Below are 72,089 nucleotides of genomic sequence, written 5' to 3'. Positions count from 1 at the left end.
TCGCACTTAATTGATCATAACTTGAGATACAAAGGTTCAAATGATGCGGTTCCAGTTGCGTTGGAAAGCTAACATCCAGGGCTTCAAAATAATATAATATTTGTCATAGTTGCTACACGTATAGGAATGCGTACGTGCACTGTACGTGTACTCGCCGATGGTTGCACATGATTCCCTTAATGCAACTCATGGCCAGCGATTTTAGAAGCCTTGTGGGCCCAATCCAACTCATTTATGATGCTATTTAAGCCAAGAATTGAAGGGGAATCAACATACTTTTTATCATTAGTCATAGTTTAGTTTTAGAAGTGGATATAGTTAGTTTTCTAGAGAGAGAGGCTCTCTCTTCTCTCTAGAATTAGGATTAGGTTTAGATCTAGATCTATTTCTTCTTCTCTCTTAATTTTCCTTTCTCATCCTTAATTGTTCTCTTGTAGTTGTAGAATTTTTCTTCTTCTCTTGTAATTCCTTTGTATTGTTAGTTGTAGTTTATGAACCTTCTTTTGTAGATCTACATTTCTTCATCAATGCAATTGGTAAGTTCTTTGTTGTTTCATAATTGTTTTGCTTTTCTATTGTTGATCTCTTGCCATTGTAGTTAGATCTCTCTTTAATTCTCGCATTTCATGTTGTTTACTTTTGTTGCCTTCCAAGTGTTTGATGAAATGCTTGATAGGATTTTAGAGTAGAATTTTATGCTCTTGGCTATGGAATGGTAACTTAGGAATTCTTAAGTTACTAATGTCCAAGTAATTGATGATTGGGAGCCATTGACTCTAGTTCTCACTAATTGAATTAGTGGAGGATTAGGACCTATGGACTTGGATTAATATAGCGCATTTGACTTTCCCTTACTAGTTACTAGTTAGAGGATGACTTAATGGGATTGATCCTTGCCAATTCTCATATTGTGGTTAGTGATTAGGATAGAGACCCTTGACCACCAAACCTTGCCAAGACCTTTTTGTTATTTGATTTTCTTTGCACTTTACTTTTCATGTTTCTCATTCAAAACCCCAAAACATACCTCTAACCAATAACAAGAACACTTTATTGCAATTCCTAGGGAGAACGACCCGAGGTTTGAATATTTCGGTTTATAGATTTTAGGGGTTTGTACTTGTGACAAACAAATTTTTGTATGAAAGGATTATTGATTGGTTTAGAAACTATACTTCGACGAGATTTCATTTGAGAATTTCTATACCATCAATATTCCGATCATCACTCATTCGCCAGGGCAGTAGAAGGCAAGGCCTCTGAAGAATAAAAAAATTCAGCCGTATAAAGAAATAATTTTAAATATCTATACCCATGAATTCTTACACTTCTTTTTAGTTTTGTAATTAAATCAATTTAATATGATATATAAAATATTAAAGTTAAATAAATATTTCTTTTTAACTTACATCTATTTCTACTTAAGACCATATTTCTATGATTCTAACTTACACATATTTCTAAATTACATATTACATACTAAACAAAACCTAACTAGAACGTTATAAATAGTAGCAATCTAGCACAAGTAAAACACAGTGCTAAACTAATAATTATATCGTAACAACCTTCTACAAGCAAATAGAGTTCTAAATTTCTACTAGAGACCTACTGCTAAAGCTACAAACTATATTCTACTCCTTCGCGACTGCTCTAACCATGGCCACACACAAAAAAAAAATTCATATGGGATTGCACATAATTAAACAGAACAAAACTAACCTCAAAGTCAGTTGCCCCGGCATAATGCGACGTCTCGTTCAACTTATTGATGTCTCCATCGTTCCTCGCCTGGCGCGCCATCGCAGTAACAGTAAAAAATAGGGTCAGAAAGGGATAATAGAGAGGAGAAAGTGGTTGACTAGGTCAAACTGGGGCCAAGAATAACGTTGTGAACGACATATATTTATAGGCGTCGACAGGCCTTGTAAATGAGATAAGCAGCATGTACCTTGTTTACACTGTAAACGAGATATACATGTGTCAGCCTAACGTGTCTTATCTCGTTTACACTGTAAACGAGATACATGCAAAATTATCTCGTTTACACTGTTGTCTCTAACGTTTGAATCGTCCTATTTAAGTCCCTAACGTTTTAAAATTGACTCAATGTTGTCCTGCCGTTAGGAATCTGTTAACGAAATTGATGGCAGGACGAAATTGAGACAATTTTGAAACGTTAAGGACTTAAATTGGACAAACACGTTAGGGACAAAAACGATACATAAAAATAAATTTTAATTTTATCCTTCACTAATATCAATCTTTTACGGTACATAATTATTCAATTATTTTTTAATCAAATTTAAGTAAATTACACTTAATCAGATTATTTTGATTCTAAATAAATTAATTTTTTAATAATTTTACTCTTAAAGATTTTTTCTCATCATAAAATATTTGTAAAATAACTAAAATCACATTACTTTATTGTATATGTATCATTTTTCCCCACAAGTTTATGTACCATTCATTTTACAAATATTTTATGATGAGTAAAAATTTTTAAAAGTAAAATTATAAAAAATAATTTTATTTAGAATAAAATTAATGTGATTAAGTGTACTTTATTTAGATGTGATTAAAAAATAATTGAATAATTATGTACCGTAAAAAAATGATATTATTAAAGGATAAAATTAAAATTTATTTTTATGTATCGTTTTTGTCCCCAACGTGTTCGTCCTATTTAAATCGCTAACATTTTAAAATAGTCTCAATTTTGTTTCGCCGTCAATTCCGTTAACAAATTTCTAATGGCAGGACAACATTAAATCAATTTTGAAACGTTATGGACTTAAATAGGATAATTCAAACGTTAGAAACAACTTTAAGACTTACCCCAAACGTTAGGGGGACAAAAACAATACTTTACACTTTCTCAAATTATCTTAATTATCTCTACCTCCATTACCATTACCTTCGTACCCGCCTCTCTTACCATCAAACCATTCTTATCATCATCGTTATTATCTTCATTACCAAGTACTTCTCTCTATTTAATTTTTGCAAACTTCAAAACCAAAGTCCCAAACTTAAAAGAAAATTAAAAAAAAAAGACAAAAAGGGAATAAAGGCTATTTTTCCCTATTCTGTGCTGTTATTGGTTTCTTCGAGTGTTCGGGCTAAGCGACGCTTAAGAAAATCCACTTTAGGTGTTCCTCTAATCTCGTACGTAGCTTATGGTTGCTAGCCATGGTTGTTTTTGATGTGAAGTTGCAAATTTGGCAACTTGGTTTTGGTAATCCTATCGTAGAACAAGAGCAAAAGGAGGAATTAGAATGATTGTCAAAGAAAGTGAGGTTTAGAAATTTTAGGTGTGTGATTAAAATTAGAGTTGTTGTGGTGTGGATGAGAAGTGGAATTGGGTTTGGCTTTATGATACGAATGTGAAGGGAAACTAGGGAGTTGGTGTCTTTGGACCTACTAGAGATGTTGCAACTTCAGGAGGCTTCTTACAGAAATTAGATTTTAGGCATGGTTCTGAAAACCGAATCGAATCGGTTAGTCGGACCGGTTCAATCGGAAATTGACGATGCAAACGGTCCGATTCTCTTCTTATAACCGCTCGAGAGAAAATCGTTGTAAAACCGACAAATCGGCCAAAAATCGGTCGGTTGAGTTGGACTAGTAACTGGCCGGTTCAGATAAAACGACGGCATTTTTAAATTTGCTAAAAGAAAAAAAAAAGAAAGCCCGATCCAGTAACGTGACCAACCCCCCTCTTCCCCCAATCATTCATTCATTTCACCCCTGGTTGCCGAACCCTAGCCCTCTGAAGCAAATTAAAGGAACCCCGAACCCTAGCTCTTCATCGTCGCCGCCGTTCTCAGGGTCTCAGCACCGCCGCCGTCCCCAGGTCCTTAGCACTGCCGCTTCTTCCTCTTCCCCGTGTCAGGAACCCAGTAACTCGGCAGGTCCTCTTCGTCTTCGCTGGCTCCTCGAACCCAAGTTAGTGGCTCCTCGTCTTCATCTTCTCCAAACTTCTTCTTCAATTTTTTGTTCTATTTTTCTTCAATTCTTCGTGGGTCTTGGCTTGAAGTTTGGTTCTGAAGTTTGGTTCTTCATTTCTTCTTCTTCGGTCTTCGGTCTTCTTTGTATGTATAGTTCTGAACTTCTGATTGCTGTGAAAATTTGTATGTATGGATTGGTTGCTAATGCTAAAAACTTACTCTGTTGTGTCATTTTTACCAACTAGAGTCCAGAACATCTAATACAGTAACTATTACTATGTTTTAGTGTTTTGCTGTTTTCTAATTACTTTGATGGCTCTGTGTACTGTTATTTTGTTTTAGTATTTTGCTGTTCTCTAATTGTTCTGATGGCTCTTGCTGCTGCTAAAAATGAAAATCAAATCATTATTGAAATTTTTGTTTAGGGATTAAGGATTACTTGTTGTGATTTTGTAATATTTGTTGAAATTTCAGGTTTAGTGTGATTAGGGATTACTTGCTGCTGATGAAATTTCAAGTTTAGTGTGATTAGAGATTACTTGTTGCTGTTTTGTAATGTTTGTTGTTGAATGCTAAAAATGAAAATCAAATCAAATGCTGTTTTATATTTTCAAATGGTTGTCGTTAACTTTTGTGCAGAAAGATGTTGGTCATTCCAAGGTTTCAAAGTCCCTTTCTGTACTTGGGAGAAATTTTGTTATTGTAAGATTCATCTCCTTTTCTACCCATAGTGAACAGGATCAGCAAGATGCAAATGATGATATGTTCCCTCTAAGGTCTCACTAAAGTCATATATATTTTATGTACTTCCAGTTTCGTAGTCCTACTTTCTATTTTTAAATTCACAATGAAGAAATCTAATCCATTTTCCAAGCTTTATATTTCAAGCAAAAAATGGGTTGTGTTTATTATTCCACCTAGTGTTGTGGTTCCTGTCATCATTCTTTTAAGGGTTAGAAATTATGAATTATCTCAATTAGTTGCTAGTGTTTGAAAATATTGTATGTTGATAATAGACAAAATGACAGTCATTTTTATGAGTACGAGTATATTACACTGCTGGAATATTTTACTTAGTTCCTGAGTGGTTGTCTTGTTAGTAACCTTTTAGTTAGAGTGCCATTTTATTAGCTTATTGTCACTTTAAATCTTCTACAAAATAGTTTAACACGCTAAAACAAGTTTTTCATGTTAGCATTTAATATTTAAATTTTTTTTTACTATTTAACTTTTGAATTTATAGTTTGATAAGATCATATGAATTTGGTTAATAATATTTCATGTAGTATTTTAAATTTGAAAAATATTTTAAGTTTTATATTAGACTATAATTATATTTTAGGATATTTATTTATAATTTATTTATTATTTTATTCTAAAACGATTTTTTCGGTTGAATCACCGGTTGAACCGATTAGATCAATAAACCAATGACCAAAACAGTTTGATGACCGATCCGATTCTCAAAACTTTAATTTTAGGATGTGTGCGGTTCAAATATTACTTTGTTATTTAGATTCTATTTTTATCAAAATCAAATATATCTAGAATAAAGATAAGAATTGAAATGATGGTATTTTATTTTCTAGAATCAAACTTACTTAAAAATAATTTTTAAAATTTTAAACTAAATATAAAAATATAATATTTTCATCTTATAATTCCTTCAACCACACATATCTTTAGCTTAGTGTTGGTGAGGAGCTATTATTATTTCATACTTTGACAACAAAAATTAAAGCGTGAAGGTGTTTGAGTTTAATGTGTCCTGAGATGTTTTGTTTTGAAAGGGGAAGAAACATACAAGTGGGAAGAAAGGAATTAAAGCGTGAAGGGAGCAGTCGCGGAGTAGGAGATGATGCCGGTAATTTTGGAAAATTGGATAATTTTTTTAATGGAATCAACCAAAATTTAATGTTTGGTTATTTTTATTAAATGAAATTCATTTTTAATAAATATAAAATTATTTTTTGTGTGAATAATTTTGTCAGTGTTTACAATTTTTATGAGTATAAATAAATTTTTTTATTGAATAATATATATATATATATAATATTTTTATACTAATGGTATATAAAATTTAAACTTATATATTATATATTTATTTGTTTGTTTTTGCAAAATTGCCCCTTCTATTGTGATAAAAATAATAATAAAAAAAAAAACACTAACATATAGTTACAACTTGAAATAGGTCAAGTTGATACTTGTAGGGCATATATGGGATTTGTACCAAAAGGAATTAAATGTTATGTAGTATATAAGGAATTTAATTTTGGCATTCAGATTATGGAATGAAAGCACAATGGGGCCAAAAACATAATGGTCCCAACGTTTCTTGCCATCTTTGGCATCTTCACTAGTACTCAGTTTGGTGGTACAATGATATGTTTGAATTCCACATTGATATTGCAGAGTTGCCGTTCTTTTCATTTGTGGATAATGATGTTATTGGTAGTTAAAGTTTTGCAATTCACAGTCTGATGAGATTTAACATATGAACGAATCATATGTTACAGGTATGTAATGTATGATATGATTTAATTTGGTGCGGTTTTCCTTTCCTTTTAAGATTTTAATTTTGACTCGTCATTTAACTCTTAATTTTTATAGTGTAAAACTTACTACCATCAACGATTTACATTTATAAATTATAACGATCACTAAAGTTGTCGAATTCCAAAGGAAAATGTCCGAATAAGACAAATTAAAGCTATAGATTAGAATTAGCGAAGACTACTTATCTCTATAAATATTTAAAATGAGTAATTTTATGATATAATATCAAAATTTTATATTTAAAAAATTTAGAATTCAATCCTTAGTAATCCTTAGTAAACTTTATATCGAGTTAAGTATTGATTAATAATCTTATGATGACAAACATAATTAATAATTTTCTATTATACTTATCTCTTTTATGAATTTTGCAATCAAAGATTATAATCAAACAATCTATGATTCAAGCAAATTAGCACCTAATGAATTTCCTCTTCAACGCTAAACGACTACAATATTAAAAATGTTTCGGCTAGCTTCATCAAAATAAAAATTATTCCAACATTAAAAAAGAGATATTAGCTCTATATACGAAAAATTCATGAAAAGAAGAAGGCAACCATTCGAGTAAAATCTGATCATATACACACAACATTTGTTTTCTTATTATTTGAGTTTGTTCATATTTTTTTTATCTAATAAATCCTAGCTTATTTTAAAAGATACAAAAAATGAAAAAAGTAGTACACACAAAAGTCATTTAATTTTTTATTGGAAAGTTTGATTTGGAAAATGTGTTGAGTTTAGAGTATGTTTGGTTCCCTTAACTAAGTTGGATTAGCGCCTAATAAGTGAGTTAATAAGTTTCGGAAAGCTTAGTTTACAAGAGTGTGAATTTTTTGGAATTAGTGATTGTAATAATTTTTGTTGATTACAGTGAAAATTATACCATTATTGTGGTGAAAATCAGACGTAGATCACATTGTATTTCGTGACCGAATCAAAATATATTGTGATGTTATTCTTCTTCATTCTTAAATTTTGTAACTTTCATTTTCGTTCTGTTATGCTACTGCAAAATAAAGATAAAAACAAAAATAATATCTTGATTTTAGTGTACTATATAATTTATTTTATTAAGTGTTAAAAGTAGTTTCTTAATTTAACTCCTTTCTCAACTCACTTGAAAACCTTCACTCTAAAAATAAAAAATAGCATAAAACAAATAAAAAAAATTATGCAAAAATCAAATAAATCTAAAAAGATGATGCTCTTGCTTGGGGCAAATAGAGGCGGATTTTTGCCTTATTCTATAACACCCTAATATTCAAATCCTTATACTCGAGTCATAAGTCAATGATATTACGGTGGTACGACTCTCAGGTGGAATTTTAATATATAAATATAGGTAATTTCGAAAGGAGTATTAATCGAGAAGCCTGAAAAGAGTAGAAATAAAATCGCGAAGACGTATCACTCATGTTTCAACAACAAAAGATAAACCGTGAAGCCGAAAGCGATATATGGATAAGGCATAGAGGAGATTACATGATAGATAACAGATAGATATATATAACATAAGTAAATAGCCACTAGTTGCGACCCGCAAAGTTTAGGCCGGCTAGGGTACAGTATGAAAGTAGTTGACAACAGTATATCTTAATCTCTCCCGAAGGAAACATGAGAGCCTCTATAGGCAAATCCAAAAGAGTTCAATACATAATATAAACTTTTCAAAACAAAGGTGGAGAGATTCTAAGCAAAACACAAAGTAGAGAAAATAACGATCTTCGCCGTCTCTCGGACAACCCATAACTCACTTCTGAGCACCTGGACCTGTATCTGAAAAACAAGAGATATATACGGAATGAGAACCCCGGGCCCATGGGTTCCCAGTACAGTAAAAGTGCCAAATAAATACAATGTACTGCAATAAAAACTCACTAAGCATCCTAAACTTCTTCACCAATTATCCATCCTAGGTTTTCGCTAATCGATGAATAGACAACTGTCACAAAGGAGTGCTAAATCTAATTCATGTTTCACATGTTTCCCAACTCGCTGACTCTTCCATGAATCAGACTCAGAATCATAAGAAAACCATCACCAGTTGTTCTACCTCAACAATTCTATATCAATACATCATACCTTTACCTGGAGCTAGTGAAACCACATCACTGCATCTACCCAGGGAGTTCAAATTATCTCATTCAATAATCATCATCATCATGCAATCGCATCATCAATTCATCTCATCAAGAACAGCCATCAACACCCACCAACACCAACATGAGGAGCCTCTCAGTTGTACAAACACAAGCAATACAGGCAAGTAATACACAAATAAGGTACAAGTAGAACAAATAGCACATAATCAGGTAACATAGAATATGTGATGTAGAAATCCAAAACAAATTGGCAAACCCAAACAATTCAAACATATGCAAATGATGAATGTCTGCCCTATGGCTGATGATATCATATGTCAGTTACATAGCTAACCCGACATGTCCTGGTAGCTAACCATTGGACAGAAACACCCCTTACGGAGCAAGTAGGTTTGAGCTACAACCCCCTTGCTACTGCCCGCTCAACCCAGAGCCAGTGGAATAACCACTACTGCAGCTACTACCCAGGCAGGTGTTTAAAAGCTCAACCTGGAGCAAGTGGATTCACCACTACTGCCGCTACTACCCAAGCGTCACAATCTCTGATCTGGAGCAAGTGGGACGAACCACAACCCTTGCTACTGCCCAGGATCTCAAAACATACATTCGTTTAGTTTAAAAGCAATCATCATTGTTATCAAATCTCAAACATTAACCTGGAGCAAGCGGGATGAACCACCACCCTTACTACTACCCAGGTATCATAAATACACATTTATTCAAAAATCTATAATTAAACTCATTTATCATAAACATCCTTTCCCGTCTCATATCCAGAGCAAGTGGACAACGCCACTGCCTACTACCCGGGGTCACACATCACATTTCAACATTTTCCATTATTATCCATTTAACACATTCATTCATTAATCATATATGCATTTATACTCAGCCATAATCAGTAATGGCTTTGCTGTTACCCGGCAATAACTCAGCCATCCGCCTCATGGTTCAATCAAGAACCAGCCATTTATCAATAAATATGCCCTTCGGCTCATGGCATACACGGTACTTCCACCGTCATCCTCCATATCTCATATAATCATCGTTGATCATCATTGATCATAACTTTTTCCCTTGCTTCACTCGTAATTACCACATCCCCTAGCTCCTTTCTCATTACTAGGCATATCATCATTATTTAATACATAAGGGGTGAGATCGGAGGCTTAGAAGTATGAGATTTGGCTTTTAAAACTCAAAAATCAACTTTGACATGAAAACAGGGCCATGCGTACGCGTACTCCACGCGCACGCATGGATGGCCACAAAGCTCATCGACGCGTATGCGTCCTTCATGCGGACGCGTGGATTGAAAAATATTCAAACGACGCGTACGCGTCAGCCACGCATACGCGTGGGTGCACTTGCTCCCCAAACACCAAACTGGCACAACTCTGGCACAACTCTCAGGAAAATGGCTGGGCATTTGGTGCAGCGCATCGACGCGCCCGCGCACACCACGCGCACGCATGGATGGTGCTTTCCTGAAGAACGACGCGTACGCGCCAAGTGCGCCTACGCGTGGATGGTCATTCTGCTAAAAATTTTCTAGCTTAAAAGCTGCAGAATTCACAGATTCAACCCCCAATCTTCCGATGGACATAACTTTCTCATTTTAAATTGTTTTTTGCCCGTTCTTCGAATGGCATGGACATCCCGAATCCAATTTCACTTCTAAACAAGTTTGGTACAAAACAGAAATCCACAGTCCAAGTTATGTCCTGTCAAAGTATGCCCAAAAACAATATTTTCACACAAAACCACAAAATGCCATTTTCAAAACAAGTCATTTTCAACTCTTTTCAAAATCAACCAAAACATGCCAATTTCAACCCTTTTTGAAATAAATCAAAATATACCAAAATTAACGTCAAGCCTCCTCAACTCATACATTAACACCTTACCACAATTCACAAAATCGCCATATAACCATTTTTACCCATTTCAAACAAATTGCTAAATTACAACCACATTAACATGTCATACATCCTTCCTCATCCCAATTTCCAACAATATTATTTCCAATCAACCATCATTATACATAATCAATATCATACTCACTATCACGTGGATTCACCCACAAATCAACTTTAATCATTCTTCAAGCATATATCGCAACATACATATCTCTCATGCATCATCATACCATCAAGGCATCAATAATCATAATCACATATATGACCACATATATATCTTAACCAAAACCAAACATACTCATCTACATAATTTCACCCAAAATTACCAAATTCCACACTTCAACTCCCCAAACTTTATTATTCAATAACCAACCCAATCATTCATATATTCATTATCTGAAATTCATCCAATCACTTGTGTCATCATACAATGCACACGTCAACTTACATTCCTTACCTCTTTCTGGCCTCCGGCCCAAAATTCATGGCCTCCGCCCCAATTTCGCAATTTAAATGCATAAACCACAAATCAATACTCATTACCCAATACATCAAATTTTCAATACACCAAGCATACAAGGCCCCACAATTCTCAACCTAATCATTAATTCACATTACATACCAACTATGCATATTAGTACCAACCATTTACACAATCCAAACTTAATCCTAGTGGGATCTAGCCTTGGAATTCTCATCACACCACACGGTACTTAGATGAAACTTAAACTGTACCTCTTGTAGCCAAATCAATTGAGCCTCTTCTTTGGAAGTCTCCACCAACCTTAGCCCCAAGCCTCACCAAAGCTCCTCAAGCAACACCAATCTCCCAATTGTGCACCAAAATTATCAAATACACTAACATAACCAATATCACATACATACATCAACCTATGGCTCATAAAAATGACAAATCATAAGGGTTTGAGAACTTCTTACCTCAGCCCATATGAAGTAGGGAACCCGCTTAGAATCCATGTTGGAGTATCCCTAAATACCCAAAATCACAAGATTTCAACACTAACTACCCAAAAACGTAAAACAGTGGGAAATTTCAAAAAATAGGCAGAAGTGAATGGAATACTCCCCATAAAACTTAGATAGAATTGTAGAGGATGAGAAGAGCGACGCGTGGCCGTAAACGGCTCATCAATCGAAGCTCCGTAGCTCAAGTTATGGTGGTTTGAAGATCAAAGAGAGTTAGGTTTTCTCTCTTCTCTTCTCTCTTCTCAATTTCAGCGCCCCAACCCTTCCTTTTAGGGTAAAATGAGCTGAAATGCTCATAACTAATATTTATATATGTTGGGTCTTGGGCCCACTTAGGCCCGGTTCACTTATTTTTGTCCGTTTGCCCAATTTTGGGCAAAAACCCTTTAAGATTAGTGCTCTAAATCGCACTTTAAATATTTCTACCCTCCCTAATTATGATTTCTCATTTCTTAATCTTATATACTCATAATAAATTTTCTCAGCTGCAGTACCAAACACATCTCAGCCGGTACTGCCGGTCAAAATTCCACTGCGCGCTTTTACGCAGAAAATTATGTTTTTTGACTCAGAAAAATTCACTGAATCCAAATATCATATTTAAATTATCAAATTCCAATTGCCAAATCTTCCAACCATATTCGCTCCTATTTAACTTATTACTTAATTAATTTCAGTTAGACCGGGTATTATATTCTATCCCCCTAACAGAAATTTTCGCCCTCGAAAATTCCATCCATCACTGCGAGTACGCAAGCGTAGTCTGCCTTTATATCCAACGCATAACAGTTTCAAGGTCCTTTTACTCTGCGCGCTTCCGTTGCCGCGCTCTGATTTCTCTATCTCCAAGGGTCTCGGTCATTCGTTCAACGCCGACCAATAGCCTCGTTCCTTACTTTTATCGTCTCATCAACTCACACCCTATTAAATCTCAAATAATGTCATCAATAATATTGCCATCATCGTTAATCATAGCCATCATCCCACATCACTATAATCTATCAAAGCTTTCTTCGTTTTTAGAATTCAAATGAGTTTGGACTAACAAGCTAACAAAATCTTAAGAATCCAGCTTCTTTTAATAATCTATAAAAGCATTTGAAACACATCTCTTTTGTTAAAGTTATTCAAATCAAAGGTCCTTCTCAAAACTATAACCAAAACTCTTTCAAATTCTTGAAAAAAAAAATTTCAACAGCACCTCCCCAAAATTGGAGTTTACCACCCGTCACGGGTTCCTTCAAACCAATCTCAGTACCGCATTAACATTTCAATTTAATGGTTTTCACATTCGTCTTTCAAAACCAATCATTATAAATCTCAAACTAAATCCAAGGTCACTATGACCAAACATCATAGTACTCATCTCTCAAACACGACAACTTGCACTCTCTCATCATCTAAATCCGATTACGCATCAATGATAATTTTTTCATCCGTTTCAGAACCATCAAGGCTCACAGCCGCAATTAATTCCAATTATCTAGAATCATTATCTACATAAGCTCACTAAACTTTTAAGTACTCAAAGCATAAAGCATTTCTAATCATACCCCACTTTTCCTTATTATTACCATACAATGCTAACGCTTTAGCAAGCTTCCACTATGCCACTTTGATTTCTCGTCAAGTATTAGTTCCATCACTTATTTCCTCAAGTACTAAACCACAACTTAACTTGACCTACAATTCAAATCAACGTTTCCAAATTCATCATTTAGGACCATCCCTTATCTATTTAAATCAAAGAAACTAAAAGTCACGGGTTCAATTCGTTTCACCAAAAATTCAGAAATAAACCAACTACATAACAAACACAACACATCATTCTCAACAGAAAATTATTTACATCACAGGTATTTATCCATTTGTATTAAGGCAAATCCTTACTCGGACTATCCGGTTTGCTTCTCAGTCTAATATTAAGCTCGACATTCCCAGTTTTACTGTACAGGCGGTATTATAAAATCACGCACTATCCTTTAAGCCTGATTATTGCAATTACCTCAATCTTACTGTCGCAATCGGCCCGCATCCTGACTCTCTCCTTGTTGGCAATTTCTTGATACATGCCCTGGTAACCCGCACTTGTAACATACACCTAACCCCAATCGGCACGGCCTATTTGGGTGATGACTTCCACATCTCTGACAGCTCGAAATATCAGAAGCAGCCGCTGCCCGTTTTCCCTTACCATTCCTTTGGGACTCCTCACTCGTCGCAAAGTTATTCCGTCCTTGGGAAAAGTGTTGTACGTATCCTCTCTCCTTAAACTCTTGACCCCTTGGTGCGAATCCTTGGTTGTGCTCTCTATGACTTCCTTTCTCTGCAACCCTCCTTTTCACACACTCTTCAGCAATTCTGCTCTTATTCACCAACTCTGAAAAAGTTCGGATCTCCATTGGTCCCACTGAACTTAAGATGTCGCTCCGGAGTCCTCCTTCATACTTAATGCATTTCCATTCCTCGAAGTCTCCCGGAACTTCCTGACACACGCGAGAAAACCTGAATAGCTCCTCAAATGTGTTTGTATACTCAGATACGGACATAGCACCTTGCTTCAGCTGCAGTAACTCCAATTCCTTGGCTGTCCTGGCAGAATTTGGAAAGTACTTCCTATAGAATTCTACCTGGAAGGCATCCCAAGTGATAGGATCATTCCTCTATTGCAGGAGACGTCGAGCCCCTTGCCACCAATGCGATGCTTCCCCCATGAGCAGATAGGTAGCAAATTCAACACGCTGCTCTTCAGGCACCAACTACGCTTGCAGTGCTCGCTCCATGGCCTGAAACCAAGTATCAGCTTTAGTCGGATTGGTGGTTCCCTTGAACTTAGGTGGATTAACCTTTAAGAAAGTTGCCAACGTCATCAGGCCCTGAGCTTCCCTTCCGCCATTGCTATTATTGTATATCTATAGCCCAAGAGCCTCCGCAGTGGCCTGCATAGCAGCAGCCATATTTTCCAACGCCGCTATAAGGTTTACCGGATTATTCGGGTTGATTTCTAATTCCTGCGTATTAGTACGATCTCTCTCATGTCCCCGACTAGGTCCACGAGGCGCCATCTGGTTCCTATACACACCAAACAATCGATATCAAGTTGATCAGTTTCAATATCGGAAGTATAGTGCTTCAAAGTACCAAAGGTACACTCATAGACTTCATGCTAGATGTATTGGTTAGATACCCTAACTAGCACAGGCACAGACTCAGAGTATGCATTGAAACATAAGCAGTTCCATCCCTCAGGGTCACGAGGACGAACTGCTCTGATACCATAATGTAACACCCTAATATTTAAATCCTTATGCTCGAGTCAAAAGTCAATGATATTATGGTAATACGACTCTCAGGTAGATTTTTAATATATAAATATAGGTAATTTTGAAAGAGTATTAATCGAGAAGCCTGAAAAGAGTAGAAATAAAATCGCGAAGACGTATCACTCACGTTTCGACAACAAAAGATAAACCGTGAAGCCGAAAGCGATATATGGACAAGGCATAGAGGAGATTACAAGATAGATAACAGATATATATATATATATATATATATATATATATATATATATATATATATATATATATATATATATAAGTAAGTAAATAGCCACTAGTTGCGACCCGCGAAGTTTAGGCCGGCTAGGGTACAGTATGAAAGTAGTTGACAACAGTATATCCTAATCTCTCCCGAAGGAAACATGAAAGCCTCTATAGGCAAATCCAAAAGAGTTCAATACATAACATAAACTTTTCAAAACAAAGGTGGAGAGATTCTAAGCAAAACACAAAGTAGAGAAAATAACGATCTTCGCCGTCTCTCAGACGACCCACAACTCACTTCTGAACACCTGGACCTGTATCTGAAAAACAAGAGATATATACGGAATGAGAACCTCGGGCCCATGGGTTCCCAGTACGGTAAAAGTGCCAAATAAATATAATGCACTGCACTAAAAACTCACTAAGCATCCTAAACTTCTTCACCAATTATCCATCCTAGGTTTTCGCTAATCCATGAATAGACAACTGTCATAAAGGAGTGCTAAATCTAACTCATGTTTCACATGTTTCCCAACTCGCTGACTCTTCCATGAATCAGACTCAGAATCATAAGAAAACCATCACCAGTTGTTCTACCTCAACAATTCTATATCAATACATCATACCTTCACCTGGAGCTAGTGAAACCACATCACTGCATCTACCCAGGGAGTTCAAATTATCTCATTCAATAATCATCATCATCATGCAATCGCATCATCAATTCATCTCATCAAGAACAGCCATCAACACCCACCGACACCAGCATGAGGAGCCTCTCAGTTGTACAAACACAAGCAATACAGGAAAGTAATACACAAATAAGGTACAAGTAGAACAAGTAGCACATAATCAGGTAACATAGCATATGTGATGTAGAAATCCAAAACAAATTGGCAAACCCAAACAATTCAAACATATGCAAATGATGAATGTCTGCCCTATGGCTGATGATATCATCTGTCGGTTATATAGCCAACCCGACATGTCCTGGTAGCTAACCATTGGACAGAAACACCCCTTGCGGAGCAAGTAGGTTTGAGCTACAACCCCCTTGTTACTGCCCGCTCAACCCAGAGCCAGTGGAATAACCGCTACTGCAGCTACTACCCAGGCGGGTGTTTAAAAGCTCAACTTGGAGCGACTGGATTCACCACTACTGCCGCTACTACCCAGGCGTCACAATCTCTGACTTGGAGCAAGTGGGACGAACCACAACCCTTGCTACTGCCCAGGATCTCAAAACATACATTCGTTTAGTTTAAAAGCAATCATCATTGTTATCAAATCTCAAAAATTAACCTGGAGCAAGCGGGATGAACCACCACCCTTACTACTACCCAGGTATCACAAATACACATTTATTCAAAACTTTATAATTAAACTCATTTATCATAAACATCCTATCCCGTCTCATACCTGGAGCAAGTGGACAACGCCACTGTCTACTATCCACTTTGGCTTTTAAAACTCAAAAATCAACTTTGGCATGAAAACAGGGCCATGCGTACGCGTACTCCACGGGCACGCGTGGATGGCCACAAAGCTCATCGACGCGTATGCGTCATTCACGCGTATGCGTCATTCACGCGGACGCGTGGATTGAAAAATAGCCAAACGACGCGTACGTGTCAGCCACACGTACGCGTGGGTGCACTTGCGCCCCAGGCACAAAACTGGCACAACTCTGGCATAACTCTCAGGAAAATGGCTGGGCATTTGATGTAGCGCATCGACGCGCCAGCGCACACTACGCGCACGCGTGGATGGTGCCTTCCTGAAGAATGACGCGTACGTGCCAAGTGCGCCTACGCGTGGAGGGTCATTCTGCTAAAAAATTTTTAAGTTAAAAGCTGCAGAATTCACAGATTCAACCCCCAATCTTTCGACGGACATAACTTTCTCTTTTTAAATCATTTTTCGCCCGTTCTTCGAATGGCATGGACATCCCGAATCCAATTTCACTTCTAAATAAGTTTGGTACAAAACAGAAATCCACAGTCCAAGTTATGTCCCATCAAAGTATGCCCAAAAATAATGTTTTCACACAAAACCACAAAGTGTCATTTTCAAAACAAGCCATTTTCAACTCTTTTCAAAATCAACCAAAACATGCCAATTTCAACCCTTTTTGAAATAAATCAAAATATACCAAAATCAACATCAAGCCTCCTCAACTCATACATTAACACCTTACCACAATTCACAAAACCGCCATATAACCATTTTTACCCATTTCAAACAAATGGCTAAATTACAACCACATTAACATGTCATACATCCTTCCTCATCCCAATTTCCAACAATACTATTTCCAATCAACCATCATTATAAATAATCAATATCATACTCACTATCACGTGGTTTCACCCACAAATCAACCTTAATCATTCCTCAAGCATATATCGCAACATACATACCTCTCATGCATCATCATACCATCAAGGCATCAATAATCATAATCACATATATGACCATATAATATATCTCACCCAAAACCAAACATACCTCGTCTACATAATTTCACCCAAAATTACCAAATTCCACACTTCAACTCCCCAAACCTTATTATTCAATAACCAACCCAATCATTCATATATTCATTATTTGAAATTCATCCAATCACTTGTGTCATCATACGATGCACACGTCAACTTACATTCCTTACCTCTTTCCGGCCTCCGGCCCAAAATTCACAACCTCCGGCCCAATTTCGCAATTTAAATGCATAAACCACAAATCAATACTCATTACCCAATACATCAAATTTTCAATACACCAAGCATACAAGGCCACACAATTCTCAACACAATCATTAATTCACATTACATACCAATTATGCATATTAGCACCAACCATTTACACAATCCAAACTTAATCTTAGGGGCATCTAGCCTAGGAATTCTCATCATACCACACGGTACTTAAATGAAACTTAAACCGTACCTCTTGTAGCCAAATCAATTGAGCCTCTTCTTTGGAAGTCTCCACCAACCTTTGCCCCAAGCCTCACCAAAGCTCCTCAAGCAACACCAATCTCCCAATTGTGCACCAAAATCATCAAATACACTAACATAACCAATATCACATACATACATCAACCTAGGACTCATAAAAATGACAAATCACAAGGATTTGAGCACTTCTTACCTCAGCCCCTATGAAGTAGGGATAGAACCCGCTTAGAATCCATGTTGGAGTATCCTAAACACCTAAAATCACAAGATTTTAACACTAACTACCCAAAAATATGTAACAGTGGAGAATTTTGAAAAATGGGCCCACAAAACTTAGATAAGAATTGTAGAGGATGAGAAGAGCAACGCGTGGCTGCATACGGCTCGTCAATCGAAGCTCCGTAGCTCAAGTTATGGTGGTTTGAAGATCAAAGAGAGTTAGGTTTTCTCTCTTCTCTTCTCTCTTCTCAATTTCAGTGCCCCAACCCTTCTTTTTAGGGTAAAATGAGCAGAAATGCTCATAACTAATGTTTATATATGTTGGGTCTTGGGCCCACTTAGGCCCGGTTCACTTATTTTTGTCCGTTTGCCCAATTTTGGGCCAAAACCCTTTAAGATTAGCGCTCTAAATCGCACTTTAAATATTTCTACCCTCCCTAATTATGATTCCTCATTTCTTAATCTTATATACTCATAATCAATTTTCTCAGCTGCAGTACCAAACAGATCTCAGCCGGTACCTCCGGTCAAAATTTCACTGCGCGCTTTTACGCAGAAAACTATGTTTTCCGACTCGGAAAAATTCACTGAATCCAAATATCATATTTAAATTATCAAATTTCAATTGCCAAATCTTCCAACCATATTCACTCATATTTAACTTATTATTTAATTAATTTCGATTAGACCGGGTATTACATATTCAACCCCGCTCGCCCTACAATAACCCGCATAGAATTCGCTACGCTTCAACCACGGGTAATAAAAAATTGAACCCTAACTCGCCCACACAGGTGTCCGCCCCTATAATTATTAAAATTCAATAAATAAAATTAAATATTAAAATTTATATAATTATCATCACATACATAACATAAATTAAAATAAAAATTTAAAAATAATATAATATTATTAATTAATTTACTAATTATCTGACACACATATATATGTCGGGACAAGTAATTATCCACCCTAAGTGATTAGAGACGGGATAGGTATCATAGATTTAGGTAGTGTTGTCATTTCAAATGTTGCTTTCTCTTATTAGTTTAAAATTAGAGAATAAGACAAATAAAAAAAAAAGAATGCTATGAAAATGTTAAGCAAATTCAAAAAAATTTCTTACTTGAAAGATAGTATTAGAGATATAATCATTTATATTATATTCTCTTAAGAGCTTAAATTTTTATAATGAATGGTTTCATAACAATACTACTTATTAATTTAGATTAGGATATTTAAGTGAAAAAAGATTTTTTATCAAAAATAAAATATTTCTATTAAATTTTAAATACATTTGAATACATTTAAAAAATATTAAAAAAATAAATTATTTGTTTTCTTCTAAAAACCAACAATATTTTACTTTTTAAAAAATTGAAGTATAAGACATTTTTAATATTTAAAAATTTTATTCAAATATAAAATATTTTTTGTCTATTAAAAAAAGATAATTTTACAAAAAATAAAAAATAAATTTTTTTAAAAAAGCTAATTCAAACTAATCTTAGCTTAGTTATAGAAAAAATTAATTATTAAATAAATTATTTATATAAAATATATATTAAAATATAAAATACACGTTAAAAATAAATTAAATCATATAAATATTTAAATACAAATATATTATAGTTAATTTAATAATTAATTTTTTATATGTACGCAACATTTTGTACATCTATATACATCTTCAATTTTTAGACCTACATAAATAGCCACTCAACTCTGCAGAGATGTTAGCCTCACCCTCGCACGAAAAATCTGATGAATATCACTTAGTTTTATTCTACGATCTCACATATAGAATGAAGAAAAAAATTATTCATTTCATCATTTGTGATTCACTTACTTTATCACAATCTAGATTGATATATATAATACACACATTTGCAAAAGATAGATAAAAAAGTAGCCTTAATCAATTAATAATTATTGATCATTCATGACTAGCTAGCTAGCCTTAAATGAGAGAAATAAATAATGAAAATGACATGCACTGTTTATATTTCCTTTTCAAAATGACACGCACTTATTCGTATAGCCTCGTTTATATATAAGGTAGCGTTTAGTGGAGACAGAGAAATAGAAAGACTGAGACTGAAAGACAGAGATTAAGAGACTGAAATTAAAATAAATTTCAGTATTTTATTTAGTATAAAGTGAGAGACAAAAATTAAAATAAAAATGAAATTCTAATTTAATTTGTACAAAGAGTAAAATTAGAATTAATTAATTGAAATAAAGGTATTTTAGGTATAAAATATTATTAAAGTTTCAGTCTCCATCTCTAAAAATTTTAGTTTCCTATGTCCTTACTTTTTGGAAGTACTAAAATACTGAAATTTTAGAGACAAAAATAAAAGTTTTAGTACCAGTAATTTCTAGATTAACAAACATAATATTGAGTCTCAGTTTCTCAGTCTTTGTCTCAGTATCTCAAAACAAATGCTACCTAAATATTGTGTTTGTTTGGCTGCTTTGGATGTCATGTAGCTAATTTGGAATAGTAGTTATGTATTATCAGATATTCAAAACTTGACCATTTTGGTCCCCTTTAATTTTTTGACGATGTTAACTTTGATGGTCCTTGCCTGTTTTTTGTATCTGTTTTAATTAATTTGTTTTGTTTCTTTTTAAAGTGTTTTTTTTTTTTTGCTTTTTTTTTCGTATCTATTATATGTTATCAAAACGAAGATTTGATACCTAAGATTATTAGTTTATTATTATTATCATGTATATTACACGTTAGAGGTTCATCTTAGTTAGATATATAACTCATTTTATATTATCCAACAATATATGTTTTTGGAATAAATAATTTTATGATGACATAGTGATATTATAACTTTTATAATTAAAAATTAAAAATTTAATCCTTATTGCTTCCAAAAATTTTCAGCGTGATAGAAAAAATAAATTTCTAAAATAATTCGTGATAAACTTATTATAGGTATCAATTGTCAAATAGTTGAAATAATAGGATTTAGATCATTATCGATAACGAGAATGTCATCCATATAAACAAAGATGTATTATGAAATTTAGAACCAATCTCATGGTAACTCTAAAAAGTACCGTGGGTTTGAGGGGATAAAGAAACTAAGCAGCTTTTTTATCACACAAGAAATTGACCCTGTTCACCAACTACCAAATTCTGTTTTCTATTGGCAATTCGGTTTACAGTTTTGGTACGTAACCAACAAAAATTTTACCAATTTTTGCCAATTTTTATATAATTATATTTAAAAGAAATATTTTTATAGATGTATCTAATAAAAGTATTTTTTTATAAATATATCTAATAAAAATATATTTATAGATATATCTCTTTATACATGTATCTTCTTAAAATAATTAATTATTGTTGACAATAAATTGACAGATAATATATTGATACCCAATACTTTTTCTTCGATTTATCGATTAATTAGGTATCAGTAGCTTTAACAAACTATGCAAGTCTTCAATGTACATTAAACAAAATAATACAATATTATATGACTAATAAATATTATTATTTTAAATTAATATTTAGTTAATAATAATTTACGCTTATATTTATAAAAATTAATACAAAAAAAATTATATAATAATTTATATTTATATTTTTTAAAATTTTTATATATGAATTAATATAATTTGAATTTATATTTTTTAAAATTTGTATACATACATTAATAAAATATATTTATTAAAAATAATTTAATATTTATACTAGTTAAATAATAAACAAAATTATTAAAGCTTATTGTCTCCAAGAATTTTTCCAATAAGCATGTGAATCAAAATTATATGAATATTCGTCACAAGCCAGTGATATATGTATTATTCAGAATCAATTCAATACACTCAATATTCTTGTTTCACAATTCTCTCTTTTTTCTCTTGGTTCAGATCCTTTTCTTATGTTGCTTCATCAGTTCAAGTCTCAATCCAATTATATTAGTAATCTTTAGGGGAAAAAAGTTAATTATGAGTACTTTGGAAAAGATATTTTCTACTTTTTTTTTTATGAACATCATCATATACTTTAAAAAAGGATACACGACGCTTCAATTTAACTTTCTGTAACAACATTTATTAGAATACAGTATCATAAATCATTTGAGATAGGCAATGTTTTTCTTTATACTTTTCTTCTCTAGTGTTCGCCAAAACTGATAGACCCTGCAGTATGTAGTTTATGAGCAGGCATAGCAGCTCTATTTTTTGACTAGCCACAGACTTGTTTTTCCACTTTGAATCTAACCAATGATCAACTAAGTCATTCCAAACATCAACTTTCATTGTTTTAGGTCCATGACCCTTAATATCAGCAATACTAGTTGAGTTTGCCTCCTTAAAAGCTCTTTCCCTTACTCTTTTTAAAATATCAGGATAGCGGTCAAGTATTGTCCTATTCCAAACAGTTCTTGCCATAGCTTTATCATAATTTGAAGCAAATTCATGTTTTTCCTAAATTTAAGTGATCAAAAGACTTAGTAACTACTCAATCCAATTATCTATTAAAATTGCATTGAGGCAACATCATAATCACTTACCAGGAAACCTTTAAATAACTCGTCCTTCATGTTTGGACAATAATCCTGTCATTTTGGCGCTGGAGAAGGCATACTGCTTAGCAAATCTTTCGTAATGTCACGAGTTACCATATGATCTGTAAATCTCTTCCTACATTAAAAAATACACGATTATAAAAAATAATTTAACACACAAAAACATAGATCATCAAAACAACAATAAATTCTAGGCTTAGCTATACTACTCACAACTTTAAAATAATTCATGCAAATAACATCGATCATAAGAATGTAAAGCTCCCAAGAGTGCATCAACTAAATTAATAAAAAAACCCATCAATTAAATGAAGAACAAATTAGAAAAAAAACAAGTAATAATCAGAACAAATATTTAGTTTACTCAAGAGGCATGTATTTACTGCTGGTCACATACCATTTTCATGGAGCTGCTGTTATCCATATTTATGTTTGCTGTTTTGACAAATTTCAGATGAAAGGAATACAAAAAATATGCACATATTTATATTTATTTTTCTTAATTGAGCAGAAGTGATAATACTGGATCAGAGGATATAAAAGAAAAGAGATGTTTTATTTCTTTAAAACTATTTACTAATAGATTTTTTCATAGTGATCTAAAAAGGCCATATGTTTTGGACTTTAGTGAAATGGATTCCCTGCGTCGTGAACTTAAGTTTAGATTAATATCAATGTTTTACAAAAAAGAATATCCACATATTTATATTTATTTTTTATTTATTTCATAAAAATAAATATAATAATAATTAATAAATAATATAATATAAATGAGATATATATAAGACTCTAACAGCAAACACACCTTTGTGATAATTTGTGATTGCATGAAAAAAACTAGGTACAAATTAGGTCAATTTAATAAATCTAGTAATAAACTAGTAAATTAAAGATCATGCACCTAGTGATACTCTTCTTTTTCATTTTAAGTAGAAAGTATGCTGATATAGGAAGGTCAGCATAATAGTATAACTACTTATGGTTTATCGCCTTTCTCTATAGCTATTATCAGCTTTTCGTTATTCCTAGTTTCAGTATGCACACTTGATTATCCAACATTAGGTAGCTCATTATCTTCTGCATCTAAAGCAGATGCGTCAGACGAATTTACACCTACAATGAATAAGAGAATTTTCAATTAGATGTGTAGTTATTTGTGAATATGTAAACATTTATCTGAAGTAAATCATACCATCTAATTGAGGTGATGATTGTGATAAAACTTGTGGGGATTGGTTTGATGCTGATCCCACATTCAAATGTGTAAGATGAGGTTTATCATTATTATCGTTCTGTTGACCTAAACAAAAAAAAGCCAAAAAAATAGATAAAATAAAACCACTTCCTCGCCGAGGATTAATTAAATCACAATAAAAACATACAACTCGAACGTATAGTACAACTACATACCTAACATATGTATCGGTGGTTGAGAAGAATCAATGTCAACAATTTGCTCACCTAAACTCAATAAAATAAGCATATATCATATTTCCTAAATCAAGAGTTGTTAATGGTAAAATAAATTAAACGGCGAATGTATACCTGACCTACGTGAGGAAAGCTGAGATTGATCAAGACGAGTGTTTCGTACTATTCGTCCACCTCAACCTTTTGGTGCCATGATTATCTGTCAAATAAGAAATAAATTAAAAAGAAAGTGTTATTAAAATATTTAAAATACAAGCAGTTAAAATATTTAGAAGCGATAGTTACCAATAAAAAAGAATAATAAAACATTATTCAACAGTTTAGATCACAAAAGTTGAATTACCATATTCCAGTAAAATTAATTTAAAAGATATTCCATACCACATAATGAAAAGATTGCACCGAAGAAAAGATTTACCGTAAATAACTAATCTATAATGATATTTCCACAAACTAGAAGAAGAAATAGTCATCAAATTTTGTCTATTAACATGATATAGCACTGCGAGCCCCTGGTTCAAGGAGCAAAAAAATAAATAAAACACTCAATATGAATGTAGGAAGAGTAGTGGGTTTTCATGTGGTGCATCCATCTATCGTAGATTAACAAGGTACATTTGATTATTAGAACCTAAAAAATGTCTATGCAATAGTGTATAATATAATTATTAATAATTGGCATAATTAAAATTTGAATATGCAGGAAACTTAATTGATATGTGAAGTATTAAAATATAAAGAATTAATGTTATTCTTTTTTGTCTGTCCCAAACTGTGTTAAGGCTTTCTCTTATCCAAATATCATAGTGTTATTAGAGAGTTCATTATTCTATTTTAAAATATGAATTCAGGCATCATCAAACATAATAGATGGCAAGCTCGGATTGGAAGAGTTGGAGGCAACAAAAATCTCTATCTTAGCGCTTTTAGTAAGTGAATCTAAGCATCTAGCTATTCTATTCCACTTCTATTTTCATTTCTCAATGGTAATTCACTAGCATATGCCAACCAAATTTTTTAATTATGGACAAAGAAACCTCGAAGTAACTAGACCAAGAAAAAGAACCATGCATGATTACTAATTTTGGGTCCCTCACTTTTAATTGCGTTGAATTAAAACACCTCCTAAAATATCATAGATACACGTATATATAGAATTAATGAAAGTAATAATTGATGGATACACTAAAATTGGATGAACTTATAATAAACTGTGTAAAAAAAATTATTACCAAAAATAACAGCGCAAAAATAAAATAATATCTCTATTTATTTTATTTAATCAAGAGTATTTAATTATGGAATATAACTGTACCTTTAAAGGATTTGAGAAAAAATGATTTGAGTTTGGAAAGAGGTGATTTTAAAGGTTTAAAAATATTTTTCAATCTCAAGATGCAGGGCTTCCATGAACAATAAAATTCACAGCAGCATCATAATCTAATTCAATGAAGATGCCATAATCCAATAAAACTTTGAATGCAAGTAGTATCATTTTTCATATTTAATTAATGATAAGAACAAGCATGAGAAGAGATTAAGATAACTTGCAACTAGATGGAAAGGAGCAGTGGACCTGCTACAGCGACGTCGTGGATCAGACCTCTTTCAGCGGTGTTATGGGCTGGACCTCCTTCAACGGACCTCCTTCCTTAAACAAACGGTACCAACAGTCCTTCCTTTTCCACTACCAGAAATTCTTGTTTTACTTATTCTACGATGGCTAAATGACAGAAAAAGAGATAGCGGGGATAGGGGATAGTGGAATTTTTAATTTTTGATTTCAAGTATTACAAACTGCAAACTAAAAGTGCACGCGGTTGTTGTTTTTGTTGTAAAATAAATAAAAAAATAAATAAGAAAGAAGTAACAAACATAAAGTAAAGAAATATAATTAGATAATAATATTAACCGCAATTACTATCTCAATATAAAATATGATACTTATATATTTATATATATGTATGAGCGTATAAAAGAAAGAAAGAGAGGAAGAGTTTTGTATATAGAGAATATAGAAAAAGAGAATTCTTATTGATCGTAGTGTGTAATCAACAGAGGCTTCACTTCCTATTTATACATGAATAGGATCCACATTTTCAACCTTCATTAAATGGAGGCTCTCTTGGTAATATGAGCATTCTACCATGGAAATATTGAGCCATCCACGTTATTAATGGTCATCCACATTATTCATACTTATCACAACACTCCCCCTTGGATGACCATTTAGGATTATTGCCTCGTTAAAACCTTACTAAAGAAAACCCAATGGGAAAAAATTTAGTGAAGGAAAAAGAGTACAATAACCTTTGTGATGGGGACTGCCTCATTAAAAACCTTGTCGAGAAAAACCCAATGGGAAAAAACCTGATCAAGGAAAAAAGAGTACAGTCTCCCCCTCTTGCCGACATCATTTAATGTCTCGAAATCGGCGCATCCCAATCTCATGTACAAATCTTTCAAAGGAGGATTTTGGGAGTGACTTTGTGAACAAATCTGCCAGATTATCATTTGAGCGGATCTGTTACACATCAATTGTCCCTTGATTTTGAAGATCATGAGTGAAGAAGAATTTGGGAAAAATATGTTTTGTTCTATCACCTTTGATATATCCGCCTTTAAGTTGAGCAATACATGATGTATTATCTTCAAACAAGATAGTTGGAGCCATCTTATGATCAGTCAATCCACATGATAATAGAATATATTGAATCAGACTCCTCAGCCAAAAACACTCACGACTAGCTTCATGAATTGCTAGTATTTCAGCATGATTAGAGGAGGTTGCTACTATCGTCTGTTTTGTGGACCTCCATGATATAGCTGTACCACCATATGTAAACAGGTATCCTGTTTGAGATCTCCCTTTATGTGGATCAGACAAGTATCCGGCATCTGCATAGCCAACTAGTTGTGACTTGGATCCATAGGGATAAAACAACCCCATATCAACCGTTCCATGAAGATATCAAAAGATCTGTTTGATTCCACTCCAATGTCTTCTTGTTGGAGAGGAACTATATCTTGCTAGTAAATTCACCACGAATGATATGTCAGCTCGCGTATTATTGGCAAGATACATTAGCGCTCCAATGGCACTAAGATATGGTACTTCAGGACCAAGGATATTTTCATTCTCTTCTTTAGGACGGAATTGATCCTTTTCCATATCCAAAGATCTTACGATCATTGGGGTACTCAAAGGATGTGACTTATCCATATAAAATCTTTTCAAGATCTTCTCTGTGTATGTCACTTGATGAATAAAGATCCCATTTTTTGTATGCTCGATCTGCAGACCGAGACAAAATTTAGTCCTTCCAAGATCTTTCATCTCAAACTCTTCTTTCAGAGTTTTTATAATTGTTAGAATCTCTTCAGGAGTCCCAATGATATTTAAATCATCAGCATACACAGCAATTATAATGAATCCAGATGCGGTTTTCTTTATGAAAACACATGGACATATATCATCATTCTTGAATCCGTTTTTGGCCAGATACTCAGTAAGACGATTATACCACATTCGTCGAGATTGCTTTAGACCATATAAAGATCTTTGCAATTTAACTGAGTATAACCCTTGTGAATATTCACTGGATGGTTTAGATATCTTTAGTCCTTCAGGGACTTTCATATAGATATCCTAATCTAATGAGCTGTACAAATAGGCTGTTACCACATCCATTAAATGCATATGCAATTTATGATATGCAGATAAACTGACCAAATAACGCAATGTTATCACATCCACTACAGGGGAATACGTTTCTTCATAATCTATACCGAGCATTTGTGAAAAACCTTGTTCCACAAGTCGGGATTTGTAGCGCACAACTTCATTTTTCTCATTTCGTTTTCTCACAAATACCCATCTGTATCCAATAGAATTTACATCTTCTGGTGTACGGACTACAGGTCCGAAGACTTCACGTTTTGCAAGTGAGTCTAATTCAGCCTTCATGGCTTCTTCCCATTTTGGCCAATCATTCATTTCTCGACATTCTTCGACTGATCTTGGCTCAAGATCCTTACTTTCATGCATGATATTCAATGCCACATTATATGCAAATATTTTATTGACAATTGTCTTATTTCGGTCCTATTTCTTTCCTGTAAAGACATAATTTATCGAGATGTTGTCATTTTCACAATTTTCAGGTACCTGAACGTCTTCTGGCGTTAAAATTATATCAAAATTTTGGACAAATGCATGTGTCTCTATTATGTCTCTTTCAACAGGAATAGTATTTACCTCTTTTCTCTTTCGAGGATTTTATCTTTGGAACCGACAGGCCTGACACGCTTCTGGCGTGTATTTGCTTCAGTGGCTATTTGTCCTACTGGACATCAATTCGAATTGGGGCATTTTCTGCCCTGCCACGCTTCTAGCGTGAATTTGTTTCAGTGGCTACTTGTCCTACTGGGACATCAATTCGAATTGGGGCATTTTCCGCTGGTATATAAGATTTGGTTATCCTCTTCGTATCGAAAAATGCATCAGGCAATTCATTTGCTATTCTTTGTAAATGTATAATCTTTTGAACTTCTAGTTCACATTGCCCTGACCAAGGATCTAAATGCATCAAAGATGATGCATTCCAATTAAGTTCCTTTTCAGGAAGCTTATTCTCTCCCCTTAATGTTGGAAATTTTGATTCATCAAAATGACAATCCGCAAATCGGGCTTTAAATACATCTCCCGTTTGTATCTCAAGATACCTCACTATAGAGGGAGAATCATATCCAACATATATCCTCAATTTTCTTTGGGGTCCCATTTTGGTGCGATTAGGTGGTGCAATGGGAACATATATCGCACACCCAAATATTCTTAAATGGGAGACATTTGGCTGCTGGACAAAAGCTAATTGCATATGAGAGAACTGATGGTAACTCGTTGGTCTTAAACGAATAAGTGCTACGGCATGTAAAATAGCATGCCCCCAAACCGAGGTTGGGAGATTTGTTCTCATAAGCAAGGGTCTAGCAATCAATTGGAGGCGTTTAATAAGTGATTCTGCTAACCCATTTTGTTTGTGAACATAAGCTACTGTATGTTCAACACTTATTCCATTAGTCATACAATAAGCATCAAAAGCTTGGGAAGTAAATTCACCAGCATTATCAAGACGAATTACTTTGATTGGATTTTCTGGAAATTGTGCTTTTAATCGAATAATTTGAGCCAGTAATCTCGCAAATGCCAAGTTGCGAGAAGATAATAAGCACACATGTGACCATCTCGAAGATGCGTCTATCAGGACCATAAAATATCTAAAAGATCCACATGGTGGATGAATAGGTCCACATATATTACCTTGAATCCTTTCTAGGAATTCAGGGGACTCAAATCCAATCTTTACTGGTGATGGCCTTAAAATTAACTTTCCCTAAGAACATGCAGCACAACAAAATTCACTAGTTTTAAGAATCTTCTGGTTTTTTAGTGAATGTCCATGAGAGTTTTCAATAATTCTCCTCATCATGGTTATTTCCGGATGACCCAGTCTATCATGCCAAGTTATGAATTCATTTGGGCTAGTAAACTTCTGGTTTACAATGGCATGTGATTCAATTGCACTAATCTTGGTATAATATAACCCAGATGAAAGTGAGGGCAACTTTTCTAATATAACTTTCTTATTTGAATCATGAGTTGTGATACATAAGTACTCATGATTTCCCTCATTCATAGTCTCAATATGATATCCATTTCGGCGAATATCTTTAAAGCTCAACAAGTTTCTTCGAGACTTGGTAGACAATATTGTATTATTTATTATAAATTTTGTTCCTCCAGGAAACAAAATTATAGCTCTTCCGGAGCCTTCTATCACATTGCCTGAGCCAATAATAGTATTAACATTTTCTTCTTTTGGCACAAGATGGGTAAAATATATATTACATTTAAGAATAGTGTGCGAACTTGCACTATCCGCAAGGCAAATATCTTCAGAATATGTCATTGCCATTTTTCTTCAAAAACAAATGATAATAATAATAAAATGAGTAGAAGTACATGCACAGTAAAATTATTCACATGAATACTTAACAAACACACATATTAAACTATTTCATCATTGATCAAATAGCTAACATTTCCTTCAGAATCCTTAACGAAATTCGATACATCATAATGAGTGGTGGAATTTTCATTATTTGAAACAAAAATTGTTTCCTTTCTTTTGTCATCCCTTTTCAAGGTGCTTGATAAAGATCAACTAGGCGCCTTGGGGTATGACAGGTACGTGACCAATGACCCTTTCCACCACAACAGAAGCATTTATCCTCAATTGATATACTTTGCCCATTGTATCTTTATCCCACTTCTGGTGAGATCTTTTGTGAACATAATTCTTTTTCCTTCCATAATTTTTCTCGTTTCTAAAACTTTGCTATTTACCTCTTTTGGGGTAATGATTTGCCGCATTTACTTCAGGAAATGGGGCGGCACCAGCTGGGCGCGCTTCATGATTTCTCAAAAGTAACTCATTGTTGCGTTCAGCAACAAGAAAGCAAGAAATTAAATTAGAATATTTTTAAATTCTTTTTCTCGATACTGCTACTGCAGGAGCACATTCGAGACATGGAAGGTCGAGAAAATTTTTTCTAACATATCGGGTTTGAGGAAGTATCACCGTTTTTTTATGATTTTACCTTTTTTCAAGGTCTTTCCACAGATCTGCAGGATCTTTTAATGTGGATATTCATTTTTCATTCATACGTCAAGATGATGACAAAGAAAAATTATGACTTTGGCCTTATCCTTCTGGGATGTATTATTTTCAGCCTCAATGGTATCTCCAAGATCCATTGAATCAAGATGGATTTTAACATCTATATCCATGATAAATAATTATTTCCAAATATATAAAGAGTATTAAATTCAAGATGAGAGAGTTTCAACATAACGAAAATTTATTACCTGAAGTCTTCCTAAAATATCATTAGAGCTTCGTGCTGATAACGTGTTGTAAAATAAATAAATAAATAAATAAGGAAGAAGTAAATAAATATAAATAGATAACAATATTAACCAAAATTACTATCTCAATATAAAATATGATACTTATATATTTATATATATGTATGAGCGTATGAAAGAAAGAAAGAGAGAAAGAGTTTTGTATATAGAGAATATAGAAAAAGAGAATTTTTATTGATCGTAGTGTGTAATCAACGGAGGCTCAACCTCCTATTTATACATGAATAGGATCCACATTTTCAACCTTCATTAAATGGAGGCCCTCTTGATAATATGAGCATTCTACCATGGAAATATTGAGCCATCCACGTTATTAATGGTCATCCACATTATTCATACTTATTACAACAGTTTTTTGCTTTTAGCGCTTTTTTTAATTAGATATTCTATAACTTTTTTAAATTTTTGTGTTTCTATTTTTAAATTTGAAAATTATTTTTTTAAAAAAGAATTAAATTTGTAATTAAATTTTAACACAATTAACACCAAGCAACAAAAAAAGGCAACTCAAAAACCAACTATCCTCACTGACAGAAAACCATAATGACTAGAACAAGATGAACTGAAACAGTAACTCACCAATTAAAACAAAGACCAACTAAATCAATAATTGAAAAATTAAAACAATAAAGAAGACCTTAGTTTTCACATGTTTTGAAAAAATTAGCAGTAGAAGGGAGAGGAAGCTGAAGCTTTCATACTTGATGGATATGGCTGAACAAAGGGTTACACAACGGTAGATGAGAGACTTCACAGCCGAAAAATGGCGACCGTGTGGAGGCTCGAAAATGCATGGGAACAAAGGCATTTGGATGACGCTTGAGCAGCGCGTACCGCGGCAGAGCAGACGCAGTGGCGGCAGTAGCTGGGCAGGTTAAAGAATGGCAAAGAGATAGAAGTTGCATGTTCAAATTTCTGCTGCGTTCGAAACTTCCAAGAAATGGGCTCTTTTGGAGGTTTGGGAATGAGGTTACAGGGAGCTGAGGACAACGAGATTTAAGGGTGTTTTGGTTTTGTTTTTGTTTCTCTTTCTTTCTTTGTTATGGTGCCAAAAAGGGCACCCTGTTATTATATTATTATTTGTGTGAATTTTTTTTAATATAAATGAACATAATTTAAATTAACCATTTAATCAATTCAATACAAATAGACATATTTAGTTATTACTAGTATGATTAATTATGTTTATATATTTGATTAAAAAAACTTATAAAGTTTTGAAATTAAAAAATTAACAATTAAATCTTTTAAAATATATCCAAGATACATGCAAAATAATACAAAATAAATATATACTCGTAGTATTATATATTTCGGATATATTGATCCCAATACTAAATTGAATTTAATTCCGAATTCATAATCCAAATTAAATTGAAGTCAAAATCATCTCAACATTCAACAATCAACATTCAACAAGTTAAATAAATAATGTCTATCAAAATTTTATGATTATATTTTTTATCATCATATTTTTTTTAATTCTTTTGAATAAAAAAATAAGAATAAATATTACTTTTTTAATTTATTTTAATTTATCAGCGAATCAAATATAAGAGCATTAATTTTTATATCTTTGTCTTTTGTTTATTTTTTTTAATTAATGTCATTTTTTAATTTCTTTCCTGGAAACCACACGTAGCCTAAGTGTTAAATGTTAAAATTTAAATCCTTGATGAAGGGATACTATGAAAAATCAAACCCGAAAATGATATATATAAAATTAATAGGCGACAACTTTAAAATGTTTAAAAAATGCTTTATGATTATAGTAAATAAGTTCTTTTTTAGAGTATAATAAATAAGCTCTTTTACAATAAAATATGTGTAAATTAAAATAATTCAACGAGTTAAACAAGTTGATTCGTATAATATTTTTTTTAAATTAGATAAAAAATCAATTTAAGGAGGAGTTTACAAGATGTTTCTAGAACAAAAACAGTAACCTTTAAATTAATTATATGTTACTTTTTCTTTTAGTGAATTGGTCCGATTGTCGAATTAAGTAAAATAAAATAAAATAAAATTTGCCAATTTAATATCATATAATATCTAATAGTATATTATTAAATTATGATATAATATCATTATTGATGAATGATAGTAAATTACTTATTTTGAATTCGAACTTCATTTGCTCCTTTGGTATAATTATTTATTTTTTACTACCTTATTATAAAAAAGATTAATAAGCTAAGCCAAAGGTTGGTATAATTTACTTATATTTTACTTCTTTATTATATAAAAGATAAATAAGCTATTTTACTACCTTATTATATATCAAAACTGGAATTCTATAGCTACTCTCGCATATAAAGAATACATAACTAAGTATTGCCTATATAAGAAATTATAGAAAGAAGAAATCCAATGATATTAAACACCACAATAGGATCCATGTCATCTGCTGCCATAATCCTATAAAACAAGTAACTTTATCCCATCCAAGGACTAGTTGTCTTATCCTGAGAGTTCAATCATTACTAGAAAACTTATTATTACAGACGGAAATTTCTGACAAATTTTATCCCACGGAAATACAGACGGAATTTTAGAGGGATTTTTTGTCGGAAAATAGAAAAAATGGACTAACATAAATTACAGACAGAAAAGAGAATCCGTCAATAATTCCGTCGAAAAAATTAATTTTTGTCCATAAAAAATGGTTATAGACGAAAAATCCGTCTATAATTAAATAGGCAAAATGCTGCGTTTTATTAAATTATTACAGACAGAAAATCCATCTGTAATTTAAATTTTCCGTCTGAAAATATTAATGTAAACCTAACCTATCCCTTCTCTCTCCCCGTGGCAGACCCAATTCAAAGTTCAAACTGTGTTTAGTGCTCCATTGACAAATCACACACGAGCTTCTTCCTCTCTCCCAGGCACGAGCTACTTCTTCTCTCCGTAGCTGATACTTCTGCTTCTTCCGCCGCGGCCGTTGCTGTTACCGCTGCCGCCGCCGCTTGCATCACACAATCTCTCTCTGTCATCCCTTGAGTCCTACGAGATCCTTCCGCTGCCGCTCTCGTCGCGTCTACTCCCATCGTCGGAGAGCTCTCTCTGCCGCCGCTCTCATCGCCGCCACTCTCATCGCATCTGCTCTCATCGCCGCCACTCTCATCGCATCTGCTCCCTCTGGCGCCTCTTCCATCTAATCTCATATCGCTTTCTCAGTTCTTATCGTAACCATCTCAAATTTCAGGTATATATACCCTGATTTTGTGATTCTGTTCTTCGTGATAAACCTTAGGGCTCAATTTTTCTGTGCCAGTTTTAGGTTTATCATACTCTACTTTTGTGCTTCGTTCGAATCTGCGGGTTTACTCTGATTTTGATGATTTTTTTCTGCAATCGAAACTTTTCGTTTGAATCATTTGCTTGGACGAACATTGAATCTATTCTGTTCTGCTCTGTTCAAGTAGCTTATGGCTTGTGAATTCATGTATTCTATATTTCTATTTGCTCTGTTTTAGCTTATGGCTTGTTACCATTTGATAATCCCTTTTATTTTATAAAATTTCTAATTTATATTTCTTTACAAGATGATCTATTTTAAGATTTTACTTGATTGGTTTTCTATCAGGTTGTTCAATTGCTGGAAACTCCTTTTGTGAATCTGATTAACTATGCATCATTAGTTACTACGAATGCTGCAAGGCATCGTTTTGTAGCTGGAAAATCAAAAACTCTACTTGAGTTTAGGCTGCGAAGGGCTCAGGTTACTAAGTGATTAAAATGGAAAATTGGTGCACTGATTTTGTAGACTTTCCACACTCATCAAAAGAATCTTATTTTAAATGTAGGGGCCTGATGGTGGAATGGGAGCATCAAAATACTGCTATATTTGAGGATTTGATGCAACAAGGTATTATCTATGAAAACAACTTCAATTCCAGTGTGTTTGACACTTGAATAGGAAGGATCTTTTTAGTGTTTTGATACTAGAATTGCATTTACCACATGCCTGATATTTTTAGTTGGTATTAGTTCTAATTATATATGACTCGAACTGAACTACTTTATTTCTTTCATAACACAAAATAAAAAATTGCTGCTTATTTAAGATGGCAAGTTATGATTGTGTCAGTAAAGCATGTAAATTATGCTTTAATATAACATGTTAACTATCCCTTTCTGAATTTCATTTTAATTCACTTATTTTCCCCCCTTTTACTTTGGCTTTTGTATAACTTGGCTTTTGTAAAGATTAGATTAGTTCGACAAAATTTTAAAAAATGGATAGTTCTTTGGCTAGTTTTGTCTAATTAAACCAATCTTTTATGAGTATCAAATTAATTTACATCTTTCATAGTTAAACCTGTCAGCGCTCAAATCTTTCATAGTAAAAAATAATAGTTTATTCTACTATTTGAAATTTGGAAGTAAATACTTCAAAATGCTAATCTTCATATAAATACTACAAAATGCTAATCTTCATTTGATTTGTGTTAAATGCAGGGGATGCAGAATGGGTTTGTTGGGTTTAATATCCTTACTGTTGGTCTTGCTCCACAAACAAATAATAGTGAAGATATCACTGCTACACAAAGAGTTCAAGATTTCTATCATGGGTGGTAAGTTACAAACTTACAACCCTAGACCAGCTAGTTAATTATATATAGCACAAAGTTCATAGTTTTTAATATTACATTAATTGTTACATTATGTGCTTTGCTACTACATTAGATTTTGTGTATGATCTGTTATTACAGGTATCTACATCCTTTTATATTTGGGGACTACTCTGAAACAATGAAAAAGATCGTGCGCTTGAGGCTTCCTTCCTTCACGAAAAAGAAATCGAATCTGGTTAAGGACTCAATGGACTTTCTAGGAATAAACTTTTATAACTCATTTTTTGTTAAGAACAATGTGCAAGTGGATCATAAAGATTACATGGCATATATATATATATATATATATATATATATATATATATATATATACTTTAGTTTCAGAAACTGATGCATGGATTAATTTTTCTACATTATTAATCATGAAATTAAAATCAGCATACAGTCTTTAGTTCTATACTTAGGTGTAAGTCAGCACATTCCTGAAGATTTGTATAATTTATTAGTTTCTTTAGCTAACTAATGTTCTTTGGTTGTGGCAGTTCATGATGGAACATCTTTTGAGGAGGTAAGAATTTAGTTTCTAAGTATTCCTTGTTTTCACTTTAAGGATTGCAGATTGGTTTTGGCTTTCGAATAGTGTCTAAGCATCCTTAACCCCCTAAAATAAAACACTAGTTGATTTGTGGTGCAGATACAAAGCAGTTGGCATTAGACTGGACTCTGGTGACCTTGCCTATTTGTCTTGTCAAGCCAGGAAGATCTTTTGCTGCATTGAAAAGGAATTCGCGGTGTCTGGCTTTGGGAAGACTAGTATTACAGCTAGCAATGATCTTAATGAGGAAACTTTAGATGCTTTAAATAAACAGGTAATTCTCACTGCAAACTGGAAATTATATAGATCCAAACAATACTAAGATTCATAGTTGCGGTTTTTGGAGCTTAAGACAAAAAGGACTCACAGGTTCATAGTTTTCAAGATTGAGGAGAATCAGAAGCAAGTCATTGTGGATATTTATCTAATAATAATAACTTCACCTGTACCCCATAATAAAAAAATTCTTATATATACTTGCTTCGTGTTTTTCATTATTAGTGAGGTAGATCATGGATAATTTGACTTCCTTTCCTGCTTACATCATCATTACTGTTCATCTAGGAATTGTTTTGAGAATGGCTCGCTTAATTAAGGATGGTTCTTTAAGAGAGCAGAAGTCTAGTGCAGAACCTGTCAGCAAGGCTCCTTCTAAGATCTTTAATTGTTTTGAAAAGGATTTTTATGGTATATTCATATGCAGCTGTTGCTATAATTTTGTTATTTTAGCTACAGGTTTTCTTTCCCATTTCTTTGTTTATTTCGATTTCTTCATAGGCTGTCTATTTTGGTTTTAAATTGGCTATTTTTTTCTATATTTTTCAAGGGGACGGGATCAGGTTGAAACAAATGAGGCCTTGTTTGGTGTAAAAAGCACATTCAATGAGGAACTATATACAAAAAAGCTTGAAAAAGGGCCTCAGACAAGAGAATTGGAAAAACAAGCCTTAAGAATAGCAAGAGAAATTGAGGATAAGGAAACCCAAGATCTGCATCTTGCGGAGGTTAGTGTTGTTTCAACTGTTAGGTTCTTTGTCCTATTTGAGTTTCGAGGGTGAGGAAACCCAAGCCTTTCATTGATTTGGCACTTATTATTAGGCTTCTTCTGTTTGAATGATGTTGATTATAAGTTATATCTGCTGGTAGAATATCACTACTCTTTTCTTGCAATTCATGCAGATTGAACCAGAATCACAAACAAAACTTTTAGATGCTACACTGAACTTGGAAGGAGTGTTGTTGGCTGGAGTTCCAGGAGCAGGAGGATTTGATGCTGTCTTTGCTGTTACTTTGGGAGATTCAAGCAGCAATGTGACAAAAATATGGAGCTCACTCAATGTTCTTGCCCTTCTGGTTAAAGAAAATCCTTGTGGCGTTTCTTTAGAAAGTGTTGACCCTAGAACAAATGAAATCACTTTAGCTGTATCTTCAATTCATATTGAATAATTTATTGTAAATATTGTTTATTTTTAATACGATGAATTTGTTTATTTTTTGAAATATTGTTAATATTCGAATATAAATTAGATAAAAATTTGTATTAAATTTATATTTATTTTGTATGAAAATAAGTTTATTTTGTAATTAGAAAAAGTAAAAAAAATTCTATTTTACTTTACAGACGGATTTTCTGTCTGTAATCATGATTTTTCAAAGTTTAAATTACAGATGGAAAATCTGTCGGAAAATCCGTCTGTAATTACAGATGGAAAATCCGTCTGAAAATCTGTCTGTAATTACAGACAGAAAATCCGTCTGAAAATCTGCCTGTAATTACAGACGGAAAATCCGTCTGTAAGTTTGTCGCCTTCAGGAAATGGAGGGAGAATTTACAGAGGGAAAATCCGTCGGTAACTAGTAAAAATCCGTCGGTAATTTTCCGACGGAAAAAAATCCGTCGGTAAATAATTTCCGACGGTGCTTTTACAGAGGGACAAAATCCGTCGGTAATTTTGTCGGTAACCAAAAATCCGTCTGTAATAAAGACTAAATCTGTCTGTAAATCTGTTTGTATTTATCCATTTTCTAGTTGTGAATATCTGAAACAGAAAGGCTGCAATGCATTCAGAAATCATTTAAATAATAAATTTAGAAAAAATAAGGAAAATATTAAAATGGTTCCTAATCTACCTAACAAGATCAGTTCATTATGTAAATATAGACCAGGAATTTAGCACTAAATTCAATACATTCACCGATTAAACACTCGGATCAGAAGCATCGATCATAAACCATGAAATAATCCTGAAAAAAAATTGAAAAACTAAATGCCATTCAGGAAATCCATCTGCAAGATACTAAAATTTATTTTGTAGATGGCAACAGCAGTGAGAAATTTCTGTCGCACTCAAGTAATACACCAAATTTATTCCCACTTGTTCAAATGGTTAAAATTCATTGTAGCTTTCATCTGTGGTACCTTTTTCTTCTATGAACTTTTTAGATCCAAAACTGTTTCCCCCCTTACAAGAAGAAAAATGAAAAATTCAGCTCATGCTGGTTTCTATTAAAATTACGAGCTATAGCCTTAAAATGATATTATAGTGTGTACATACCTTGAATATAATTAGTCTCTGATTTATTGAGAAAAACTGAACTGACTCCTTACTCTCATGAATTTGAACCTGAACAGGCATGAGATGTAAATTAGATTAATTTATTTGTTGCACATAATTATTCAACAACTTATTATGAAAGAGCAGGCAAAAATGTCACTAACCACAACTGGATTAGTTCTTGCTTAATCAGCTATACTATTCGTGAGAGAAATGGCCACTGTTTAATCCTCCTGCGAGCCAAAAATCATAGAACATATTAAGAGTTTCTTCACAATAACAACCCCCACCACCAACCCTTATCCAAATACATGAGTTCGAGTTTATTCATGGCCACAAAAAGAATAAAAATAATAATAATTACAAGATTGAAGGTAAAACTTAGACAGCTTCTGAAAATAAAATTTCACTTCCAAATCACTTCTACTTTTAGTGAGATGTCATGGGCTGCAATTCCAACAAACTAAGAAAACATCATTAGACTATCCTATAATATATAATTTTTATTTTTCAATATGCATAATGTCTAAATTGTGTCTTATCAAATTAGTTGACCAATAAGGCAACTCCCAAATATACTTTTTCTCACCCAATTATGAATGGTACCAAAGTCACCCTTTTTTCCTCTCGAATTAGCCCCAAAGTTAGCTTCCTCGAGTCTGTCCAACTCATTTAAGATGTCAACTCCACTCATTCATTTCGCTAGAAAAGAGTTTTCCACGGTTGAGTTTTTAAAAAAGTATCGATCACGACGAAATGCATGACCAGCAGGCAAGTACTGTCGATGACAATCAAACCAGCAGGGTTTACCGCCGTGTTGTAGTCGAAACGATTTAGTGTTCTTCATGCAAATCGGACAAGAAAGTTGACCATGAGTGCTCCAACCAGACAACATTTCATAAGCCGAAAAATCGCTTATAGTCCATAATAATGCTACCTTCATGTTAAAATTTTTCTTTTGCCATGCATCATAAGTAGTAACACCATTGTCCTACAAAACCTTTAACTTGTCAATCAGCGGTCTAAGATAAACATCTAATCTTTTTTCGGGAGACTTCGATCCAGGGATCAAAAGACTAAGGAATATGTACTCTCTTCTCATGCACATACTTGGAGGAAGATTGTAAGGTGTGACAAACACAGGCCAACATGAGTATGGAGTCTTCGAGCCAGAAAATGGATTAAAACCATCAGTGCAAAGTCCAAGGCTAACATTTCTAGATTCTTGGGCAAATAGTTCATGGGTGGCATCAAATTGTTTCCAAGCATCAGCATTAGCCGGATGTGTGATAACCGATTCATCGTGGCGTACTCCATCCACATGCCACTTCATATATTGCGCATTAGTTTTAGACATAAACAAACGTTGAAGCCTTGGAGTAATAGGAAAATATCTCAATATTGAGTATGGCACACACCTACTACTATTAATTGTATCCTCTGCCTTTGGCTTAAATCATGGGTGTCCACACATTGTGCAAGCTGCATAACTAGTCTTGTCACTTGTTTCTTTATAATATAGCATGCAGTGATTAGGACAAGCATCAATTTTATCATATCCTAATCGTAATTCTTGAATCATTGTCTTTGACCGGTAAAAATCTTCTAGCAACTTCTCTGATTCTGGGAGCATGCTCTTGATTATGGCAACCATTCGATTATAACAGCTCTCACTCATGTTGAATTCTGATTTCAAGTTCACTAGCTGGGTTACAGCTGACAATATTGTATGCTTGGTGTAGCCATCCCACAAAGGTTCGTCAGCACTCCTCAGCAACTTATAAAACTTCGACGCTGATGGATTTGGATCCTCTTCTAAACCTTTCATTACATTTAAGTTATCACCTGCAGCATCAATAACCATGTCTACATATGGATTTGTATTCTCTTCCTCATGTTCTTGGGTAACATTTGTTGCATCCTGTTCAACCCATCTTTCTTCACCATGAGCAGTCCAGTTTGTATAACCCTCTATAAACCCATGATCACACAAATACTTTTCGACCCAAAATATTTCATCCCTAATCCTGTTCTTACATTTTGTGCATGGACAAAGAATGCGACCTAAACTATCAATGACTGTCGGATTTCTTTCTACAAAATATAGGAATTCCACAACACCTTTCTTAAATTCCTCGCTTAGATGACCAGTGCAATCTTGCCTTCGTGACATCCAACTCCTATCAGGCGCCATGATTATCTGGACTAAGGTTTCATTTTAGTTGTAATACCATGTTTAACGTGTATATAAATGACATAGTCTCGTGTATTTTTTTCCTAAATTTCATTCATATATTTTTATTCACAATCACATTAAATAACCCCTTCTACAAGTCATAAAGTAACAAACTTAATACATTCAATTTGAAAATAAAGATATAAATCATAAAAATATAATATACAAAGCATGAAGGAAATTGTAATAAACAATTTGAAGCATTAGAAATACCAAAAACAATTGGGTATCATTAATCTCATGTCAAGAACTTCAAATCATGAGGTTAAAAAATATGGAGATATACCAAGTTCAATAAACTAAATATCAATTATATCTTTTAATACAATAAAAACTCAACAGATTGACAGAACTACCATAACATCAAGAAAAGAGGAACTTAAGATTCATGACAATATAAAGCAAGACAACAAAACACTCAAGTTCAATCAGTAAAGAATTCAGTTACAGAGAAAGTAAATTTAAGTGATCATTTCATTTCAAAACACCAACAAATTCAAGGTTCCAACAACAAATTTCAGCAGCACATTCAACTTTCAACAAAAATTCAACCTTCAACAACAAAATCAAATTGCATTCAAGTTCAATCCGTGACAAATTCTTTCAACAATGAACAAATTTAAGTAATCATTTTGGAACAGCAACCAATTCAAAGTTCTAATTACAAATTTCAGCAACATATTCGACTTTCAACAACAAAATCAAAGTGCATTCAAGTTCAATCAGTAACAAATTATTTCAGCCATGAACACATTTGAGTGATCATTTCAGAACAGCAACAAATTCAAAGGTTTCAAAAACAAATATGAGCAACAAATTCAATTTTCAACGACATCATCAAAGTACATTGATGAATTATAGCAACACAACTAAAACAAAAGAAAGGAAAAATTAATTGGAACTGACCAAATCGGGGTGCGCCGCAAAAAGCTGACGGCCAGGCTCAAAGTAAGATGACGAATGAAGACCCGCCCACCGAGACCTTCTATCGCTGCTGCTGGCGACGATTTGCACAAGGACGGCGTGCTTCCGAGTACGAGGGGATGACGAGGCAAAGAGCCCTGGGACCTGCTGCTTCTTCCGCGGCTGCTGGGTGTGAGATGGTGACAATGAAGAAAGCTGACCAACTGGCGGCGGCGACTGTGCTTGAATTAAAATACAGGACTTCATAGTATACAATTAAGTATCAAATATGAATTTCACATCAATGTATAGCTCAAAACTTATATAAAAGAGCATTATAAAATCACCATGTACCTAAAATGCACAATAATTTTCAACTAGCATAGAAATCTGAATTTTCTTATACACTAAAATGTACTTGAAAAGAGCCTGCCCACTCTGTCTTCTAATATGTTATTTTCAACTCTAAAGTATCTAGATAAGGTATCCTAATTTATTTAACAAAGAATTCTTAAAAACTTGCCACTAAAGAACATATCAAAGTGAGAGAAGGAGCATTGTTGCAAGGTTATACATAACAAAAGTTCAGCGTGACTACAGAAATTCAGAACTATCCTGTTATTTAGGGTTAAGTAAAACAATATTCATTCAATTGTAGAACCACCACAAAATAGCTAAAGTGAGACCTGGATAGTTTATTCAGTTCTAACTAATTCACCTTCTCAACCAAAATTATACAACATTTAATCCATACCCTATTGAGGAGCTCACATAGAAGGTGCACAGATTACCCCTAACAGTCACACACAGCAGAAAAAGTCCTGACATTCATTGAAGACCTTTAAGTAATGTATCCTTCTCAAGCTTCGTGTGCTAGAAAGGAAAGAAGAAATATCATGGATGCCAAACGTAAAAAGTTAAAGACATCAGACTCAGAAATATGGGACCAGAAAGTCATGAGAAAGCCTCTTTAACCTATTAGATTGAGCTCAATTCCAGAAAAGCATGGTATGTTCCTTACATAATCTGATTAGTTTGTAAATCCATTTGATAAAAAGCTTGAATTTTCGGCAGTTGGTTCTTTTGTATTAGTTTGCAAGGTAGAAACAAGTACTAAAAAAGGACAATAGTTAGTCAATTTGAAAAACTATTATGAACATGTCTATACTAAACTAATGCAAGTTAAAATGAACCGTAGACCATGCCGAAGGACACAGCTTAAGTAACAAACGAAAGGTCGACGTATATTGTGGCAACAATGACTTGACTATGGCAAAGAACTTATCTGGTGATAACCAAATGGATGCTGTTGAAGAAGGATCACATAACTCAGAATCTCAACTATCAAGTAACTAATAAGTTTTAAAAATTATTAATACTTTATTCAAGTTGATGTTTTGCTATTTCTAAAAGAGTAAATTTTTTAGGTTGGATTGTAAACACCACCAGTAATCCACCCAAGAGGTGGATAGAAGGAAAGGAAAACACCCTACAAGGACAGGTATGCAATGTAAACCCAGACACACCCAACCTGAACCAGAGAGTTAACCAGTCCCAGATGGCGCATCATCACATTGCTACTAATTTGAGTGCACAAACTCATGACTATCAAGGTACATTTCTCCATATACTGATTTGAAAAGCTTATTTCGGGAAATTATGGTTAATTTGATGACATGTTTGTATTCATAGAAAAAGCCACATTAGCCAGGAAAGAAAGATCATCCAAGATTGCAGGAAGGAGACAATTGAGTTCAACACTAAACAATAAAGGTAAGTTGTTTTTAATAGGTTTGGTTATAAATATATTTGGAAGGAGCATACAAGATGAGCCACCATACAATAACAGGATTTGGTATCATCCAATATCATTATATATAGCTGATGATGTTAAAAACGTCATGCTATAATAAAACTGCAGTATTGATATATGCTTCGATCAATGTATATACAGGATCAGCAACTACCATAGACAACAATGCAAATTTTAGTGACCTAGACAATTTTCGAGGTAATCTTTTTGACAAGTGTATACATTATGTATAGTTAAAGGAATGCTTTCAATGTGGTGTACAATTATTTAATAGAAACATATATTCCATGCAGCCCAGCTAGAGACAATTCATATGGAATTAGTCTTGAAATCAAATTCAACCTCAACTTCAAGGATGTTAAATTCTCTTATAGTTGATGATTATGAGGTTAGCAATTCAGGAAATTCAGACATGTGCATAGGTATATTTCAGCACTGAGTACAAAATTATATAATTTTCATGAAACAAAGGATATGATTAATTGATAGTAACTGCCTTTCAAGTACTAAGTTGTAAAATGCTTCACAATACAGATCGCCAAAAGAAGGCCAGGAAAGACCGGATTATGACACTTGGTTCTAATAGGAAAGCAACTATAACTGGACACTGTAAAGGTATAAATTAATCGGCATCAAATGATATTAGAATGGTCTTAATCTGTTTTATTAGGTTCGTGTGTAAAGGATCTTCTGCTAGACTCAAAATTTCACGTGAGAGCGAATTCCATGATGCAGGTCAGATCGATGTCATAAATGGGGATCTTATGAACTATAAAAATAGACCCGAATGGGACCTCAGGCGGGATTCCTTTGTCGCCAGTCATTCCAGGACCACCACCACTGCCCATGGTACGTTTTATATAAGGAGTATTTTATACATTGTGCAAATATTTTATGTTCATGTGTAGTTAAAAGATTATAGAAGAGATTTTATGTTATAATACAGGTCAAGCAAAAGAAGCTAGAACGAAGCGGAGATTCATTTTGGATGGTGCAAAGCAGCACAACACCAGTTCAGGTGTTTTCAGTGAGGATGGACACAGTCAGTTGTACAAATTTTTTACACAAATTTTTACACTTGAAATATCTTACAAGTCTGATTTTTTGTTGTTCATTTATTAAGATCTCAAATAAATGAAGTACCTAGCAATGATAGAAGGAGGCTGAATACTAGCAAAGGTATATTTGTTAGAAAAAAAAATCATTGTGGTTGGTCAATGAATGATGTCCCATGTTTTCCACCTGTTACTATATTCAAGGATTATTGTTAACAGCATACTCTATCTTTGAAAAATGCAGGCAAAAAAAGATTACAGAAGAATATGACAAGATCTGTTGGGATAGAAGTATATAACAGTGGTATGTTACTTTATTATTTTAAAATATAAAAAATCTCTTATTACATAGAAACAGGCTCTTAAAAATATACTTCGAAATTAATAAAAACATTTCATTGAGCAAAAAATAAAACAATTCTAACTCATTCAACTGACCCATTTTAAAAAATATTTTATGTCAAAATTGATATAAAAAAATATTTTTATATAAAAGAAAAACATTACAAAGTTATAAAAAGACACCCACCACTCTACTTGAATTATGTTTTGTCCAAAATTCAGATATGAAATGAATTTTTTCAATGCTAAAATTAAAAAAAATGATAGCTCATTCCCTTCATCTAATTAAAATAAAGGTTTGCACCAACATAAATTAAAAAAATAATTTTTGATTAAGAGAAAAAATCCAACTTTCTAAAAGACAAACATCACTCTTCTAAAATATTATTTTGAAGCAAAAAAATAAAATCTAACACTTTCTCCTCGTCAAGATAATTTAATATTTACTCCGAAATCAATATAAAAAAAATAATTTTTGGTTAATAAAAAATATTATAATTCATTTAACATATGCCAATCACTCTCATTAGACTATATATTTTTTTAAAATTACAAAATTAAAAAATTTTAATTAAATAACAAAAATTATCGTGCATATCCTTCGCCTGATTAAGATTTCATTTTGCACCAAACTTAATTTAAAAATTATTTAAAATGATAAGGTTATAGATTTATAAAAAAAAACACTCATTCTTTTAAAAAAATAATATTTTAATGAAAATTCAGATAAATAATATATTTTATAAAGATATAACTATTATATTTTTAAAACTTTACAATAATATTTTTAAAACTTTTCTCTCACCAAGGTAAATTAATAGTTTACTCCAAAATTTCTTATCACACCCGTCACTGTTTTGAAATTAAACTTTGACCAAAATTCATAAAAAATCATTCTATAAAAAAAAGAATGTTTTAATAAAACAAAAATAAAATATTTCTAGCATCAGATCCATTTGAAATAATAGTTTGCACCAAGATTGATATAAAAATACATTGTCTTTCAAATAAAAACATTACAAATTTCTAAAAGAGACCTATCACTCAACGGAAAATGTGTTTAGTCCAAAATTCAGATAAAAAATAATTTTGTATAGATTAAGTAATATAGAATTGAATCACATTTTCTTCAACCGATTATAGTAATAGTTTGCACAAAATTACACCAGTCCAAATTTCTTATCACACTCATGACCCATCACTCTATTGAATTTATACTTTGACCAATATTAATAAAGTATAATTTTTTAATAAATTCCATAAGATAAGAGTTTGTAGCTATAACTACACGATTCTTATATGCAGAATATTTGCACATGGGATCTGCACAGCATTCGTGTGAATTCTGTCATTCACTATTTTGGTATGCTGAAAGGATCAACAAAAATTACAACACAAGTGAGCCTAAATACACACTGTGTTATAGAGGCAGCCAAGTTCAAATTCCTCATCTTCAAGAAGCTCCCAAGGCATTGTACAATTTGTTATACGGTGATGACATCAAAAGCAAACATTTTTGAGAGAACATTAGATCTTACAATAGCATGTTTCAATTCACATCTATTGGTGCCAAGATAGACAAAGCGATAAATAATTCGAGAGGGCCACCAACTTTTAGATTATTTGGTGAGAACTATCACTTAATGGGTAGCCTTATCCCACCAGATGGTAGTAGAGCAAAGTTTGCTCAGCTATATGTATTTGATACTCAAAATGAAGTTCAAAACCGCATTTCTGCTATCAGGTTCATACTTAATATAATGTAGCTAAAAGATTGTACTTTGACAAGGTTATATTCCCCATATAATCTATAGTATTTTCTGTTGATAGAATTAACTTTAGTATATTTTAACTCATACAGGGGAGAGGAAAACAACGATATTCACGAAGACATAGTGAAAGAATTGAAGTCAATGCTAGATGAAAACAATGTGTTGGTGAAAGCATTTCGTATGGTTAGGGAATCAATGTCTTCAACCTCTAGGTAAACAGTGAAGCTAAGGCTTATAGAAAAGCAGGGCAAAGATGGAAGAAGATATAATTTACCATCAACCAGTGAGGTTGCTGCATTGATTGTGGGTGATTTTGATGTAGATAAAACTGATAGAGACATTATTGTGAAAACACAAAGTGAAAGGTTAGAAAGGATCAACCAACTAAATCTAGCTTATTTAGGCTTGCAATACCCTTTACTATTTTCGTACGGAGAAGATGGTTATAAAGAAGATGTTCCACTTAACAAGAGTAATCCAGATGGCGGAAAGGGGTGACAGGATGTATCGATGAGGGAATTTTTTGCGTTTAGAATACAAGAACGATTGTCCGATGGATCCCCATTGTTATATTCTAGGAGACTATTCCAGCAATTTTTGGTTGATGGTTTTTCTATGATAGAGTCAGCCAGATTAAACTACATATGTCTTGACCAAGAGAAGTTCAGATGTGAGATGTACAAGGGTATCAAAGAAGCAGTACTAAGTGGGGAGACAGCACCATCTTCTCGCGGCAAATGTATTATATTACCGTCTTCATTCACTGGAGGGCCTAGGTACATGATTCAAAACTACCTTGATGTAATGGCAATATGCAAGGTAGTCGGTTACCCAGACCTTTTCATTACATTCACGTGTAATCCAAAGTGGTCTGAATTAGAAGAATTCTCAAGAAACAGAGAACTAAATGCTGAAGACCGACCGGACATGGTATGTAGGGATTTTAAGATGAAGTTGGATCATTTATTTAAAGACATAAGAACCATGAAGATATTTGGACGGGTTTCTGCGGGTAAAAATACTTAACTCATGATCCTTTTATATTGTAAAATAATATGTATCTCCATATAGTTTTTTGGCAAGATTTATTAGAAACAAATGCATATTGTTTTGTGATTCTCAATTGGTTCAAGTTTTTCAAAATATTTTATAATGGTAGTCAAGATCAAACAGATATAGGGCACATAATTTTTTGTGTATGATTGCTTATAATTTATAACAAAATTATTATGTTCAACGTGGGCTACCTCATGCACACATGTTGTTGTTTCTACATCGTGATGACAAGTATCCTACTGCAGAAGATATTGACAAGATTATATCCGCTGAAATACTAGATAATGAGACTGATCCAAAATACTATGAAGCACATGATGCATGGTCCATGTGGTTTAGCCAAGAAAGATTCACCATGCATGGAAGATGGGAAATGCATCAGACACTTCCCCAAGCGATTTGTTGAGAACACAACAATTGACGAAGATAGTTATCCAGTATACAGACGCAGAGATGATGGAAAGACAATTATGAAGTCAGGTATTGATCTTGATAACCGTTATGTCGTTCCTCATAATAGGTATTTATTGATGAGATATGGAGCACACATCAATGTTGAGTGGTGCAACCAATCTAGATCAATAAAGTATCTATTCAAGTATGTTAACAAAGGACACGACCATGTAACTGCATCATTTTACAAAAGTGCGACCGAAGATGCGGATAAGGATGAGCACGATGAAGTCAGTATGTATTATAATTGTCGATATATATCTCCATGCGAAGCTGCTTGGAGGATTTTTGAATACAACGTTCACTATAGAGACCCTTCTGTGGTAAGGTTGGGGTTTCACTTGCCAAACGAGCAACCAGTGATTTTCAGAGATGACGAGAATTTGGAAGATGTTGCTAGAAAGGCTTCTGTCAAGGAATCCATGTTTTTGGAATGGTTTGAAGCGAACAAGTCATATCCTGAAGCCCGATCACTTACTTATGCTGAATTCCCAACAAAATTTATATGGAAAGCAAAGGAAAGGAAATGGTCTCCACGAAAGTCACACGCTGTGATAGGTCGCATTTTCTTTGTCCCTCCTAGGTCGGGTGAAAATTACTACCTTAGACTACTTCTCAATTATGCTAAAGGGCCTAAATCATATGAAGAAATACGAACAATAGATGGTGTTCTTCATTCATCATTTAGGGATGCATGTTATGCACGAGGTCTTTTAGATGATGATAAAGAATACGTTGATGCAATAAAAGAAGCAAGTCATTGGGGATCAGGAGTTTATTTGAGGAAGCTATTTGCAATATTGTTGTTTTCAAATTCCATGGAAAGGCCAGAACATGTATGGGAAAAGATATGGCATTTGCTTTCAGATGACATACTTCAAAAGCAAAGAAGAATAATGAAAAATCCAGGTAAAAATTCATTATTTACCATGCTTAATCTGAGTCAGAAACTATCCTCTTCAATATTTGTTCTAATTACATGTCTACTTATTTAGGCAAATCATATTTTGTAATCATATTTCATATAACTTAATAGGATATCCAATTTCACATAGGGACGAATTCAGGAATTCAGTAGAGGAGGGTCGAAAATTAAAATATTGTAGAATCAAATATAATATAGTATAAGTAGTAATATATATAATCAGTATTAGTATTTTTTAATTTAAAAAAATACTACTAAGTTTTTGTTATATAAAAAAGTGCTCTTAGTTTTGTAAAATTTTCTTTTTCATTTTGGATTCGATAAAATAAAAAAATATCTATTTTTTTAGTTAGTTTATTTTGTTTAGTATTATTGTAACAGTAAATTATATTTTATCCTTCATATCATCAAAAATATGCTACAAATTAAATATAAATCAGGTGTTCTAATAACTTTGTTATATGCATTGAAAATATATTCGTGAATAAAAGATAAAAAATATAATCATTTTATGATATTTACTTAATATGTTATAATTTAAATATCGCAAACTTTTTTTAGCTCGGACAAAACATGCCCCACAGAAGGGAACAATGAGTTACTAGCATCGGTACACACACCTGAATTTCTAAACACTATTAGGTGTTCAGGTGTTCCGAATCATGAGCTTACACTAAAAGTGGGGACACCAATCATGCTTATAAGAAATATTGATCATGCTGCTGGGTTGTGCAATGAGACACGTTTAGTAGTTACCAAACTTGGAAAATACATTATAGAAGCACAGAGCATTTCAAGAGAACACACAGGCAACAAACTTTTTATTCCAAGGATGACACTAAGTCCATCGGATCACTGGATCCCATTCAAGTTCCAACGTCGGCAATTTCCTATCATGGTTTCATATGCAATGACTATTAATAAAAGTCAAGGTCAATCATTGTCTAAGGTTGGATTGATTCTCAAAAAATAAGTCTTTACTCATGGTCAACTATATGTGGCAATTTCTAGGGTCACTCATAGGGATGGGTTGAAGATATTGTTATGTCATGATGATAACAATGTCAATCAAACTGAAAATGTGGTTTTCAAAGAAGTCTTTAGGAATGTTGGGTGTACATGAAAAGAAGGTCCTAAGTCAGCAGCACCAAGCAATGTGAACATTCAATGAGCTATCAGTTATTGACCAGTCCATGTAAAAAGAAAGTTGATATCTGACTTCAAAGATTTATATTTTGCATGACTAATCAATATTTTTATAGAATCATTTTGGCATTACTAGACGATTTTAATTGTCGCAAACACTATATTCCTATGCTTCATATGATGTGTATGTACAACTTAGAGAGAAAGTTTTGAGTAACTATCCTACATTATGACATGGGCTCGGTAAAAAGCTCAAAAAATAATAACAAGCATGCAATATTATTGTTGAACCTTATAGTATATTGGAAAAAAAACATTACCATGCAAACATCAACAACTGGGTGTATGGTATATCAAACCTAATAGTTCAATGCAATTAATATGAAACTTACCTGCAAATACCAATTGGCATATTAGCACAGCAGATATGGATCAGGTATATCAATTAAGAAGATTGAGCGGATTGCAAAACATCACACACAAAACAAATACGTTCTGAATATCTGTCAAAATGCAAAAAGGAGATACATATTAGTCATAATTTTCCTAATCATTTTCTTTTTTAACAAACAGTGGAGAGACCAACAATTCAATTAAATATTCAATTTGTGTTCAAATTTAAGTCTGTCAACTATGTCATCATTACATATAAGTATAATTGATCAATCAATGCATATTTCAAGTAATGAAACGAAATGCGTATACCTCAAATGATGGTGTCCTTTCGACTTATTTTATGTCAATATTGTTGTCTTCGGCACCAGATCAAGTCAAAAGTAACTATAGCAAGTATACCACAAATCACATTAGGCAACTATGAAACCAGCTCTTTTGCTATCAATAAGATCTTTAATTATTGACTGAAAAACTAATTTAAAATACCAATTCGAAAGGGATAAAAATCTAACTATGAAGAGAGATGGATTCTATCCCCAAATGTTCTAATTAGCTCTCGATCACTTTCAACTTAACTGTAAATCAATTACACCCAGGTAAACCCTAAACAGTGGAGAAACCAACAATCCAATAAAACATTCAATTTGTCCTCAGATTCAAGTTTATCAACTATATCATTCCTACATATAAGGAGAACTAATCAATCAATTCATATTTAAAGTAATGAAAGGAAATAAGTATACCTCAGATAATGGTATCCTTTGGACCTTTTTATGCCAATACTGTTGTCCTCTGCACCAGATCAAGTCAAAAGCAACTATAGCAAATATACCACAAATTAAATTAGGAAACTATGAAACCAGCTCTTTTGCAATCGATAAGATCTTTAATTATTGAGTGAAAAAACTAAATTAAATTACCAATTTGAAAGGGCTAAAAATCTAATTATGAACAAAGATGGTCTTTATCCCCCAAAATTTAAAAATATGCTCCCGATCACTTCCAATTCAATTGCAAATCATCTGGACCCAGCTGGTCATCTTGAAATAGTAGCCAAAACCTAATATGTGAAACTCCTTAATCTGTAGAAACAATCACTCTGAGCAAAAAATGATCGGGCACAATTTTAGGAAAACAAGAACCAGGGTATTAAATTGAAAAAATAGAGAAATTCTCAATATGAAGTACTCACCAAAATCGATCTCGCAGATGCTTAGTAGCAGACATCATCTCAGTGCATGATTCCTACTAGCTGCTCACCTTAAACCCAATTTTGATTGGCTTTTTTGGCAGAAACTTAGTCAGGATAAGAGATGGAGCAGGTATGTTATCACCAAATTTATTCCTTCCACAACCACCTTATTGTATTTATTGGTAAGCATAGTAAACACCCCAACGGTTAAGTTATTAATGTGTACAAATGTGAGAAATTGAACGAGAACCCAATTTAATGCACCACCAAGGTCCTTTTAGTAAAAAAAAAATAAGTACAGAGATGTTTGGTTTGAACATCGGAGAGAAATATAAAATAATGATTATGATTTATGTAAAAAAAATTTAAAAAATATTTCCATTTTAACCTGAGTATAATTACATGCTAATAAAATATTTTTGCAATTTCCTTTTTAATATCCCCATCTTAGGTTAATACCATGAGAAGAATTTTGTCCATTAATGTGTGAAATTGAGTCGTTTCTTGAAGAAGAATAAAAGACCATGCATCAAATCCATAGCGCTCATGAATTTTGTGTGGAGTATTGGTGTTTCATATCACTGCATGTTTGATAACCAATACTAATTAGTTTGACCCAAATTTTTTACTTTTATTTTCAATTAGAACAAAAAATAGAACAATAGTCTTATGGTCATGCCATCAAGTATTGATGATTAATTCCTCAACTACCAACTTACTTTTGAATTCTCCATCAGTCTTATGTCCGTGCCATCCACTTGGATGATAAGATGGTCTTTGATTTGGTTGAAAGTGGAAATATCTCATTGACATTTGGTTCATTTAGGAAGGTACTCTTCGTTAATAATGAATTCTCATTTCTTGCAAATCCTTTCATGAATTTTTGGAGGCTTTTCGACCGCATCCAATTGTTTATATTCTATAACTATCTGTAAAATTGTCTTCGGGTTTTTCTACATGTAAGGGAGTTAAACAATTTCGACAAGCTTTGGATATTTCATCACAATGTGTGCTTGCACAGTATGGACTTGCTTTTGGGACTCCTTTGTTTAGCAAAAGATTGCATGAACTTGGGACCATTTAAGTGGGGGCTTCTTTGTTAGAGGTTTGTTTTATAGAAATTGTTTGGATGTTGTGGCCAAGGTTGCGAGAACCGGACCGGTCAATGAACCGGTAAAGCAACTGGTTCACTGGTTCAATAGTCCGATCGGGGTTCAACCGGAGTTCAATCGGAGTTCAACCAGTTTAATTAAATATTAAATAAAATTATTAAAAATTAATATATGTAATGCTTGATCACTATCTAGTTGTTCTATCTTCAAAAATAAAAATTTCTAATTAGTAACAACTACAATTTACAAACACAAATTTACACAAATTAAATATTGATTGTTGAACAGATTTACAGAATTTCTAATCACATCAAGAAGCAAAGAATACACGCAGCACCAAAAGTTCAAAACAGAAAATTATCAATTACATTCGGCATCAAAAGTTCAAAAAACAAATTCAGAAATTAGAATCCAAACAATTAGACAATTAAATCAACAATTAACAAGCAACAAAATTATTTTAAAAGAATGAATTCAAATTGAAAAGAAAAGTGAACCTGAACAAAATCACTAAATGAAGTCAATCAAAATACAATGGTTCTCAACAAGCAACTAGAGAGGGCTAATTCCATAATTTCTAGCCTTGAAGATGCCCACAGAATTATGTTGTAGTTGCTGATCATGGCTGTTCCATCTAAATTCAAAATGACAGCAATCTAGAATCCAGAAAATATATCAATCCATATAACTCATACGACATTTATTCAACATAATTAACAGAGTAGAATTGAATTTAAATTTTAAACCCCAAATTTCAACAGAGCAGAAATAAACAAAACTCAATATAGCCAAATCCAACATAGCAGAATTGAATTTATATACCAAAATTCAAAATAAACAAAATTGAAAAACAAAACAAGAATAATTAACAAAATAAAAATTAATTGAAAAATAGAACAAGAACCCATGAACAAGAACTCAGAAGATGGAAAAGATTTGAAAAACAGAACAAGAACCATGAACTCAAATCTGTCCAATTCATACAGTTTTATCACCAAATAAATGAAATTAATTGAAAGAAGGAAAAGATTGAAGTACTGACTACTGAGTACTCACCGCGGGACGGCGACCTTCGACCCGGATGCCACAGTGACCTTCGACCCACGACGGTGATGCTTTGCTCCCGCGTTTGTTGGAGGTGACGGTGGTGTTTGTACTTTGGAGGAAGAAGGTTGAAGAGAGACTGAGAAAGTTAGGGTTGAAAGGCAGAGTATTACCGGTGGCGAGTAAGGGCGACGATGGGTGGCTATGTGACGGTGGGTTTGCCCGTGGTGGCTATGGTGTCTCTTGTGAGAGTGTGAGAGTTGAGAGTTAAGAGTTGAGAGTTGAGACTGAGATTAGGATTAGGGTTGTACGTTTAGCACTTTAGCTTCTCTCTCTCTCTCTCTCTTTTTTTACCTTCAAAACGACGCCGTTTTGAAGTTTAATATCCAAACTAAAAACCACTAAAAAACCAGACGGTTCTCCCGGTTCACCGGTTAACCATCGGATCGACCGGTTTTTTCATCGATTTTTTGCCAAGCGGTTTCTGACCTTACCCGGACCGGCTAGGTGACCGGTTCCCATTTTTTTGGTTGAACCGGCCGGTCCGGTTCAATTTTTAAAACCATGGCTGTGGCATTCGTTTTTAAGTTCAAATAAAATCTTCCATTTCAACAACTCTTAGTAACCCTTGAATTGACTGCAGGAAGCATCTGTTGCAAGAGTAAGTGTTAATTCTGTTAAGAATGTCTCATGTATTTGGAAATTATATGTTGATGTTCAGGTATCATTTGTTTTGTTAGTATTAAAAAGATTTCTTTATTTTCAAGATTTTATATTTTCAGGCATATGTTGGTGTCATGGCATGGATGTGGATCTTCTTCTCTGTTAATATATTATTCAATGGTGCCTTATTTTCAATTTCTAGATGACCTATCATTGTTAGTGGATGAGCTATGAACTGATTTTTGTTGAGATTCAATATTAATAATAGAGGCCAATTCTCCTTGAAGATTGAGTGTGCCTTAAATGCCCCATTAAAGAGTTGTGTTAGACATGATTAACTTACTGGATAAGAGCATATAGAAAATATACTGGAGCGCCATAGCATTGCTATCGGTTGCATTGCTGAAGCTTGCTTGCATTGACCGACTACCCTTGTCAGATACATGAAGAGTAGTTTGAAAGAAGTTTACATGTCAAAGATAGGTAGTTAATGTAGTTATGTATATTTTAGTTTATATTTTTATGCCTAGCTGTGAAGATGGAAACTAATAAGCTAAAGCCTTATCTCAGTTGTTAAATCCATGAGTTGTAATTATTGAACTAAATAATTTTGACAGTGTAGCATTAAGAGTTATAATACCAGGAAGTTCATAACTAGGGAGATATTACCTTCATTATAAAGCAGCTCGCGCATATGCACGGGTCATACACTAGTTAGATATTAATGATAATATTAGACCTTTATAAGAGATTGAATCAAGTTGATTTTAGAAAATAAGTTCTTTTAGAAATTTTTTACAGAAGTAGATTATGCAGAAAAAATTTTATTTTTTGTCTCTAAAATTAGAATAGAACAAAATAAAAAAGAAGAGAATGAGACAAGTATGTATTCTGATTTGGTTTTTTAATGCTATGAAACTTACATCCAATCTCCACCAGTAGAATTTTCATTATAATCAAATTGATTACATACACAAATACCAATGAATTACAACCTAATTCATCTAATATCGAATTCTAAACTTCTACCCAAGTCTAGTTAGCTACCACAAAGTATTGTTCCAACTTGGCAAAAGAAAACTTAATGGTTCAATTAGCCACCAAATGTTATCCCAACTTATTAAGGGAATCTAATCCTATTTTATTAAATAACAAATACACAAAAACTTTATTTAGCTTTTTCAATGCATCTCTCTTGTTTTTTTCTCATGGTTTTTTTAATTTTCTCCTCACCATGATATGCCTTTTTTCTCAATTATAGAAATATGAACCTTAGATAGCCATAATACTAAAATTTCAAATGAAGTACAAAATTAGAAAAATGTTTCAGCTCAAATGTATGAGATGATGTTCAAATATCACTCTTTCCTTGCCTTCAATTGATGTTGTGAAGACAACGTTATAGTATGAAATTTGTTGTGCAAATTCCATCACTACCTTTTCAATTTTCTTATTGATTCTATCTTTTGTAGTTGTCTTTCTTGATATGCAATGCTTTTCCATTTTTCTCCACTATCTCTATTGTCCTTGGAGTTGCTCTACCACCTCTACTCTCTTTAAAGTTGTTCCACTATCTCTGCTCTCTTTAAAATTGCTCTACTACCTCTGCTATTCTTGTTACTATGGTACAAAGAGTTTAAGAATTATTTAGAAAAGTATTATTTTTATTATTCATATTTCTCATATGTGATTACAAGGTTCTTACCAATATATAGACCAAGAGTACGCTAAGAGTACACTCGTTATGGAATAATATCCTAATAAATTACATTGATTTTTTTCTAATCCTCTTTGATATTTTCCTGATTTTGTTCCCTAATTATGATATGATTCTAATAATCCCCCTCAAGGTGAGTAGTGGGATCACCAATACTCAGCTTGGTTAGAACTTTAGCAAGGACTTGTCTTGAAGTTACAAATGGAAGCTCAATAATGCCATTCTCAATTTTTTTCTTTGATAAAGTGTCAATCCACCTCAACATGTTTTGTTCTATCATGTTGTACGGGATTCTCTGAAATGTTGATTGCGGCTTTGTTGTCACATTTCAACTGGCTTGGCAATTTTGGTGGAAACCCAATCTTAGTCATCAATTTTCTTATCAACAATACTTCAGTTATGCCTTTAACGATCCCTCAAAATTCTGCCTCTGCGCTTGAAAGAGCTACAACTTTCTGCTTCTTGCTTTTTCAAGTTACCAGGTTGCCTCCAACAAGTGTAAAGTAACCAGCTGTTGATCTTCTATCATTTGGGTTGCTCGCCCAATCTGCGTCAGTGTATGCCTCAACCTTCAAATGGCCATTCCTTCTGAAAATAATTCCACTTCCTGGAGCTCCTTTCAAATATCAAACTATTATCATGGCAGCTTCCATATGATCTTCTTGTGGCTTATGCATAAACTGACTTACTATTCCCACAACATAAGCTATGTCAGGTCGAGTATGTGATAAGTAAATTAGTTTTTCAACCAGTCGCTGTACCTTTCCTTATCTACTAGGGTGGCACCTTTTACTATCTTCAACTTGTGATTAACTTGCATGGGCGTATCTATTGGTTTGTAATCCATCATTCCTGTTTCTGCCAGAAGGTTTAAGATGTACTTTCTTTGGGAGATAAAGATTCCTTTGCTGGATTGTAGAACCTCTGTTCCTAAGAAATATTTTAGTCTTCCCAAATCCCTCATTTCGAAGTTTGTAAATAAGTTCCTTCTCAATTTTTCAATTTCTTCAACATCACTTCCTGTTATGATCATATCATCCACATAGATTATTAGGCAAGTGATTAAATCTTCCCGTTTTTTTCAAAAAAAGGGTATGATCAGAGTTACTTTGCTTGTACCCATACCTTTTCATGGTATCTGTAAATCTTCCAAACCAGGCACGTGGAGATTGTTTAAGTCCATAAAGAGCCTTCTTTAACCAGGAAACTTTATGTTTTCTAAATCCCGTTGAGAAACCTGGAGGAGCTTCCATGTATACTTCTTCTTTCAACTCTCTATGCAAGAAAGTATTCTTGACGTCAAATTGATGGAGTGGCCAATTTTCATTTGCTGCTATTGAAAACAACACCCTGATAGTATTAATCTTTGCAACCGGTGAAAAAGTTTCAGTGTAGTCGATACCATAGGTCTGTGTATAACCTTTGGCCACCAACCTTGCCTTGTACCATTCAATAGTGTCATTTGCCTTGTGTTTAATGGAGAAAATCCATTTGCACCCGACTGGCTTTTTTTCTGTCGGTAGGATACACTTATCCCAAGTTCCGTTCTTCTCTAGAGCTTCCATTTCTGTATTCATGGCTTTTCGTCATTCAGCTTTTTCATTGGCTTCTCGAACAGTTATTGGAATGTCTTCTGTTAAGAATTTGGTGAAAAAAGCCTTTGCAACATCTGCTATTCCTTCTCTAGCCACTCTTATCGGGTATCTTGAGTTACGAGGAATATGTTCTGGTGAGTAGCGATCAGGAGGCATCCCTCTGTTTCTTCTTGGAGGAACAATAACGGTATTGGGCTCTGGTTCTTCATGTTCTAGTGCTATACTATTATTGTTAGTGGCCTCATTAAAAACAGGGAGTAAATTATCAGATTGACAATTACTTACCTCTTGTCTGACATTCTCAAAAGGACTCTCACTGGTTGTATGTACCGAGTTGTTTTCTACGTTGAGTGAAGTATGCTCGGTGGCTCCATCTACTTGCTCTATTTGAACAGTTTCTGGGCAACAAAGGTTATTTAGCCAACTTGGTGGTTCATTATTGTTCTCTCCCTGAATGCCATATTGGCGGCTGAAGTAAAATTCGGATTCTAAAAAATCACAATCCATGGTCACATGAATACGACGAGTGATTAGATTGTAGCACCTATACCCCTTTTGGTCTATAGCATACCGAACGAAAACACATTTTTCTGCACAAGGATCAAGTTTGGTTCTATTGACTTTGGGAATATGGACAAAGATGGAACATCCAAATACTCAAGGTGGTAAGGTTAGAATAGGCGAGATTGTAGTCTGAGTAGCCAAGACTTGCAAGGGTCTTTTGTGGTGGAGAGCTTGGGTAGGTAGGCGATTTAGTAAGTAGGCAGAGGTCGCTATAGCTTCAGACCAAAAAATTTTCGGAGCTTGTGCATTCAAAATGGATTGGGTCATCTCAAGTAACTTACAATTTCATCGCTCAGCCATACCATTTTGTTGGGGTGTATTTGGACAGGAAGTTTGATGTATAAGACCATTTTCATAAAAAAATCACGCATTTATTGGTTTATAAATTCTCCACCATTATTTGAGCAAAGTACTTGGATTTTCTTGTTGAATTGAGTTTGAATCATTTGGTAGAAAGCAAAGAACTTATCAGGTACTTTAGATTTGTATTTTAAAAAATATACCCAAGTCATGCGAGAAAAATCATCTACAAATAACACAAAATATTGAAAATAATTATGGAAAATAGGAGCTGGACCCTACACATCAGAGTGTATTAGAGAAAAACTGGAATTGACTCTAGTATTGGTTAGAGAAAAAGAAACTCTGTGATTTTTTGTACGAATACAAGTTTCACATTTGAGAGGTTCAGTACTACTTGTAAAAAGACTAGGAAATAGTAATTTGAGGTACCCAAATGAAGGATGTCCGAGATGCCTGTACCATAACCAAAGTTGCCTAGTAACCGTTCCGTGAGCAAGCATGGTATGACCCTGGTGTGCTACTTCATCAACGTAGTAAAGGCCTTCTCGCTCAATACCACGCCCAATGATCTCCTTCAATTCGTAAGAAATTCCTGCAAAAGACAAAAGGTAGAGTACATGAGTACCACACAATTTAGTTCCTTTGTTACTTGACTAGCAGACTATAATTTTGATGATAGTGTAGGGACATAGAGGCAATTTTTTAATTTCAATTTTTCTGAAAAAAAGTAATGGAGCCTCCTCTTTTAATATCAATTAATTTTCCACTAGCGGTTTCAATATGAGCTTTTGAGGGTATAGTCAAGCTGTTAAAATCATGAAAGTCATGAGTCATAGTATCGATAGCCCCACAATCGAAAATCCATTCATTTATCTTTTTAATTGGATTCTAATTTTGGGTCTCCCCTTTGTATTGAGTCGCGGTCTGGGCTGAGCAGCCAAGGAGTTCAGTAGTCCTTGTCCTTAATGCCACTGCTGCCTTGCCATCGTAACTTGCTTCCTCTCTTCTGGCCTCGTTGGTAACCTACAATCTTAAAGCCATTTTTTTGGTGTGTTTCTTCTTTCTTCTTCCACCAATTGCTTTTTCCATCAGTGTTCCCATAATGGATAATTATATCCGTTTAGTTTAAAACCAATTTACAAATTATCAGAATTGGTTTGTGATAATCGTATGCCAAAACTATTGCATGTCATATTTGTAATTTGTAATGTGAATTCGTCAGAATTTTAAATTCCTAGAACCTAACTCTCTCTGATACCATGTTACCATGGTGCAAAGAGTTTAGGAAGAAATGAAGAATTATTTAAAAAAGTATTATTTTTATTATTCATATTTTTTATCTGTGATTAAAAAGTTCTTACCAATATATAGACCAAGAATACGCTAAGAGTACACTTGTTATGAAATAATATCCTAATAAATTATATTAATTTTTTTAATCCTCTTTGATATTTTTCTAATTTTGTTCCCTAATTATAATATTCTACTAATTTTTGCATATTATATTTTTTTTATCAATTTCTGAATTTTAATCCTCTGATATCCTTTGTATAGTATTGCTGTCTTTTTTAAAATTTTAGTATTCCAGCTGTCTCTCATTCTCCATAATAATATCAAATGTCTCACTTTATTTTTTTTTTTATTTCAACTATGAATTTTCGAAATCTTCTCTCTGGGCATCTAGGTTATGATAGTTGCTCATTAAATGTATTGAGCTAAAACCTTAAATTGGTGTATTAGAACTTTGCTGAAGCAACATGAATTTGGGATGAGAGCTAAAATATTAGATTTGCACCACTAACATACATTAAACTAAATTTAGACTTTTAATTTAATAAATATTTGTATCATATTTATATACCTAGAATTAAACTTAACTCAATAGATTGAGACCTTTTAAGATATTTCATATAATAGACTTAACATGTATTATTATTGTGCAGGGATGAAGAGATTATATTTATCATATATCTAAGATTTATTTTAATCCATTGAATGCCATAATTCTTCCATATTTATATTTGCAAAAAATATTTCACTCTTTAATTATTTATAGCAAAATAATCATGTTAAATTCTATTGAAAATAATGTTACTAATATAATGTTGTTTATTTTTTATTATACTTTTATTTTTATTATTTGTTTATTTTAAATTCTAGATCTTAAATCATAATTTTTTAATTTTAAACATTAAATACTAAATTCCCCAAAAAATAAAAATAAAAAATAAAAATCTTAACTCATTCTCTTAATTATCCTCCTAATTTTTAAATAACATATATTTTAATTATTTATTATATAAAAAATGATTAAGACTCCCAACTATTGCTCTTTTTAGAATATATGTGTATATGTGTATCTTAACTCTGGTTTTTTTAATTATTCTCTTAATTTTTAAATAACATATATTTCAATGCTTTATTATATAAAAAAATGATTAAGACTCCCAATTACTGCTCTTTTTAGAATATGTGTGTGTGAACAATATAATATAATAATGTGGCATTTATATTGACAATAAATAAAGCTACACAGTCAAGTAATTTTATCATCAAATTTCAACTAAATTAGATACACGTGTGTTTTTTTTTTTAATGTAATCATAGTCTTTTTTTCTTTTTCAACAACATAATCATCGTGTTTAACTTTTTTTTTCTTCTTTTATTTGGTTTTGCTCTTTTTTTTCATCCTCCTTTATTATCATCATCGTTGCCGTCTTTTTCATCTTTTTTTTCTCTTATATATATTCAAAAAACTAAAACATAAAAATTTTAATTTATAACATAAAAATTTTGTATATAATACAAAATTTTAAAGGACCACATATCTAAAATATTGACTCTCAAAACCAACAAAATACACAGTACAAAAATTTTAGTATACAACACAAAAATTTGGTGTACAATATAAAATTTTTGAAGACTACATATATAAAATATTGACACTCAACCAACAGAATATAAATAATACATAAATTTTGGTATGTATTATATAAATTTTGATATACAATATATAATTTTTAATAGACAATATAAAAAAATTTAAAGAATTGCAAAATATATTTATAGTAAAAATTTATGTGTTATGTATAAAAATTTGTGATATAAATAAAAATGTCTATGTTATATACAGATTTTTGTATTATATTAATAAATTTATGTTATGTATAAAAATTTGATTTGTATTATATATAAAAATTTATGTGCTGTGTTTATAAATTTTTATGTTCTTTTAACAAAAATCTCTATGCTAAAAGAATGTAGAAAAAGAAAAACAATAACACATACACGATATTTTTTTTGTTGGACTGGTGCTAACGTAATTAAATTAAATTTAAAAAATATTTATATATATAGTATCACCGTTGACAATATACTACGTGCATGATATCTACTAAGGGTGTTTGTGGTGCGGTTTGGTTCGGTTTTTGAAGGAAAAACCATCCGATCCGATCGTTTAATTAAGCTGCGGTTTGGTTTGGTTCAGTTTTTTTTCAAGATTATCCGAACCAAACCAAACCAATTAAAATCGGTTTGGTTTGGTTCGGTTTGTTCGGTTTTTTCAATCAAATCAAAAAAAATCTAGTAATCTACCATACTATTATGCAAAGTCATAACATTGAAATCGACAAACCGAAATACACAATAGGTAACAAAGTCTTGATCTAATGAAATATAACGACAACAGAATTCAAATACGACAATTAAAGAAGTTTAATAGTTCAACAATCAACACAACTGAAAATAAAAATAAATTATCATTAAACTGATAGCAAAGTTATGGTGTCTTCTCCAACAAAATAGCTAAACTTCTTAATGCAAACCAACCTGAAATTAAAAAAAAAAAGTTACATAATAAGAACAAGAAGAACAACAACAATAATAATTATAATAATAATAATATGAGGAGAACAATTCCTACCATAACAACCTAACAAGATGTATTCAATCAAGGACAGAACAAGCAATACTTAATATAATTAGGAATCGGTCTCAATGATAAAATACTATAAACGATCACAAACATGATCATAACTCTGATAAAATATTAACCAATCATAAAAAACTTAATGTAAGATCCATGATTTAAAATATATATATATATATATATATATATATATATATTATTATGAGTTAGTTTCAATTTATTTATTTATTTATTAAAGACTTTATTTTTAAAAATTATTTTATTAAAAGTAATTAAATTAAGTTTTGATAATTAAATTAAAAATTTTACTTAATCTCATAATCATTAAGTAATTTTCTATATTTAAATTATACAACTTTATAGTTATAAAAGGATAAAAATTTTATATGATTTAATTTAAATAATTGAGATTTTAGAATTTAATATTTTAATTTTATAAACAAAGAAAATAAATTATATTATTTCTAATTTTAAATTAAAATACTTATTAAAAATTAATTAATAAATTTATAATTAAATAATATTTTAAAATAATTTTGAGAGACTAAATTATATTTTTAATTAATACTCTATACCTCTAATTTTATTAAAATTATCTAAATCACTTTATTCTAACCTTAATTTATCACCGCCACACCTCAGCCCTTATGCCTCAGCCTTCAGCAAAAACAAAAGAAAAGAAAAGGAGAAAGGGAAAAAAAAAACGGAGAGGGGAAAAAAAGGAGAAAAAGGGGGAAGCGGAAATAGAGAAGAGGGAGAACGAAGGGGAGAAGAGAGCCGAGGATGGAGAGGGAGGAGGAGAGGTCGCCGCTGTCCAGCTCGCACCACCATCGTCACACACTACTACTGCCTCGTCGCCACCGCCGCACCTTGTTGTCGTAATCAGAGCTACCACCGCTGTCTGTTGAAAGCATTCGCGTCGCCGCCAGAACCCTTGCCGTCGTCGTTGCCATTGGACGAAGGAGAGAGGAAAAGATGCGATGTACATAGCAGCTCACTGCCGTGCTTCATCTCCGCCGCTGCCATGGACGCCGGTGAGTTGCACGGTGTCATCGGGGTTTGATGAGGAAGATTCGTAGATTGGGTTTTCCAAAATCAAGGTTTGGAATTTAGTGAAGATTGGTTCAGTGGTTGGATTCTTGGAGTTGCTGTTCTGCCAGCGCCGTTGCTGTAGCCGTGCCTCTATTACCGGAAAACGGCGCCGTTGTCGCCGGAGAACCACCGTTGAAGCCGTTACTGCTCTGGTGAGCCTTACCCTTATTTCTGATCTCATTTTGTACGCTTAAATTGTTTCGTTGCTGTTGTGAGAGAGTGTTTATGTTGAATGAAGTTGTTATTGTGAGTTATTCAGCTGCCGCCCCCGCTAGAGGTAGCTACTGGAGCTGCCGCCGGAACCCTTGTCTTCTTGGTTGGTCGTTTAGATGGTATGCAGCAGTTGTGTAAGGTCTTTGGTTGTTAAAGCTGGAACCTTTGCCAAATGAGTGAGAATAAATAACACTAGGAGAAGTTTGCAAGCTGTCCCTAGTATTTCTTATTCGCCTACTCGTCAATTCAAGACATTCCCAGTGATGATGGTGGGTACGGGTTCCGTGTCAAGAAGTGCTGGTTCCCTTGTAGATATGATGCCAGAGAAAGATGATGATGGCCGGTTTGCAAGTGGAGGGTGGAATAGTGAGGATGGAAGGCTTAGTTGTGGGTATTCAAGCTTCAGGGGGAAGATGGAGGACTGAGGACTTTTACGATATTAAAACATTGAAAATTGGTGGTAATCCAATATGCTTACTTGGAATATTTGATGGTCATGGTGGTTTTCGTGCTGCAGAGTATTTGAAAAAGCATCTCTTTGATAATCTCATGAAGCATCCATTTTTTTTACCGATGCCAAATTGGCTATAAGTGAAACGTACCAAGGTACTAATTCTCAATTTCTGTATTCTGAAGAAGACATTTACTGGGATGATAGCTCTACTGCTTCAACCGCTGTTTTGACTGATAACCATCTCTATGTTGCTAATGTTGAAGATTATAGGACTATAATATCAAAGGCTGGTAAGGCAATTGCTCTCTGTGAGGATCATAAGCCAAACAGAAGTGATGAACGGAAGAGGAATTGATGCGTTTAAACTAAATTGAGGTAGGGGCGTTTTTATTAAACTCATTTTTATTCTTAAGAGTTGTTATAAATTGATATTTAAGCAAATAATTATTTTTAGTGATTATGGAGTCTTATGAATTGAACTGAATTGTCTTGAATGAATGTGATTGCTTACTTGACTGTGGTTATTTCAGAATATTGAGTTGGTATTGAGATAGCTAGTGAAAGATTAATTTGAAAATTCGATTTGAATGTTTATCAAGTATAATTTGAGAAATTGGAAAAATGATTTGATGTTAGAGTTAGTTTGGGTTTGGAAAATGACTCGGATTTGAAACCGTTGGAAAGGGTTTGAGTAAATGTTGGTTGGCTTTGTTGGAAATGAATTGAGATCTGAAAAGGATTATCAATTACATTCGGCATCAAAAGTTCAAAAAACAAATTCAGAAATTAGAATCCAAACAATTAGACAATTAAATCAACAATTAACAAGCAACAAAATTATTTTAAAAGAATGAATTCAAATTGAAAAGAAAAGTGAACCTGAACAAAATCACTAAATGAAGTCAATCAAAATACAATGGTTCTCAACAAGCAACTAGAGAGGGCTAATTCCATAATTTCTAGCCTTGAAGATGCCCACAGAATTATGTTGTAGTTGCTGATCATGGCTGTTCCATCTAAATTCAAAATGACAGCAATCTAGAATCCAGAAAATATATCAATCCATATAACTCATACGACATTTATTCAACATAATTAACAGAGTAGAATTGAATTTAAATTTTAAACCCCAAATTTCAACAGAGCAGAAATAAACAAAACTCAATATAGCCAAATCCAACATAGCAGAATTGAATTTATATACCAAAATTCAAAATAAACAAAATTGAAAAACAAAACAAGAATAATTAACAAAATAAAAATTAATTGAAAAATAGAACAAGAACCCATGAACAAGAACTCAGAAGATGGAAAAGATTTGAAAAACAGAACAAGAACCATGAACTCAAATCTGTCCAATTCATACAGTTTTATCACCAAATAAATGAAATTAATTGAAAGAAGGAAAAGATTGAAGTACTGACTACTGAGTACTCACCGCGGGACGGCGACCTTCGACCCGGATGCCACAGTGACCTTCGACCCACGACGGTGATGCTTTGCTCCCGCGTTTGTTGGAGGTGACGGTGGTGTTTGTACTTTGGAGGAAGAAGGTTGAAGAGAGACTGAGAAAGTTAGGGTTGAAAGGCAGAGTATTACCGGTGGCGAGTAAGGGCGACGATGGGTGGCTATGTGACGGTGGGTTTGCCCGTGGTGGCTATGGTGTCTCTTGTGAGAGTGTGAGAGTTGAGAGTTAAGAGTTGAGAGTTGAGACTGAGATTAGGATTAGGGTTGTACGTTTAGCACTTTAGCTTCTCTCTCTCTCTCTCTCTTTTTTTACCTTCAAAACGACGCCGTTTTGAAGTTTAATATCCAAACTAAAAACCACTAAAAAACCAGACGGTTCTCCCGGTTCACCGGTTAACCATCGGATCGACCGGTTTTTTCATCGATTTTTTGCCAAGCGGTTTCTGACCTTACCCGGACCGGCTAGGTGACCGGTTCCCATTTTTTTGGTTGAACCGGCCGGTCCGGTTCAATTTTTAAAACCATGGCTGTGGCATTCGTTTTTAAGTTCAAATAAAATCTTCCATTTCAACAACTCTTAGTAACCCTTGAATTGACTGCAGGAAGCATCTGTTGCAAGAGTAAGTGTTAATTCTGTTAAGAATGTCTCATGTATTTGGAAATTATATGTTGATGTTCAGGTATCATTTGTTTTGTTAGTATTAAAAAGATTTCTTTATTTTCAAGATTTTATATTTTCAGGCATATGTTGGTGTCATGGCATGGATGTGGATCTTCTTCTCTGTTAATATATTATTCAATGGTGCCTTATTTTCAATTTCTAGATGACCTATCATTGTTAGTGGATGAGCTATGAACTGATTTTTGTTGAGATTCAATATTAATAATAGAGGCCAATTCTCCTTGAAGATTGAGTGTGCCTTAAATGCCCCATTAAAGAGTTGTGTTAGACATGATTAACTTACTGGATAAGAGCATATAGAAAATATACTGGAGCGCCATAGCATTGCTATCGGTTGCATTGCTGAAGCTTGCTTGCATTGACCGACTACCCTTGTCAGATACATGAAGAGTAGTTTGAAAGAAGTTTACATGTCAAAGATAGGTAGTTAATGTAGTTATGTATATTTTAGTTTATATTTTTATGCCTAGCTGTGAAGATGGAAACTAATAAGCTAAAGCCTTATCTCAGTTGTTAAATCCATGAGTTGTAATTATTGAACTAAATAATTTTGACAGTGTAGCATTAAGAGTTATAATACCAGGAAGTTCATAACTAGGGAGATATTACCTTCATTATAAAGCAGCTCGCGCATATGCACGGGTCATACACTAGTTAGATATTAATGATAATATTAGACCTTTATAAGAGATTGAATCAAGTTGATTTTAGAAAATAAGTTCTTTTAGAAATTTTTTACAGAAGTAGATTATGCAGAAAAAATTTTATTTTTTGTCTCTAAAATTAGAATAGAACAAAATAAAAAAGAAGAGAATGAGACAAGTATGTATTCTGATTTGGTTTTTTAATGCTATGAAACTTACATCCAATCTCCACCAGTAGAATTTTCATTATAATCAAATTGATTACATACACAAATACCAATGAATTACAACCTAATTCATCTAATATCGAATTCTAAACTTCTACCCAAGTCTAGTTAGCTACCACAAAGTATTGTTCCAACTTGGCAAAAGAAAACTTAATGGTTCAATTAGCCACCAAATGTTATCCCAACTTATTAAGGGAATCTAATCCTATTTTATTAAATAACAAATACACAAAAACTTTATTTAGCTTTTTCAATGCATCTCTCTTGTTTTTTTCTCATGGTTTTTTTAATTTTCTCCTCACCATGATATGCCTTTTTTCTCAATTATAGAAATATGAACCTTAGATAGCCATAATACTAAAATTTCAAATGAAGTACAAAATTAGAAAAATGTTTCAGCTCAAATGTATGAGATGATGTTCAAATATCACTCTTTTCCTTGCCTTCAATTGATGTTGTGAAGACAACGTTATAGTATGAAATTTGTTGTGCAAATTCCATCACTACCTTTTCAATTTTCTTATTGATTCTATCTTTTGTAGTTGTCTTTCTTGATATGCAATGCTTTTCCATTTTTCTCCACTATCTCTATTGTCCTTGGAGTTGCTCTACCACCTCTACTCTCTTTAAAGTTGTTCCACTATCTCTGCTCTCTTTAAAATTGCTCTACTACCTCTGCTATTCTTGTTACTATGGTACAAAGAGTTTAAGAATTATTTAGAAAAGTATTATTTTTATTATTCATATTTCTCATATGTGATTACAAGGTTCTTACCAATATATAGACCAAGAGTACGCTAAGAGTACACTCGTTATGGAATAATATCCTAATAAATTACATTGATTTTTTTCTAATCCTCTTTGATATTTTCCTGATTTTGTTCCCTAATTATGATATGATTCTAATAATCCCCCTCAAGGTGAGTAGTGGGATCACCAATACTCAGCTTGGTTAGAACTTTAGCAAGGACTTGTCTTGAAGTTACAAATGGAAGCTCAATAATGCCATTCTCAATTTTTTTCTTTGATAAAGTGTCAATCCACCTCAACATGTTTTGTTCTATCATGTTGTACGGGATTCTCTGAAATGTTGATTGCGGCTTTGTTGTCACATTTCAACTGGCTTGGCAATTTTGGTGGAAACCCAATCTTAGTCATCAATTTTCTTATCAACAATACTTCAGTTATGCCTTTAACGATCCCTCAAAATTCTGCCTCTGCGCTTGAAAGAGCTACAACTTTCTGCTTCTTGCTTTTTCAAGTTACCAGGTTGCCTCCAACAAGTGTAAAGTAACCAGCTGTTGATCTTCTATCATTTGGGTTGCTCGCCCAATCTGCGTCAGTGTATGCCTCAACCTTCAAATGGCCATTCCTTCTGAAAATAATTCCACTTCCTGGAGCTCCTTTCAAATATCAAACTATTATCATGGCAGCTTCCATATGATCTTCTTGTGGCTTATGCATAAACTGACTTACTATTCCCACAACATAAGCTATGTCAGGTCGAGTATGTGATAAGTAAATTAGTTTTTCAACCAGTCGCTGTACCTTTCCTTATCTACTAGGGTGGCACCTTTTACTATCTTCAACTTGTGATTAACTTGCATGGGCGTATCTATTGGTTTGTAATCCATCATTCCTGTTTCTGCCAGAAGGTTTAAGATGTACTTTCTTTGGGAGATAAAGATTCCTTTGCTGGATTGTAGAACCTCTGTTCCTAAGAAATATTTTAGTCTTCCCAAATCCCTCATTTCGAAGTTTGTAAATAAGTTCCTTCTCAATTTTTCAATTTCTTCAACATCACTTCCTGTTATGATCATATCATCCACATAGATTATTAGGCAAGTGATTAAATCTTCCCGTTTTTTTCAAAAAAAGGGTATGATCAGAGTTACTTTGCTTGTACCCATACCTTTTCATGGTATCTGTAAATCTTCCAAACCAGGCACGTGGAGATTGTTTAAGTCCATAAAGAGCCTTCTTTAACCAGGAAACTTTATGTTTTCTAAATCCCGTTGAGAAACCTGGAGGAGCTTCCATGTATACTTCTTCTTTCAACTCTCTATGCAAGAAAGTATTCTTGACGTCAAATTGATGGAGTGGCCAATTTTCATTTGCTGCTATTGAAAACAACACCCTGATAGTATTAATCTTTGCAACCGGTGAAAAAGTTTCAGTGTAGTCGATACCATAGGTCTGTGTATAACCTTTGGCCACCAACCTTGCCTTGTACCATTCAATAGTGTCATTTGCCTTGTGTTTAATGGAGAAAACCCATTTGCACCCGACTGGCTTTTTTTCTGTCGGTAGGATACACTTATCCCAAGTTCCGTTCTTCTCTAGAGCTTCCATTTCTGTATTCATGGCTTTTCGTCATTCAGCTTTTTCATTGGCTTCTCGAACAGTTATTGGAATGTCTTCTGTTAAGAATTTGGTGAAAAAAGCCTTTGCAACATCTGCTATTCCTTCTCTAGCCACTCTTATCGGGTATCTTGAGTTACGAGGAATATGTTCTGGTGAGTAGCGATCAGGAGGCATCCCTCTGTTTCTTCTTGGAGGAACAATAAAGGTATTGGGCTCTGGTTCTTCATGTTCTAGTGCTATACTATTATTGTTAGTGGCCTCATTAAAAACAGGGAGTAAATTATCAGATTGACAATTACTTACCTCTTGTCTGACATTCTCAAAAGGACTCTCACTGGTTGTATGTACCGAGTTGTTTTCTACGTTGAGTGAAGTATGCTCGGTGGCTCCATCTACTTGCTCTATTTGAACAGTTTCTGGGCAACAAAGGTTATTTAGCCAACTTGGTGGTTCATTATTGTTCTCTCCCTGAATGCCATATTGGCGGCTGAAGTAAAATTCGGATTCTAAAAAATCACAATCCATGGTCACATGAATACGACGAGTGATTAGATTGTAGCACCTATACCCCTTTTGGTCTATAGCATACCGAACGAAAACACATTTTTCTGCACAAGGATCAAGTTTGGTTCTATTGACTTTGGGAATATGGACAAAGATGGAACATCCAAATACTCAAGGTGGTAAGGTTAGAATAGGCGAGATTGTAGTCTGAGTAGCCAAGACTTGCAAGGGTCTTTTGTGGTGGAGAGCTTGGGTAGGTAGGCGATTTAGTAAGTAGGCAGAGGTCGCTATAGCTTCAGACCAAAAAATTTTCGGAGCTTGTGCATTCAAAATGGATTGGGTCATCTCAAGTAACTTACAATTTCATCGCTCAGCCATACCATTTTGTTGGGGTGTATTTGGACAGGAAGTTTGATGTATAAGACCATTTTCATAAAAAAATCACGCATTTATTGGTTTATAAATTCTCCACCATTATTTGAGCAAAGTACTTGGATTTTCTTGTTGAATTGAGTTTGAATCATTTGGTAGAAAGCAAAGAACTTATCAGGTACTTTAGATTTGTATTTTAAAAAATATACCCAAGTCATGCGAGAAAAATCATCTACAAATAACACAAAATATTGAAAATAATTATGGAAAATAGGAGCTGGACCCTACACATCAGAGTGTATTAGAGAAAAACTGGAATTGACTCTAGTATTGGTTAGAGAAAAAGAAACTCTGTGATTTTTTGTACGAATACAAGTTTCACATTTGAGAGGTTCAGTACTACTTGTAAAAAGACTAGGAAATAGTAATTTGAGGTACCCAAATGAAGGATGTCCGAGATGCCTGTACCATAACCAAAGTTGCCTAGTAACCGTTCCGTGAGCAAGCATGGTATGACCCTGGTGTGCTACTTCATCAACGTAGTAAAGGCCTTCTCGCTCAATACCACGCCCAATGATCTCCTTCAATTCGTAAGAAATTCCTGCAAAAGACAAAAGGTAGAGTACATGAGTACCACACAATTTAGTTCCTTTGTTACTTGACTAGCAGACTATAATTTTGATGATAGTGTAGGGACATAGAGGCAATTTTTTAATTTCAATTTTTCTGAAAAAAAGTAATGGAGCCTCCTCTTTTAATATCAATTAATTTTCCACTAGCGGTTTCAATATGAGCTTTTGAGGGTATAGTCAAGCTGTTAAAATCATGAAAGTCATGAGTCATAGTATCGATAGCCCCACAATCGAAAATCCATTCATTTATCTTTTTAATTGGATTCTAATT

At 33.3% G+C, this 72,089-nt stretch overlaps 2 protein-coding genes, 2 long non-coding RNA genes and 1 pseudogene across 27 annotated transcripts; 2 read left to right on the top strand and 3 right to left on the bottom strand.

Moving 5' to 3' along the window:
* The first annotated feature begins 33,998 nt into the window (after positions 1-33,998).
* LOC140179942 (beta-glucosidase 3-like) lies at positions 33,999-37,897 on the top strand. Of its 2 annotated transcripts, none has more exons than XM_072220146.1 (9): positions 33,999-34,430; positions 34,812-34,946; positions 35,032-35,093; positions 35,687-35,802; positions 35,941-36,037; positions 36,345-36,370; positions 36,497-36,671; positions 37,224-37,401; positions 37,577-37,897. In XM_072220146.1, the coding sequence occupies exons 4-8, from the start codon at positions 35,690-35,692 to the stop codon at positions 37,239-37,241; spliced, it is 429 nt and encodes a 142-aa protein (XP_072076247.1). In that variant the 5' UTR covers positions 33,999-34,430; positions 34,812-34,946; positions 35,032-35,093; positions 35,687-35,689; the 3' UTR covers positions 37,242-37,401; positions 37,577-37,897. The 2 variants fall into 2 exon arrangements, with proteins under 2 accessions (XP_072076247.1, XP_072076249.1); XM_072220148.1 differs by lacking the exon at positions 37,577-37,897 and adding an exon at positions 36,962-37,084 and having other exon boundaries at positions 37,224-37,367.
* LOC112750876 (uncharacterized) lies at positions 37,330-52,880 on the bottom strand. 23 transcript variants are annotated; one of them, XR_011874123.1, is made up of 11 exons: positions 52,242-52,880; positions 51,970-52,148; positions 51,793-51,866; positions 51,359-51,433; positions 51,046-51,156; positions 42,095-42,352; positions 39,117-39,185; positions 38,953-39,021; positions 38,817-38,859; positions 38,587-38,641; positions 37,656-37,793 (listed from the first exon to the last, which is right to left on the bottom strand). XR_011874123.1 is itself a non-coding variant. In XM_072220124.1 (2 exons), exons 1-2 carry the CDS (start codon positions 42,356-42,358, stop codon positions 40,409-40,411), a joined length of 1,008 nt encoding a protein of 335 aa, XP_072076225.1. In that variant the 5' UTR covers positions 42,359-42,494; the 3' UTR covers positions 40,270-40,408. The 23 variants fall into 23 exon arrangements, 1 of the variants encoding a protein (XP_072076225.1); XR_011874133.1 differs by lacking the exon at positions 38,817-38,859 and having other exon boundaries at positions 37,469-37,793; positions 42,095-42,328; XR_011874132.1 differs by lacking the exon at positions 38,817-38,859.
* Positions 52,881-53,757: 877 nt separating this feature from the next.
* LOC140179937 (uncharacterized) lies at positions 53,758-54,743 on the bottom strand. Its single transcript, XR_011874115.1, has 2 exons — positions 54,410-54,743; positions 53,758-54,009 (listed from the first exon to the last, which is right to left on the bottom strand). It is a non-coding gene; the product is annotated as an uncharacterized lncRNA (long non-coding RNA).
* A 9,692-nt stretch (positions 54,744-64,435) lies between these two features.
* On the top strand, positions 64,436-65,450 carry LOC140179934 (probable protein phosphatase 2C 76; annotated as a pseudogene).
* A 262-nt stretch (positions 65,451-65,712) lies between these two features.
* LOC140179936 (uncharacterized) lies at positions 65,713-66,647 on the bottom strand. The gene is made up of 2 exons (XR_011874112.1): positions 66,365-66,647; positions 65,713-65,964 (listed from the first exon to the last, which is right to left on the bottom strand). It is a non-coding gene; the product is annotated as an uncharacterized lncRNA (long non-coding RNA).
* Between the last annotated feature and the right edge of the window lie 5,442 nt (positions 66,648-72,089).

Source organism: Arachis hypogaea, chromosome 2 (assembly GCF_003086295.3).
Source record: "Arachis hypogaea cultivar Tifrunner chromosome 2, arahy.Tifrunner.gnm2.J5K5, whole genome shotgun sequence".
Classification (NCBI taxonomy): Eukaryota; Viridiplantae; Streptophyta; class Magnoliopsida; order Fabales; family Fabaceae; genus Arachis; species Arachis hypogaea.
The sequence above is the reverse complement of the archived record's forward strand: the minus strand, read 5'-3'. Positions and strand labels throughout refer to the sequence as shown.

Coding starts and splice junctions, on each gene's coding strand:
- LOC112750876 (XM_072220124.1), bottom strand. CDS start 42,358: ATGAAGTCCTGTATTTTAATTCAAGCACAGTCGCCGCCGCCAGTTGGT. Junction 41,153..42,094: donor TTGCGGCGCACCCCGATTTG/GTCAGTTCCAAT, acceptor ACCTTAGTCCAG/ATAATCATGGCGCCTGATAG.
- LOC140179942 (XM_072220146.1), top strand. CDS start 35,690: ATGCAGAATGGGTTTGTTGGGTTTAATATCCTTACTGTTGGTCTTGCT. Junction 35,803..35,940: donor CAAGATTTCTATCATGGGTG/GTAAGTTACAAA, acceptor CTGTTATTACAG/GTATCTACATCCTTTTATAT. Junction 36,038..36,344: donor CGAAAAAGAAATCGAATCTG/GTTAAGGACTCA, acceptor TGGTTGTGGCAG/TTCATGATGGAACATCTTTT.